This window comes from Salmo trutta, chromosome 12, assembly GCF_901001165.1.
Source record: "Salmo trutta chromosome 12, fSalTru1.1, whole genome shotgun sequence".
Lineage (NCBI taxonomy): Eukaryota > Metazoa > Chordata > Actinopteri > Salmoniformes > Salmonidae > Salmo > Salmo trutta.
The window spans coordinates 21288668-21360137 of record NC_042968.1 but is presented as its reverse complement, the minus strand read 5'-3'; the positions used below and the strand labels follow the sequence as shown (position 1 = coordinate 21360137).

General features: G+C 43.0%; 5 protein-coding genes and 1 long non-coding RNA gene across 6 annotated transcripts in view; 3 read left to right on the top strand and 3 right to left on the bottom strand.

Moving 5' to 3' along the window:
- The window catches only part of LOC115203173 (genetic suppressor element 1), a gene marked incomplete at its 5' end in the record, with an annotated part of 14041 nt that extends 1534 nt beyond the window's left edge, over window positions 1–12507 (top strand). The window contains 5 exon segments of the mRNA XM_029767601.1: window positions 444–557; window positions 807–1169; window positions 5790–6134; window positions 8549–8652; window positions 8956–12507. Coding sequence (XP_029623461.1) covers window positions 444–557; window positions 807–1169; window positions 5790–6134; window positions 8549–8652; window positions 8956–9096 — 1067 coding nt within the window.
- Window positions 12508–20274: 7767 nt separating this feature from the next.
- Window positions 20275–22793, bottom strand: LOC115203172 (DNA replication complex GINS protein PSF2). Its single transcript, XM_029767600.1, has 5 exons — window positions 22607–22793; window positions 22170–22284; window positions 21912–22011; window positions 21645–21771; window positions 20275–21367 (listed from the first exon to the last, which is right to left on the bottom strand). Exons 1-5 carry the CDS (start codon window positions 22694–22696, stop codon window positions 21236–21238), a joined length of 564 nt encoding a protein of 187 aa, XP_029623460.1. The 5' UTR covers window positions 22697–22793; the 3' UTR covers window positions 20275–21235.
- A 5003-nt stretch (window positions 22794–27796) lies between these two features.
- LOC115203169 (ER membrane protein complex subunit 8) lies at window positions 27797–31732 on the bottom strand. The gene is made up of 5 exons (XM_029767597.1): window positions 31187–31732; window positions 30823–30899; window positions 30658–30727; window positions 30460–30554; window positions 27797–28743 (listed from the first exon to the last, which is right to left on the bottom strand). The coding sequence occupies exons 1-5, from the start codon at window positions 31397–31399 to the stop codon at window positions 28584–28586; spliced, it is 615 nt and encodes a 204-aa protein (XP_029623457.1). The 5' UTR covers window positions 31400–31732; the 3' UTR covers window positions 27797–28583.
- Window positions 31733–32712: 980 nt separating this feature from the next.
- Window positions 32713–39721, top strand: LOC115203170 (cytochrome c oxidase subunit 4 isoform 1, mitochondrial). The gene is made up of 5 exons (XM_029767598.1): window positions 32713–32847; window positions 35344–35420; window positions 35779–35943; window positions 38072–38203; window positions 39405–39721. The coding sequence occupies exons 2-5, from the start codon at window positions 35345–35347 to the stop codon at window positions 39539–39541; spliced, it is 510 nt and encodes a 169-aa protein (XP_029623458.1). The 5' UTR covers window positions 32713–32847; window position 35344; the 3' UTR covers window positions 39542–39721.
- Window positions 39722–40198: 477 nt separating this feature from the next.
- Window positions 40199–69212, top strand: LOC115203168 (dual specificity protein phosphatase 22-A). Its single transcript, XM_029767596.1, has 7 exons — window positions 40199–40505; window positions 42899–42932; window positions 43993–44075; window positions 46177–46226; window positions 60148–60222; window positions 60318–60489; window positions 67952–69212. Exons 1-7 carry the CDS (start codon window positions 40485–40487, stop codon window positions 68150–68152), a joined length of 636 nt encoding a protein of 211 aa, XP_029623456.1. The 5' UTR covers window positions 40199–40484; the 3' UTR covers window positions 68153–69212.
- Window positions 63754–64050, bottom strand: LOC115203171 (uncharacterized). Its single transcript, XR_003880122.1, has 3 exons — window positions 63999–64050; window positions 63891–63962; window positions 63754–63823 (listed from the first exon to the last, which is right to left on the bottom strand). It is a non-coding gene; the product is annotated as an uncharacterized LOC115203171 (long non-coding RNA).
- Window positions 69213–71470: the final 2258 nt, after the last annotated feature.

Here is a 71470-nt window from a genome sequence, read left to right as displayed (position 1 = left end):
CCTCCCTCTCCCTCTCTCTCTCTCTCCCTCCCGCTCTCTCTCCCTCTCTCTCTCCCTCTCTCTCTCTCTCCCTCCCGCTCTCTCTCCATCCCTCTCTCTCTCTATATATCTCTCTCCCTCCCCTCTCCCTCTCTCTCTCTCTCCCTCCCGCTCTCTCTCCCTCTCTCTCTCCCTCTCTCTCTCTCTCTCTCCCTCCCTCCCTCTCTCTCTCTCTCTCTCCCTCCCTCTCTCTCTCTCTCTCTCTCTCTCTCTCCCTCCCTCGCTCTCTCTCTCTCCCTCTCTCTCTCTATATCTCTCTCCCTCCCTCTCTCTATATCTCTCTCCCTCCCGCTCTCTCTCTCCCTCTTTCTCTCCCTCCCTCTCTCTCTCTCTCTCCCTCTCTCTCTCCCTCCCTCTCTATCTCCCTCACTCTCTCTCTCTCTCTCTATCTCTCTCTCTGCCAGATAATGATACAGTGGTAGAGTTGCTTCAGGCCATTAAACAGAAGAGCGTAACCTTGGATACCATCAGACATGCCCCTCACCCCCTATGTAAGACCCCCCCAGCACAGAACTCAGGTAAGTGCTCACGCACAAACACACACAAACACACACAAACACACACTCTTCCTCATTCCTTCCCTGCTGTTTGTGCTTAATCTAGCAGACAGGTGTGAGAGACATCTCTAGTAATGTTACAGCAGTAATGTTATGGGTTGTGGTTCAAATGATTGATTGCCTGCTGATATCTTGATATAGTATATTTATATGAATATGGGTGGGAATGTGTCTCAATTCACTGACTGTAACATCCATCTGTCCCGACAGATCCTGCCTCAGCACTTTCCAGCGAATCAGATGAGCCACTCAGTGTCAGTCCCTCCTCCCCCGGCGGACTCCTGGGGCAGCCTAAACCCCCCTCCTCCTCTGACGCACTGAGACCAAAGGACCCCGCTCTTCCACTCCCCTACCCGGAAAAGACCCGTGGGCTCCCTGAGGGCCCCTCCTCCAAGAGGAGCGCGTCGTCCAGCCTGCTGAATAGCCTGCGGCCCCCCGTGCAGCCTAAAGACGCTCCCCCCAGCCTGAACGGCCGGACCAAGCCCTGGGAGAGCTTTACTGCTGAAGAGTTTGCCCAGCAGTTCCACGAGTCTGTCCTCCAGTCCACCCAGAAGGCCCTGCAGAAGCACAAAGGCAGGTTATACCGCAGCAGCTCTGGTTCATACTCCAGGTGGAAGTTACCCTCAGGCACAGATCTAGGATCAGCTTATACTGATCAAATCAAATGTTATTTGTCACATGCGCCGAATACAACAGGTGTAGACCTTACCGTGAAATGCTTACTTGCAAGCCCTTAACCAACAATGCAGTTTTAAGAAAAATAAGAGTTAAGAAAAGATTTACTAAATAAATGAAAGTAAAAAGAAAGTAACGCAACAAAGTAACAGTAAGGAGGAATAAACAGCGAGTAGCAGCAGTGTAAAAAAACAGGGGGTAAATGCAAATAGCCATTTGTCTAACTGTTCAGCAGTCTTATGGCTTGGTGGTAGAAGCTGTTAAGAAGCCTTTTGGACCTTGACTTGGCGCTCCAGTATCGCTTGCCATGCGGTAGCAGAGAGAACAGTCTATGACTAGGGTGGCTGGAGTCTTTGACAATTTTTAGGGCCTTCCTCTGACACCGCCTGGTATAGAGGTCCTGGATGTTAGGGAGCTTGGCCCCAGTGATGTACTGGGCTGTTCGCACTACCCTCTGTAGTGCCTTGCGGTCGGATGTACATATTACCTCAATTACCTCCACTAACCGGTGCCCCCACACATTGACTCTGTACCGGTACCCCCTGTATATAGCCTCGCTTGTTATTTTACTGCTGCTGTTTAATTATATGTTACTTTTATTTTCTATTTTTTACTTAACACTTATTTTTCTTAAAACGGTATTGTTGGTTAAGGGCTTGTAAGTAAGCATTTCACTGTAGGGTCTACACCTGTTGTATTTGGTGCATATGACAAATACAATTTGATTAGATTTGATTTTCCTGTTGTCCACGATCATCTCCTTTGTCTTGATCATGTTGAGGGAGAGGTTGTTGTCCTGGCACCACACGGCCAGGTCTCTGACCTCCTCCCTGTAGGCTGTCTCGTTGACGGTGATCAGGCCTACCACTGTTGTGTAAATCTGCAAACTTAATGATGGTGTTGGAGTCATGCTTGGCCACGCAGTCGTGGGTGAACAGGGAATACAGGAGGAGACTAAGCATGCACCGTTGAGGGGCCCCCGTGTTGAGGATCAGTGTGTCAGATGTGTTGTTGCCTACCCTACCCGGTTTAGTCCCAGGGTGCTTAGCTTAGTGATGAGCTTTGAGGGTACTATGGTGTTGAAAGCTGAGCTGTAGTCAATGAATAGCATTCTCACGTAGGTGTTCCTTTTGTCTAGGTGGGAAAGGGCAGTGTGGAGTGCAATAGAGATTGTGTCATCTGTGGATCTGTTTGGGCGGTATGCAAATTGGAGTGGGTCTAGGGTTTCTGGGATAATGGTGTTGATGTGAGCCATTACCAACCTTTCAAGCACTTCATGGCTACAGACATGAGTGCTACTGGGCGGTAGTCATTTAGGCAGGTTACCTTAGTGTTCTTGGGCACAGGGACTATGATGGTCTGCTTGAAACATGTTGGTATTACAGACTCAGACAGGGAGAGGTTGAAAATGTCAGTGAAGACACTTGCCAGTGTGAACCAACATAGATCCTAACCCTGACCATTAATGTTGTGCAGCATTTTACCTGATTTTAACGTTCTGTCATAGAGTTTTCCCATCTCAAGGGGTTAAATAAATGAAAATACTATCGTAAGTGCCAATGTATTGCCATTAAAGTAACAGGGTTGAGGTTTTCATGTTAAATCAGCCATAAATCCCCTTGTGACAGAGGGAATGGACGCTTGTTCTGTGCAACAGGGAGGGGCAATTGAATGCAAGTTTCCCCCCAAAAAATGTATTGTTAAAATATTTCTAGCCTACCTATCTATGGGTAACAGAGTTGACTTGTTTTGCTTGACTCGCACGGTTTTCCAGCCAAAAAGCTTCAACCCAGCTCACCTGCATTTACACCATGATTTGACTGTTATTTGTTCAATGTTTATTTTGAAAAACATATTTTAAAAGGAATAGTTTCACCATATTAAAAACAATATTAATCTTCAGAAATGATTTTGTAAAACAAGAACATAACTAGGGCTAACAATGATGGTAAAAAATGTGAAGAACTTTGGGTTAAAGACCCAATACAGTCAAAAACATGATATTCCTGTGTTTTATAAATATTTCCACACAATGAGGTTGAGATAATACTGTGATATTGTGAGAAGGATGATAATTCCCTTAAGAATTGTAAGAGCTGTTTGGTGGGATGGAGCTTTGGCCTGTCTGGTGACATCACCAGGCGGTACATTTGTTAATAGACCAATAAGAAAGAGAATAACAGCTAGTTTTCAGTTTTCACCTCCCCAATCAGACCACTCCCAGACAGTTCTAGCAAAATTCCTTCTTGAGAAATTGCTCTTTGCTAAAAGGCTTTTTATTTTGGTTTATTTTTGACCATTTTAAATGAAAACTATCACAGTACGACTGTTGAGGCCAGGGGGCAGGATCTTATCCCGGTATTGGGATTCATTGTCATGTGACCATGGCGGGGAATTCAAAACTGCAAGAGTAATCATTTCAAATAATCAAATAATCAACTATTTTCCTCCATTTGAAAGATATATCTCCTAAATCTAACCACGCTGTCCGATTTTCAGAGGCTTTACGGAGAATGCATAAAGTTAGGTTATGTGAGGAGAGTACATTGACAATAGCTGCGTGTAATGTTTAGCCAATTCAAAGAAGGGCATCAACAGACAGAAAACTAGCTAGAATTATGCACTTACCTTTGACAATCTGCATCAGATGACACTCATAGGACATTATGTTAGACAATACATGCATTTTTAGTTCCATCAAGTTCATATTTAAATCCAAAAACAGCATTTACAGTCGCGGTGAAATTCAGAATTTTTTTCGGCTCGAATGCTCCCAGTGAATCCAGCATTACAAATCACGGAATTACTATTCGAAAACATTGGTAAATTATAATATTGTCATTCAAAGAATAATATATTATCATCTCGTAATTGCTACCGAATGGCCAGATCTCAAAATAACTTTACTGGGAAATCACATTTTGCTATAAACTGGGGACTATGCTAACAACATAAGCTAAGCTATAAGCTAAGCTAAGCTAAGCTATACCGTTAGCATTAGCATCATCTAATATCGATAATAACATTCTAAATATCCTTTGATTACCTTTGATTATCTCCATCAGAAGGCGCTGCCAGCGATCCCAGGTCCAGAACAAATGTGGTTTCTTTTGACAAAGTTCATAATTTATGTCCAAATAGTTAGCGTTCAGTAGGCTCCCACAAAATGAGGTGGGCAGTGTAAAGTCACGCCGAAAAGCTAAAAAAAAACTAGTAAATAATCTATTTATGTTTGTTCAAACATGTCAAACGTTGTTTAGCATTAATCTTTTGGTCCATTTTTAACGTGAAACATCAGTAAACATCAGTAATATTTTCACACAACCTATCAAGTGTCTAGAATAAACGATTATGACAAAGACACTCTTCTCAGATTCATGCGCAGGCGCAAAAAATGAAGTGATGACGTCTCAACTTGTAAGCATTCTAATTCGGTCTGTATTCATGACAGATGCTTCAAACAACTTTCTAAAGATCGTTGACATCTAGTGGAAGCAGTAGGAGTTGCGAACTGAATCCTTTCTCACTGTGGTATCTATAAAACAATGACACTAAATAGTACAGTCACAAAATTCTCATTTTTTAAAAATCTATTTTTCACAGGTTTTTGCCTGCAATATGAGTTTTGTTATACTTACAGACACCATTCAAACTGTTTTAGAAAATTCAGAGTGTTTTCTATCCAAATCTGGTAATAATATGCATATCCTAGCTTCTGAGTTGGTGTAGGTGGCAGTTAAAAATGGGCACATATTTTTTCCAAAATTCTCAATACTGCCCCCGTAGCCCGTAGAGGTAAATTTTTATCCAGAAGTTATTTGAAATGTAGATAAAAAACTGCTGCATTGGACCTTTAAAAACATGCAAAGGACATGTTCTGATGTTTGGCACCTTAGCAAATTTTTATTCAAAAGAAAAATCTGATTTATTGAATTTTCCATGTGGTCAATATTAAAAGGCACTTCATTGAGTATAACAGGCTTATACAATTTAGTATTGGTGCACAATTTCTCCTTTAAATATCAAAGGGGCGCAAAATGTTGTCTATTCGTGGAACAACACAAGTAATAACAGTGATGATGTGTTAATGTAATATCATTTACATTTTACATTTTAGTCATTTAGCAGATGCCCTTATCCAGAGCGACTTACAGTAGTGAATGCATACATTTCATACATTTTTTCTCCGTACTGGTCCCCCGTGGGAATCGAACCCACAACCCTGGCGTTGCAAACACCATGCTCTACCAACTGAGCCACACGTGACCTTGGGCTGTCTTGGGCTCCCGAGTGGCACAGCGGTCTAAGACACTGTATCTCAGTGCAAGAGGCATCACTACAGTCCCTGGTTAGAATCCAGGCTGTATCACATCTGGCTATGATTGGGAGTCCCATAGGGCAGCGCACAATTGGCCCAGCGTTGCCGGGGTAGGCCGTCATTGTAAATAAGAATTTGTTCTTAACTGACTGGCCAAGTTAAATAAATATAAATATCCCTTTCTCTCCCTCTCTCTCTAGGTGGAGCCACAGTGATCTCAGCGCCCTCTCACCTCCAGGACTCCTCAGTGCACTACAACATTCCAGAGCTGCAGAGCACCCCCAGCCGGCCGCCCCCGCCACACACACACCCTCACACACACCCGCACGCACACTCCATCCAACACCCGCACTCACACCCGCTCCCCCAGCCCAATGGGCAGCACTGTCCCCCGCACCCCCACCGAGAGCACCCAGGAGCGAGGGAGGAGCAGTCTGCACCAGAGGACTCAGAAGAAGACTCAGAAGAGGAGGAAGAGGAGGCCCCAGTACCCAGGTGGCAGGGGATTGAAGCGATCTTTGAAGCCTATCAGGAATACATTGAAGGTAAGCAGTCAGTCACTTTTCTGTTTATTTAAAGGCCCAGTGCAGTCAAAACGTTATTTCAGCCTGTACATTTAAACAATATACACTGCTCAAAAAAATAAAGGGAACACTAAAATAACACATCCTAGATTTGAATGAATGAAATAATCTTATTAAATACTTTTTTCTTTACGAAGTTGAATGTGCTGACAACAAAATCACACAAAAATAATCAATGGAAATCCAATTTATCAACCCATGGAGGTCTGGATTTGGAGTCACACTCAAAATTAATGTGGAAAACCACACTACAGGCTGATCCAACTTTGATGTAATGTCCTTAAAACAAGTCAAAATGAGGCTCAGTAGTGTGTGTGGCCCCCACGTGCCTGTATGACCTCCCTACAACGCCTGGGCATGCTCCTGATGAGGTGGCAGATGGTCTCCTGAGGGATCTCCTCCCAGACCTGGACTAAAGCATCCGCCAACTCCTGGACAGTCTGTGGTGCAACGTGGCGTTGGTGGATGGAGCGAGACATGATGTCCCAGATGTGCTCAATTGGATTCAGGTCTGGGGAACGGGCGGGCCAGTCCATAGCATCAATGCCTTCCTCTTGCAGGAACTGCTGACACACTCCAGCCACATGAGGTCTAGCATTGTCTTGCATTAGGAGGAACCCAGGGCCAACCGCAGCAGCATATGGTCTCACAAGGGGTCTGAGGATCTCATCTCGGTACCTAATGGCAGTCAGGCTACCTCTGGCGAGCACATGGAGGGCTGTGTGTTCCCCAAAGTAATGCCACCCCACACCATGACTGACCCACCGCCAAACGGGTCATGCTGGAGGATGTTGCAGGCAGCAGAACGTTCTCCACGGTGTCTCCAGACTCTGTCACGTCTGTCACATGTGCTCAGTGTGAACCTGCTTTCATCTGTGAAGAGCACAGGGCGCCAGTGGCGAATTTGCCAATCTTGGTGTTCTCTGGCAAATGCCAAACGTCCTGCACGGTGTTGGGCTGTAAGCACAACCCCCACCTGTGGACGTCGGGCCCTCATACCACCCTCATGGAGTCTGTTTCTGACCGTTTGAGCAGACACATGCACATTTGTGGCCTGCTGGAGGTCATTTTGCAGGGCTCTGGCAGTGCTCCTCCTGCTCCTCCTTGCACAAAGGCGGATGTAGCGGTCCTGCTGCTGGGTTGTTGCCCTCCTACGGCCTCCTCCACGTCTCCTGATGTACTGGCCTGTCTCCTGGTAGCGCCTCCATGCTCTGGACACTACGCTGACAGACACAGCAAACCTTCTTGCCACAGCTCGCATTGATGTACCATCCTGGATCTGCACTACCGGAGCCACTTGTGTGGGTTGTAGACTCCGTCTCATGCTACCACTAGAGTGAAAGCACCGCCAGCATTCAAAAGTGACCAAAACATCAGCCAGGAAGCATAGAAACTGAGAAGTGTTCTGTGGTCCCCACCTGCAGAACCACTCCTTTATTGGGGGTGTCTTGCTAATTGCCTATAATTTCCACCTGTTGTCTATTCCATTTGCACAACAGCATGTGAAATTTATTGTCAATCAGTGTTGCTTCCTAAGTGGACAGTTTGATTTCACAGAAGTGTGATTGACTTGGAGTTACATTGTGTTGTTTAAGTGTTCCCTTTATTTTTTTGAGCAGTATATATATTATTATTATTATTGTAATTATTGTTTTTTTGGCCTGTTTTAGTGGGGTGAAGTTTTGTCTATTAGTTAATAGACCAATAAGAAAGAGAGTTCCAAACCTCTCTGCCAATAAAACATAGTTTTCAGTTTTCCCCTTCCCACTTAGACCACTCCCCGACGCTCCTAGTAAAATTCTTGCTTGAGAAATTGCTATTTGCGAAGAAGCTTTTTTTTCTTCTTTTTTTTTACCATTTTAATTGAAAACAATCACAATAAGGTACTTAATTGGCTGCATTGGACCTTTAATGACTAATGTCCTTGATTTTGGAATGGTTCATGTATGGTTGAAATCTCGAGACCAATGGACATTTATGACTTTTTGGTTACGAGTAGTTGTAGCGTATTCCCAACACTAGATGGTGGTATTTATCATTTTTTACTACTCTCTGTAAACAGTCAAACATACTCTCTGTAATGAGTCTTGTGTAGTGAGTTGTGTGCTGTGTGCTGCTTGCCTGTGGCAGTATGGTACTGTAGAGCTGTAGCTCTAGTGGTGTGCTGCTCTCTGGTTATTGGTACATGGAGAGACAGACAGGCAGGGAGTGTTAGCGGGGATGCTAATGAGAACACAGGTCACATCCCCTCAGGCTCAGTTATTCTCTTCTCCTTCCTCTCTCCCTCTCCTCCTCTGCCTCCCTCCTCTCCTTCTCCTCCTTCTCCACTCCCTCCTTTCTCTTCCCCTGCCTTCGGTCCTCCCTCCCTCCTCCAGAGCAAGGTGTGGAGCGCCAGGTGCTGCAGAGCCAGTGTCGGAGACTGGAGAACCAGCAGTACAACCTGAGCCTGACAGCAGAGCAGCTCTCCCACAGCATGGGGGTAAGACCCTGTCTGCTACATCTATCATCACTGAGCTTCCTTCAAATCGTTTGGAGGAAATATACTTTCTATTTTAATCAGCTATGTTCAATTGTATTCTTCATACTGTAAAATAATATGAAATAATGCCACAGAATTCTAAGCAAGTGTGTGTGTGTGTGTGTGTGTGTGTGTGTGTGTGTGTGTGTATCCTTGTGCTGCGTTTTTGTTACTTTCTCTTTATGGTGTTACATTTTTGTTAATATGGTTTTATTGACTCGACTTCCCCCCCACTCTCTCTCTTTCTCCCTTCTCTGTTTAAAGGAATTGATGTCTCAGAGACAGAAGCTGGCGGTGGAGAGGGAGAAGTTACAGGCCGAGTTGGAGCACTTCAGGAAGTGTCTGACGCTGCCGCAGCCCCACTGGGCCAGGGGAGGGCACTACAAGGGTTACCCCCCCAGGTGACAGCTCCACAGGAGAGAGGGATGGATTCATGGATTCATTGATAGATGGATGGGGCTGCTGCCAGCCTGCCAGGGACGGTGCCACCAGCCAGTGGTCTGTGCTAACCCTGGGGTCAGAGGGAGCAACAGGCACACACAGGGCAAAGCTCTAGGACTGCATGGTCAACACACACACAAACATACAGAGGAACACACTCACACCATTCTCTTCAGCAGGCACCAGTTACTCTCTTACATTGCAGTCCCAGCCCCGTCCTGGGCTCCCCTGACAGCCACTCCCACACAGACAATCCTGAAACCGGAGAGCAGCTCAGCCCTGGAATGGGTGTGGTCACGTGACAGAGCGCCATCTACCACCAATCCAATGCCCCTACCTCTGGCCAATCGGACAGGACTGAACCTCCCAGCATCTCTCCTGGCAGCAGGTCAGGTCAGCTTTCAAACTTGAACTGCACTTAAAGAGAAAGACCTGAAGAACTACCTGGTGGTACTGTGTTACGACAAAGAACTGTTCAAATTAGGGAAGAACTTACAAAATGCACATTTTGGAATGAATAAAGGAAATGTTTTATTTCGAGATGAGAATAAGAATTTAAAAGGTGCTTCAGCCTTGTATTGTAAATAATATTAAGACTAAAAATAATTTTGTATGTTTTTATTACTTTAATCATTGTTCTTTTAAGAAGAAGAAAATAAGCCTGCCATTTTTTTATATGTTCATGCTTTTTTGGTTGAAACAGAAAGCTTTGCTGTTAGTGTTTGTTCTGCTGCTGGTCATGACTGCCCTGTTCGGAGGTGTAGATTGAAGGAGAAAAGGAGAGAGAGAACATGCTCCACTCCTCTCCTCCTCTCCCCCTTTGACCCAGCCATGTGTGCAGCCGTAGCAGCAGCCTGAGCTCCAGCCACAGCCCTCACTCCCCTGGCCTCCAGGCCCCGTAAGGCTCACTGAGATGGGGGTAAGACCTAACTCCAGGCGCCACAGCCCTCCCTCCCCTGGCCTCCAGGCCCCGTAAGGCTCACTGAGATGGGGGAAAGACCTAACTCCAGGCGCCACAGCCCTCCCTCCCCTGGCCTCCAGGCCCCCGTAAGGCTCACTGAGATGGGGGTAAGACCTAACTCCAGGTCCCACAGCCCTCCCTCCCCTGGCCTCCAGGCCTCCTAATGCTCACTGAGATGGGGGTAAGACCTAACTCCAGGTCCCACAGGCCTCCCTCCCCTGGCCTCCAGGCCCCGTAAGGCTCACTGAGATGGGGGTAAGACCTAACTCCAGGCCCCGTAAGGCTCACTGAGATGGGGGTAAGACCTAACTCCAGGCCCCACAGCCCTCCCTCCCTGGCCTCCAGGCCCCCGTAAGGCTCACTGAGATGGGGGTAAGACCTAACTCCAGGTCCCACAGCCCTCCCTCCCCTGGCCTCCAGGCCCCGTAAGGCTCACTGAGATGGGGGTAAGACCTAACTCCAGGTCCCACAGGCCTCCCTCCCCTGGCCTCCAGGCCCCCGTAAGGCTCACTGAGATGGGGGTAAGACCTAACTCCAGGCCCCACAGCCCTCCCTCCCCTGGCCTCCAGGCCCCCGTAAGGCTCACTGAGATGGGGGTAAGACCTAACTCCAGGTCCCACAGGCCTCCCTCCCCTGGCCTCCAGGCCCCGTAAGGCTCACTGAGATGGGGGTAAGACCTAACTCCAGGCGCCACAGCCCTCCCTCCCCTGGCCTCCAGGCCCCGTAAGGCTCACTGAGATGGGGGTAAGACCTAACTCCAGGCCCCACAGCCCTCCCTCCCCTGGCCTCCAGGCCCCCGTAAGGCTCACTGAGATGGGGGTAAGACCTAACTCCAGGTCCCACAGGCCTCCCTCCCCTGGCCTCCAGGCCCCCGTAAGGCTCACTGAGATGGGGGTAAGACCTAACTCCAGGTCCCACAGGCCTCCCTCCCCTGGCCTCCAGGCCCCCGTAAGGCTCACTGAGATGGGGGTAAGACCCAACTCCAGGTCCCACAGCCCTCCCTCCCCTGGCCTCCAGGCCCCCGTAAGGCTCACTGAGATGGGGGTAAGACCTAACTCCAGGCCCCACAGGCCTCCCAGATCCATGCACTCCGTCAGAACACCAGCCCCACACAAAACCCCTCCTGTCAGGAACAGCAGGTTTTACCACTCTCCCTGTGTGAGTAGTTACCCATGGGAAAGAGTGAGTGACAGTTACTGTGTCATCCTTTATTTCCTCTCTCTCTTATTCCCCTTCAGCTCTAGTCCAGGGATGGGCGCTTAGTAGAACTGATAACTAGACCCATCTCTCTGGACCTTATCATTAAGCACGAGGGGCACAACACCCATTATGATGAGACATTCATATCACTAAACCCACAGAGAGGAGGGAACAATGCAGACAATACCACGTCAAGATTCTTCTCCTTTGTGTTTGCCATAAAAGGAAATAGTGCCAAAAAGTAGCCCTCCCTCACACAAAATATCCTGAGACTTTTTTAAACCTCCAAATAGAGTAATTAAACTAACTCCCTGAATTTAAATGACCATCCCACTTCTAAACATATTATATTACTACATTGTTCCCACTTATCATAATGTCAAATCCCTTGCCAACAATTGGTTAATGGTCCATTTTTTTCACTTCAGGGCCCTCAAATCCAAAGTCAATTAAAGGTTCTCTTTTGCCAAGTATATGAATCATTGCCCTGAACTGCACTGTGCATCTATAGTGTGTTTTCATGCCTGCATCAGTGTCCACCTCGCTGCTGGCCATAGCCGTCGCCTGTGTCTCAGTACCCCTGTTCCCCAGTCTCTCTATTCCCCTACCTTCCTTCTGTGGGAGTGTCTGGCCTTTTAGCCTTGCAGGAGGACCTCAGCAGCATATATCGCAGTGCAGCGTGGGTATTGTAGTGCTGTCAGTCTGAGGTGACAAGGCTTTGAGTATGTAGTCCTAAAGGGGTTCTGTTTGAACTCCAGTCTGATGCTGTGGATGTGAGATGGCAGGGAGGGGAGGGTGGCTGCAGGCCTGGTCCCTACATCCCTCTTTGTTCCACTCCTGGTGAGCTCTCAGAGGGACACCCAGTTAGGGAGGCGGAACCATGTTTACAGACCAGAGCAGAGCTACGATAGGACCACCACTTGTCAATCAGACAGCAAGCGCTACCACTGAGTTAAGCAGCCAATGAGTTAGCGGGAGGACGTTAGGCCCTTCCCCAGAGCCTCCTTACTCTACCACGCACGCACACGCAATAGCCCCCTGACTCTGTGGAGGATGTCTAGACTCTAGATGCTGTGAAACTCTGATTTTAAAATGTACTTGTTTGAATTCATTGTAATGTAATATATTATTTGTTGAATGTAGTAATTAGGTATTTATGAATATATTGCTGTAATTTCAGACAAAAAAATAAAAGAAAATATTTCAAAAATGTACTTGAATAGTCAAGTCTTCTCTTGGCACCATATCTTCCTGCAGGTTCACTGCATCCTTTTTCAGTATCTGAGTAAAATTCTAACTCTGATGTGTTTAACAGTGAGACTGCATTGAAGTCACACATGTCTGATAAGAGATGGGGGTTATCAATTAAGTGTTTCTACTACATTGGATTTACCATCTGTTTATTATGAGGCAGGCAAAAACGGACAGAAAAAATATAGGGAAATCATCAAATCACTCTTATGTCAAAACTTAATTATCTGTAATTATTGGACATAATATGTGATGGTTATAATGATGGTTAGAATATGCATGGCATAGTTATAAAATGACAGTGTAGATTGTTACAGTACTTAACCACAACTGTTAGTTTAGGACTCGGGAAGGAAGAATCTTCCCATTACATAGCATAGCTTTATATCCTTTTATAAAATGGTTAGTTCTGGCCTGGCATTATGATTATTGCAAACTAAAAGGTGTTTTCCATTCACGCTATATATCACTGTATTATATCAATAACTCTTTGTTAATATTAATTATGATTAAAACTAAAAGGTTCACAACAAAGTATTCAGTGATAAAGTTCATTTGAATCTCATCACAGCCTGAATGGCAGTCCTTCAGTCGCAGACAGACAAGTTTCTCCACTCTTCCATCAAACCCTGTCCGCCCTACAGTGTGTGGAAAACACAGCGTTTCAATTGAAAAACAATGTTCCCATGTTTGTGGAGACTGCATTAACGGTAAACGCTAAATATATCGACTCAATTGGAAATGACCTTTACATTTCAATCGCACTATATCTTTAGCGCTAGGGATTGAATGGAGCCCTTATATAGGACACAACAAATATGTACACAGTAGGCTGGAAGTGGTGTGTTGGAGGACCAGTAGGGGGCACTCTTCCCTCTGGTCTGACAGGGACATTGCCCTGCGTAAGGTGCAGCCTTTCAGATGGGACATTAAACGGATGTCCTGACTGGCGTCATTAAAGATTCCATGGTACTTATTGTAACAGTAAGTGATGTAACCCTGGTGTCCTGGCTAACTTATTACACCCCTCAATCCGAATGTGTGTCACTCCTCACCTCTACACCATGAAAGCTGATTTCTGGTGAGAATTCTGGCACAAATGGTTGCACCCATAGTTGTGTACGACTAGAGATTCATCCAGTCATAAGGTCATTTAGCAACATTTGAGTTTATGTCTTGTTTGGATATGACATTCTCATTCTGGATTGGATAGATTTGTATCACCCTTATTTCTGCTTGTAGATATTAAACACTTCCTCCAACAGAGGACTTGTGGATTGGCAGTAAAAATAAAACACTGGTTACAATGGAAAACTATTATATGTAGTTGAATTTCTTTGGACCAAGAGATCCAGCCAAGCAGTCATCAACATCCACTCTGTGTCTTTTCTCAACACTCTCTCAAAGGTGCCTCTGGGAATACTATCGCTTTCAAAATAAAAGTCCCCAGGGTGTAAACAATAATGGTGCCTCAACATTACAGTAAAATAAAAGTTGTAACAAAAGTTAGGCTGGAGATGTTTATATCAACATAAGTCTAGGCTTTAGAGCTTCCATTAGTACATATGTGTTACATCTCTGATTGTTTTGCCTGCCTGCTCTCATCCTGTTGGTGCTCAGCCTCTCTCACTTCCTTTCTGAATTTTCTGATCCCACAAGCTGCATTACACATGCTCTTGAATGCCTCATCATTTTCCACAGGAGGTTTTGTACAGTTGTTCTCAAATTCAACTTCTGGACAAGTCAGCAGTTCCATCAAGAGTTTTCTTAATTTACCAGAATGTCCTTGGCCTGTTAGTTGAATCTTTATCTCACAATGTATGTATATACTTGTTGCCCAAACTCTAGGATCATAATGTGATTGGGCAGTTGTCAGGCCATCCTTATTTACTTTACATCTTGCTGGAACAGAGGTAATTATGGGACTGCCCTTGGGAAAGACTGCTGTGAATTGTACACGTTGCTTAATGCTTCTGATCATTGTTGGTGACTCCATTGTTTTGCCTTTTCCAAGAAAGCTCTCTGTTAGTGTTTCCTCCCCATCTAGAAGTAAAACTCAGAAGTTGGGCTCTGGATAGTATGTGCCTAGACTGAAGTATTTTGCTGTCTCATTTTGAATGCCGTTGTCAACATGGCTTGGCCTCTTGAAATCCCCCTCAGGAAACTCCTAGTCTGTTGACATCACTGTTGGTGGGATTCCAGAGTGAGTGTTAGAGTGCTGTCTGACTATCTCTAAATAAGAGCTGTACACTTGGTTAAAGCTTACAGTATCAGCGTCAATAAAACTGAAATAGATCAGAGCGTCAGTATCCTCTCCTCTCAACTCTCTAACAAGCTTTAAGTTTCTGCATGATTTTTTAGATTATTCTCTGATATCCGTATGTGGTATTTTTGTATATATTTTTTAAGGTCAGGTATTGGGTCATATTTAATGTTAACATTGGGTCCCCAGGTAAATGAAATATTTTTAATAGGATATATTTAAACTCTGAAGCTCATTGACCTCTCACTGTATTTCATAGATTTGAGCCCAGATGTTGTTCTACTACAATGACACTGTTGTTGGCTCACCTGACTAGAACCCTGGTTGAGCTCATTCCTTTCACCTTGTCTTCCACCCCTCCCCTGTCCCTCTTTCTACTAGAGGGTCCTGGCTGTGGGGTGTTGTTTGACCTCTTGGTACCAGGGGGCAAACCTTGCAGCTCAGTATTCTCCAAACTGCAGAACAAAATGGGAATAAATCATGCTTTTTTTAAAAACAGCTAACATAGCTACCAGTAATAGTAATACTTACTTTGTTTTCCTCCAAAACTTCCTACATTAATCATTTTCACCAAATGGTGTCCCCACTATCCCCAATCTCCCTACTGTATTATGTGGTCGCTGGTGTCTGGGTTGTTGACATGAGACTGTCTGGTGGGTGGCTTCACAGTAGAATCTGAGGGGAGAAACAGGCTATTCAGAGACAGAGCATTTGGGGAGGGAGGTAGAGATAGAGTTAGATTGAATGTGTAGTGATAAACCATCCTCTTCTCACCTGGTGGTACTTTACAAACTGGGACGTCTACAGATTCATCAGACACCTTCCCCAAACAACAGGAGAACATTGAGGAGCGTGGTCCCCAAACAGCAGGAGAACGTTGAGGAGCGTGGTCCCCAAACAGCAGGAGAACGTTGAGGAGCGTGGTCCCCAAACAGCAGGAGAACGTTGAGGAGCGTGGTCCCCAAACAGCAGGAGAACGTTGAGGAGCGTGGTCCCCAAACAGCAGGAGAACGTTGAGGAGCGTGGTCCCCAAACAGCAGGAGAACGTTGAGGAGCGTGGTCCCCAAACAGCAGGAGAACGTTGAGGAGCGTGGTCCCCAAACAGCAGGAGAACGTTGAGGAGCGTGGTCCCCAAACAGCAGGAGAACGTTGAGGAGCGTGGTCTCCAAACAGCAGGAGAACGTTGAGGAGCGTGGTCCCCAAACAGCAGGAGAACGTTGAGGAGCGTGGTCCCCAAACAGCAGGAGAACGTTGAGGAGCGTGGTCCCCAAACAGCAGGAGAACGTTGAGGAGCGTGGTCCCCAAACAGCAGGAGAACGTTGAGGAGCGTGGTCCCCAAACAGCAGGAGAACGTTGAGGAGCGTGGTCCCCAAACAGCAGGAGAACGTTGAGGAGCGTGGTCCCCAAACAGCAGGAGAACGTTGAGGAGCGTGGTCCCCAAACAGCAGGAGAACGTTGAGGAGCGTGGTCCCCAAACAGCAGGAGAACGTTGAGGAGCGTGGTCTCCAAACAGCAGGAGAACGTTGAGGAGCGTGGTCCCCAAACAGCAGGAGAACATTGAGGAGCGTGGTCTCCAAACAGCAGGAGAACGTTGAGGAGCGTGGTCCCCAAACAGCAGGAGAACATTGAGGAGCGTGGTCCCCAAACAGCAGGAGAACATTGAGGAGCGTGGTCCCCAAACAGCAGGAGAACGTTGAGGAGCGTGGTCCCCAAACAGCAGGAGAACGTTGAGGAGCGTGGTCCCCAAACAGCAGGAGAACATTGAGGAGCGTGGTCCCCAAACAGCAGGAGAACGTTGAGGAGCGTGGTCCCCAAAAAGTGGATGACATTTCTCAAGTCGGCTGAGGTCTGATTCTCCACTCTATCGTTTCTTAGGAACTGTGCAACATGCGAGAGGGCTGCCCAGTCCCACATGAAAAACATTTCCTGAGGTGTAACATCTATTCTGTCAGTAAATAGAAAGGCTACACAACATTGTTAATAATAAAACCTGTAGGATTCTATTCCATGGTCTTACCAGGGAGGAAGACTCATACTAGTTATCTGTAGTTGGATAGGTGTGTTGTTCATACTAGTTATCTGTAGTTGGATAGGTGTGTTGTTCATACTAGTTATCTGTAGTTGGATAGGTGTGTTGTTCATACTAGTTATCTGTAGTTGGATAGGTGTGTTGTTCATACTAGTTATCTGTAGTTGGATAGGTGTGTTGTTCATACTAGTTATCTGTAGTTGGATAGGTGTGTTGTTCATACTAGTTATCTGTAGTTGGATACGTGTGTTGTTCATACTAGTTATCTGTAGTTGGATAGGTGTGTTGTTCATACTAGTTATCTGTAGTTGGATAGGTGTGTTGTTCATACTAGTTATCTGTAGTTGGATACGTGTGTTGTTCATACTAGTTATCTGTAGTTGGATAGGTGTGTTGTTCATACTAGTTATCTGTAGTTGGATAGGTGTGTTGTTCATACTAGTTATCTGTAGTTGGATAGGTGTGTTGTTCATACTAGTTATCTGTAGTTGGATACGTGTGTTGTTCATACTAGTTATCTGTAGTTGGATAGGTGTGTTGTTCATACTAGTTATCTGTAGTTGGATAGGTGTGTTGTTCATACTAGTTATCTGTAGTTGGATAGGTGTGTTGTTCATACTAGTTATCTGTAGTTGGATAGGTGTGTTGTTCATACTAGTTATCTGTAGTTGGATAGGTGTGTTGTTCATACTAGTTATCTGTAGTTGGATAGGTGTGTTGTTCATACTAGTTATCTGTAGTTGGATAGGTGTGTTGTTCATACTAGTTATCTGTAGTTGGATAGGTGTGTTGTTCATACTAGTTATCTGTAGTTGGATAGGTGTGTTGTTCATACTGTACATAGTTATTTGGACATAGACTGAAGCCAAAACTTTTCATTTGGCTCTATACTCAAGCATTTTGGATTTGATATCAAATGTTTTCTATGAGGTGACAGTACAGAATGTCACCTTTTATTTGAGGATATTTTCATACATATCTGTTTTACCGTTTATAAATGAAAGCACTTTACGTATCTAGTCCCCCCATTTGAATGCGTCATAAGTATTCTGAGAAATTCACTTATAGTGTATTCAATTTAGTCAAGTTAAGTATTTGGTCCCATATTCCTAGCACGCAATGACTACATCAAGCTTGTGACTCTACAAACTTGTTTCAGTTTTTCCCTGAAACTCAAAAGCACTCATTACGTTTTGAATGGCTAGCATGACAGGAAAATGATCCAGTTCACACACTTATCTAGAGAACATCCCTGGTCATCCCTACTGCCTCTGATCTGGTGGACTCACTAAACAGAGAACATCCCTGGTCATCCCTACTGCCTCTGATCTGGTGGACTCACTAAACAGAGAACATCCCTGGTCATCCCTACTGCCTCTGATCTGGTGGACTCACTAAACAGAGAACATCCCTGGTCATCCCTACTGCCTCTGATCTGGTGGACTCACTAAACAGAGAACATCCCTGGTCATCCCTACTGCCTCTGATCTGGTGGACTCACTAAACAGAGAACATCCCTGGTCATCCCTACTGCCTCTGATCTGGTAGACTCACTAAACAGAGAACATCCCTGGTCATCCCTACTGCCTCTGATCTGGTGGACTCACTAAACAGAGAACATCCCTGGTCATCCCTACTGCCTCTGATCTGGTGGACTCACTAAACAGAGAACATCCCTGGTCATCCCTACTGCCTCTGATCTGGTGGACTCACTAAACAGAGAACATCCCTGGTCATCCCTACTGCCTCTGATCTGGTGGACTCACTAAACAGAGAACATCCCTGGTCATCCCTACTGCCTCTGATCTGGTGGACTCACTAAACAGAGAACATCCCTGGTCATCCCTACTGCCTCTGATCTGGTGGACTCACTAAACAGAGAACATCCCTGGTCATCCCTACTGCCTCTGATCTGGTGGACTCACTAAACAGAGAACATCCCTGGTCATCCCTACTGCCTCTGATCTGGTGGACTCACTAAACAGAGAGCATCCCTGGTCATCCCTATTGCCTCTGATCTGGTGGACTCACTAAACACAAATGCTTCATTTGTAAATTATGTCTGTGTTGGAGTGTGCCCCTGGCTATCCATAAATTAATAAAAACAAATCGTGCCATCTGGTTTGTTTAATATAGGGAATTTGAAATGATTTACACTTTTACTTTCAATACCTAAGTATATTTTAGCAATTACATTTACTTTTGATACTTAACTATATTTAAAACCAAATACTTTTAGACTTTTACTCAAGAAGAATTTTATTGGGTGACTCACTTTTACTTGAGTAATTTTCTATTAAGGTATCTTTACTTTTACTTACTGACAGGGACATCATGTCAAAGGAGCGGTCCTTAGTAAAACATTTATCCAGCTGGACTGCTTCATGGCACAGACATGGCAAAGCAATCGCTGAACTTATCTAGAGTAGGCAGATCTAAATATACTGAACAAATATTTTACGCAACATGCAACAACTTCAACGTTTTTACTGAGTTACAGTTCATATAAGGAGATAAGTCAATTGAAATACATTAATTAGGCCCTAATCTATGGATTTCACATGATTGGGCAGGGGTGCCGCCATGGGTGGTCCTTGGAGGGCATAGGCCCACCCACTTGGCAGCCAGGCCCAGCCAACCAGAATGATTTTTTTTCACACAAAGGGGCTTTATTACAGACAGAAATACTTCATTCACAATTTGTTTTATTTCTATCTGTTTTATTATACTTTCGTTGTGTGCTAGATCATATGGGATGAAGTGTTTTTTTTCCTCAGACATAAATAAACAATTCCAGGTGAAAGCCAAAGGTCATAGCTAGATTAATAAAATATTGCCTCTTGCTAGATTCATGACTACAGCCATAGCGAAACAGTGCAAAATGTCTGTCAGATCAACTTTAATAAACTTAACTGGAAAAGCTGATATGCTTCAGTTTTCTGCCATATGACTGGTTTCACATTTTGTTTCCAGCGATTATAAGGTAAAATAGATCTAAAACAATTGTAATTTCTAACTACAATCCCATCATCCAAACGGCTTACTCATTTACCGAGCTCTTATCAATTTGTAAATTGCAGTGCATGGAGGATGGGATTATTTCTATTGGAAACCGACAGGTTCCTCGGCCTTATTAGTTTTATCACGCGTAATGGGGGTAGAATTAGGAGGTAATTAAGTTAAACAACAGTGTAGAATACAGCATATCTGTAGACATACCTCCACCACACCTTTTCTTTAATCGCCACCCCAAACAAATAGCACTATGATTAGCATGCTATTCTCAAGCTTAAATTCAAGGTCAGAATACACATAAAGAGTGTACATGCTAACTGTCTTATGTATCCAGAGGGGCATACATGTAGAAATTAGGGTTATGAGGTGTCCCCTGACCTTTGATTTCCCAATGTAGGGGATGTACTTTGTCACAACACACACTTAGCAAAAATATATACATATTTAATTACACATACTGAAACATTACATGTTATAACATGTTGCTTCTTTGATTTCCCAATGTAGGCCTGCCCCCCTCCATCCATAAGATCATGTTGTTCCTCTTCCTCAAACTAAACTTACCGGTCTATTCAGAATCATACAGGGCTACAAACCTGATACACAAGGTATCTATCTCTAAACCATCACTGCTACCTCTACTAAGCATGACATTTATACAAATATTTTAAAAGGCATCAACTCAGATTTTGGGGGGAAAAATCTAACCATACATGGATCAGCCAGACCAAAGCTGGGTGTTTCCTCCAGGGAGTCCATGACCTGTTGAAGAGGACTGACGAAGCTTCAACTAGAAACAAATCCAATGAGATAACACATTGTACTAAGGAATCAGATAGTTGGGGCATGACAACTTCAGATAAGTGCTCCCACTTCATAAGAACTGCTGGTCAGCTCTGTCTTCACTAGGACCAGACATATGGCCCTATAAAATCTGTTTTACTTTTTGCCTGATTCCATTAGATTTTTTCAAAATTTCCATTTTGTTTTCCAGGTTTCCTGTGTTTTCACTCCAAAAACTAACACTTTTTAACTAGAAAAGTCCACAAGAATGCTTAAACCACATCAGAATAATTATTTTAGAAATGTACTCTTCAGAAAGTTGCAGGAAATACAAATCAGTGATGGATTCTGTTCATGCCTTATGATAAACTTGGGCTAATTAATGTTCAATAAGATTCCCTACTAAGTTCAATGCATTTTAGAATGTTGTTGAATTCTGTTTTAATGTCTGGATTCCATGATTCCGTCCGCATTCTCCGTATTGCAGATTTTATTTTACTTTGCAGCTGGTGCAAATGCTTAGTAAAGCTGGGCCTAAGTCTGCTACATCTTGCTTAGGAGAAGGAGAGGCTGCGGCGCAGGTCTAGTCCGTAAATACAGATCAGTGGTGGTCCTGGGCTTTGCCCCCACTGGCGCCGGGCTGCAGGTTGGAGCGCAGCTTGTACATGCAGTTGAGAGTGTCCAGCAGGAAGGACCGTGTCGTGTTGATCTCCATCAGAGTCAGGTTGTCCAGCTGGAGAGGGAAAGAGAGGAGAATGTAAATAAGGGAAGAAATAATGTTTCTACACAAAGTTCATAGACAGATGCATTCATCTAACTATACTTTACTTCTATCATCTTATTAATGCCACGTCTATCATGCTGCCTTGTTGACAATATGACCCGGTGGCGCTGACTACTGTTCCATTTGAGCAGGTTGGTCCGCCCTCGTCAGTTTTGCCGGTCAAATGACGGGCCATAACCCGGTGCCCCCCGGTTCTAATCGAACTTCCTCAGTGATTGATTGATACCTTGGCGTGTGCTTCCTGCTGGCTGATGAAGCTGTCAGCAGAGAGGCGGAGCTTGGCGATGCGCGTGTCCCAAATGTCCTTCACCAGTGTGCGGATCTCATCTGCTTTGGGAATGTTATCAGATGCACTGCAGAGAAGCAGGGATATATGACAACACAACAATTAGGAGCCACCTTCCAATTCCAGTCAAATTATAAATCAATAGCTATATCCAAACTAAGACTATATATCCAAGATTAAAGTTAGGAAGTGTAGGATGATACTGACTGGTTGAGCAGCAGCTTGGTCAGCTCCATGTAGTATGGACTGGGGACAGGGGTGAATGTGTCTTCCTTCCTCTCTAGCTCTCTTATCTCCTCCAGTTTCTCTGCACACAGATGAAAAATGAAAGAAGTTCAGCTCTGACAATGGTTTAAGTAGAGGTACCATCTTTGTTGAGAATATATTAACATACATAATTTATACATATTGATATTTAACCAGGACTATGATAAACCCTCAGAGACACCTGTCTCCTTAACTTACCTACATCCATCCACTCTGGTGGCACTATCCTGCATTTCTGCCTCTGTTTCAGATTGAGGGCCAGCCACACAGGCACGTCGACAGGTAGCCCTGGGTTAAAAGGACCAAGATCGCCCTGGAGACAGAAATCCACTTCTAAGTCATACAGAAAGTAAACAAACTTACAGTATCCGTAACGCGTTAGCTAGTTAGCCATGTGCCATCCCCATGGATCTGGCAGAAAGACATGGGAGTCTGGAGTGTAGCTAGCTAGTTAGATGGCTAGTAAATTACTGTGGACTGTATTAATGTAGCTAGCTAGTAGTTATTAATTAGTTAGTTATTAAACAACATCCTTGATCAGGCCAGGAAAATAGCCTAGCTAGCTAGCAAGCTAGGCTAACGTCGTAACTAAACAAGAAACTGGTTAGCCATACTAAAAACGTTAACCAACTCACCCCGATCAAGTAGATTTTGTCAAGACTGAAATTGGGGATAATCTTCACTACCTCCTTCTCGGCAAGGAATTCGACCTCAGAAGGGTCCATTATAACCTTACTTTTATCGTTTTACGTGTAACGTTATCTCCGCAGCAACAGTGCCTATAGTATCGATGTTTTCGCAAGTTCCCGCGAAATATTCAGAGTAGTGTCACTTCAAACGCGGAAGTCCCGCCTCCTCTCCAAATCAGTCAATTGCATACAATCGTCACTGGGTGGCAGTATTTACCCACACTAGAGGCACAGACGCACAACATGGCCAGAGACGGGTCGAGAAAGACCTGCAGATAGAAACACTTCATGTAGCCACCTCAAATAATTGAATGGGTTTAATAAACAATATGGGGTCGATTCCGACCCGAGTTAAGCGTGCGTAAATGGAATGTAGGCTAATTCCCTTTTTATGCACTTTTCTATCTATGTGTATGCTGACCTTGATTCTATTCGTTCCTGCTGGAGAGCTAAGAAATGAAGGTGTGGCGGAGATATGTCCAAAAAGACTGAACAGTGTTCAATACGAATGGGGTAATTAACAATGGGATTTAAAAGTGTTTTCTAAAGTTGATTATTATAATTATTATATTATTCATATTGTTATTACTAGTATTATTAATAGTACCATTAAAAATAATGTTTTGTTATTTATAATTGTTATTTCCATGATAACTATTTAGTAATCATTATTTTTAATGCTGTTAACAATAATGTCAATGTTATAATCAGGCTGACTATCTCTCGTTCAGGCAAATGAGAAATAAGTGCACTCAGGCTATCAGGAAGGCCAAAGTTAGTTACTTTAAGGAGCAGTTCTCTCTGTGGGTCTAACCCCAAGAAGTTCTGGAAAATGGTTAAAGACCTGGAGAATAAACCTTCCTTCTCACAGCTGCACATGTCCCTTAATGTTGATGATGTGGTTGTTACTGACAAGAAGAGCGTCTGCTAAATGACGTAAATGTAAAAATGTAAAAAGAAGCACATGACTGAGCTCTTTAATCAACACTTCATTAAGTCAGGATTCCTATTTGACTCAGCCATGCCTCCTTGCCCGTCCAACATTTCCTCATCTCCCACCCCTTATAATACGACTATCCCCGATGCTTCTCCCTCTTTTTCCCCTGCCCGCCTCATAGTTTCTCCCTGCAGGCAGTCACTGAGTCCGAGGTGCTAAAGGAGCTCCTGAAACTTGACCCCAAAAAAACATCTGGGTCAGATGGTTTAGACCCTTTCTTCTTTAAGGTTGCTGCCCCTATCATCGCCAAGCCTATCTCCGACCTTTTTACCCTGTCTCTCCTTTCTGGGGAGGTTCCCATTGCTTGGAACGCAGCCATGGTTCGTCCTTTATTTAAAGGGGGAGATCAAGCTGATCCTAATTGTTATAGGCCTATTTCTATTTTGCCCTGTTTATCAAAAGTGTTAGGAAAACTTGTCAATAATCAAATGACTGGCTTTCTTGATGTCTATAGTATTCTCTATGGTATGCAAACTGGTTTACGCTCAGGTTATGGATGTGTCACTGCCACCTTAAAGGTCCTTAATGGTGTCACCATTGCCCTTGATTCTAAGAAATGTTGTGCTGCTATTTTTATTGACTTGGCCAACGCTTTTGATACGGTAGACCATTCAATTTTTGTGTCCCAGCTAAGAAGTATTGGTGTCTCTGAGGGGTCTTTGGCCTGGTTTGCTAATTACCTCATTCAAAGAGCGCAGTGTATAAATTCAGAACATCTGCTGTCTTAGCCATTGCCTGTCACCAAGGGAGTTCCCCAAGGCGCGATCCTAGGCCCCACACTCTTCTCAATTTACATCAACAACATAGCTCAGGCAGTAAGAAGCTCTCTCATCCATTTATATGCAGATGATACAGTCTTATACTCAGCTGGCCCCTCCCCGGATTTTGTGTTAAATGCTCTACAACAAATCGTTCTTTCTGTCCAACAAGCTTTCTCTACCCTTAACCTTGTTCTGAACACCTCCAAAACAAAGGTAATGTGGTTTGGTAAGAAGAATGCCCCTCTTCCCACATGTGTTATTACTACCTCTGAGGGTTTAGAGCTTGAGGTAGCCATCTCATACAAGTACTTGGGAGTATGGCTAGATGGTACACTGTCCTTCTCTCAGCACATATCAAAGCTGCAGGTTAAAGTTAAATCTAGACTTGGTTTCCTCTATTGTAATTGCTCCTCTTTCACTCCAGCTGCCAAACTAACCCTGATTGAGATGACCATCCTACCCATGCTAGATTACGGAGACATAATTTATAGATCGGCAGCTAAGGGTGCTCTCGAGCGGCTAGATTTTCTCTACCATTCGGCCATCAGATTTTCCTGCCAATACTCCTTATAGGACACATCACTGCACTCTATACTCCTCTGTAAACTGGTCACCTCTGTATACCCGTGTAAACTGGTCATCTCTGTATACCCGTCGCAAGACCCACTGGTTGATGCTTATTTATAAAACCCTCTTAGGTCTCACTCCCCCCTATCTGAGATATCTACAGCAGCCCTCATCCTCCACATACAACACCCGTTCTGCCTGTCAAATCCTATTAAAGGTCCCCAAAGCACACACATCCCTGGGTCGCTCCTCTTTTCAGTTTGCTGCAGCTAGCGACTGGAACGAGCTGCAACAAACACTCAAACTGGACAGTTTTATCTCAATCTCTTCATTCAAAGACTCAATCATGTCAGTTGTGGGGGCTTTGCGTGATGTATTGTTGTCTTTACCTTCTTGCCCTTTGTGATGTTTGTGCCCAATAATGTTTGTACCATGTTTTGTGCTGCTACCATGTTGTGTTGCTACCATGTTGTTGTCATGTTGTGTTGCTACCATGCTGTGTTGTCATGTGTTGCTGCCTTGCTATGTTGTTGTCTTAGGTCTCTCTTTATGTAGTGTTGTGTTCTCTCTTGTCGTGATGTGTGTTTTGTCCTATATTTATATTTTATTTATTTATTTTTAATCCCAGCCACTGTCCCCGCAGGAGGCTTTTTGCCGTTTCCTAGTGGAAAAAGCATCTACTTCATATTTTCCCCATAAAAATAACAGCATTCTCCATGCACTGTAATTCATCAACTGAAAAGAGCTATTGATCAGATCTGGGTAGACATAGCAATTTTTGTATATAATTTTCCCTTATGATCCTTGGAGACTAATGTGAAACCAGTCAAGTGGAAGCAAACAGAAAATCATATAAACACGAACCGTTAAATAGGCTACAAATAGCTGTGCCGTTATTCAGAATTGTAATTGTGTGCCCTCACAATTTAAGTGGATGAAATTTGGAGACCCAAGCTATAGGCTTTCTGTAGGGCTGAGCCTGCCGAGTTGATGTATACGCTTCAGAATGTTTTAATTATAAACCCGGAGTTTTCGGCATTTTATTTTACAATTTGTATCATGTTAAATATTAGCCACTATCAGGACCCACCATCAGTAATACCCAAATACATTTACAACTGTCACTTTAGTGTTCATTTTCTTCAATTTGTAGCTGATATCATTCCATTCCATTGACCTTTCTTTCCTGTCACGCCTGTGTAGCTGTTCCTGAGGGTCGCTAGCATTAGTGGATCATGTAAGGGTAACGTTGTGCAGTAGTGTGGGACATGTAGCCTATTAGAATAATTATGGAACTCAGACCACACATACCCATTATCATACAGTTCCATGATTTGTGAGGATTAGGGTAGATTAACAGGACTGTTGTTCAACACTTATTGTCTGCTTTTTTCCACCTTCCAATATTTAGTGGTTTAAACTCGAATTTGACAACTTTCAGGATGAAACAAACCACTATTTTCGATTCATCCATATATTTTGTGCATAAAGGCTCTCCAAACCTGTTTTATTAATGATTCATATATACTTTCCTAACCATAAAATCTACCAGTTGGTGCTGAAACAGAGACGAAAATATTCATATATTTACATCTTTCTTTCATTGATCCCTGTATTCTGAGCCCCTTCTCTCTATGTTTCCTAGTCTGTCTACAACATTCTAATTAAAGGTACACCATATTTAAAGGGATGGCTTAAGATAAATGCACTATAAATCCTATTGAATGAAAACTCCAGAAGAAAATCTGTTGGCCAAATGTATTCAGCACATGCAAGGGAACCACCTCAAATGTTCTACTGCTTGAGCTCCTGTTCATCTTATAGAATATTATCTCAAAGTATTGTGGAGCTCCTGCACCTAAATGTACACAGTAATGGCACCCAAAATGAGTACGGACACCTATTTCAGTCCAAGCACTGGGTAAGTCTGATTACTAACTACTGAGAAGTGCTTAGGAAAGGTGTGTGTAAGAAAGGTGTACATTTCCTGTTGGAATGGGGCCCTATGGTAGTAGTTCCATCATATTCTCAAGTTATGGAAAGTTCTTCGGGGTATGTGCTCTTTCAGGAATCAGTTTTTCACCATACCATTTGTCATGGCCCCTTACTTCGACCAGAGATTGTTTAGAATGAACTTTTTGATACCGTTTCAGTTTCTTCTTGTCTTGATGGACCCTCATAGATTGGAACATATTTTCCAGCCTCCCGAGTGGTGCAGCGGTCTAAGGCACTGCATTGCAGTGCTTGAGGCGTCACTACAGACCCGGGTTTGATCCCGGGCTGTGTCACAACCGGCCATGACCGGGAATCCCATAGGGTGACGCACAATTTGCCCAGCATCGTCCGGGTTAGGGGAGGGTTTGGCTGGGGGGGGCTTTACTTGGCTCATTACGCTCTAGCAACTCCTTGTGGCGGGAAGGGCGCCTGCAGGCTGACTTCAGTCGTCAGTTAAACGGTGTTTCCTCCGACACATTGGTGCAGCTGGCTTCCAGGTTAAGTGGACGGGTGTTAAGAAGCACGGTTTGGCGGGTCATGTTTCGAAAGACGCATAACTTGACCTTTGCCTCTCCCGAGCCCGTTGGGGAGTTGCAGCAATGAGACAAGGTCTAAAAAGGGAGGGGGGAAAATAAATGAAAATGGAAAGTATTTTCCATTCATATCCACTGTATGCTGTTTCAACCCAAAGTGATGGAACACTGCATCCTAAATGTAACACTCAGCTCATTCAGATCTATGGATCCTTCAAGTGTGTTGGGCAGCGCTAGAGTAAGGGAGTGATTTTAGAAAAAGGCATTAAAAACATGCACAATATCTGAAAAGTTACATTTTATTTGTACATTCTGTCGAAACATTTTTTTTTACAAAATGTGTTTATTTAGACGTATCTTAATCCAACCTGAAATATATAATTAATGAATCAATAATAATAACATGGATATGCTTTAATTCCGAGTGACTTACAGTTTATTACCTATCCAATAGCATAATTTATTTCAGCAATTAAAGTAAAGAATAATCAGATCATCTTTTAACAAATAAATACTAAGCTCTCTCTTATAAGAAAAACAGGAGGGAAAACAGTTATCTGAGAATATAAACATTAAGACTTAATAGGTAGTGAAATAAAACAACATATCTCGTTGATTACAATTCTGTAATATTTCAATAAGTCACATCTCAGAACAATAATTTATAATGTCTAGCATCTTTGTAACTACTATTTCCGAAGAACCTAAAGTATTCAATAAGTCAAAATAAATGATATTCATGTTTCCCTACCATTCAGAATTACACATACATCTTCATTAACTATTAGCATACAAAAACCATGAGAAAGAAAATGAACACGTTGCATTGAATGACACCAAGGTCTTGATCCTCCCTACTACGGGATCAAAGATCCCAATGGTACCTGTGTCCTGCTTGCCCATGAAACTAAACTGGCCAATGCTCCGAAAGCTCTCTTCCCTGTGAGAGCAATTCACTAGGAACAAAGACTTAGCATTCCTGCGCTACAGTAGTATTAGCACGTCCAACGCCGTTTTGGCTGCAATGTCTTTGTCTAGTGCAGTGCAGTGCAGTCACTCGACTGGAAGGCTTAGCACAGGTGCAGGACAGACTTGTTGATCTCAGGGTTGGTCCAGTCATTCCTGAGGTCGTCTAGGTGATTGTCGAAGTCAATCAGGCTCTCGTAGGACCTGCCCTCCAGCAGAGCCGACGTGATCTTCTGAGCCTCACACCAGTCCTCAAAGCAGTCCCTGGAACACACACAAACCAACCAACACTCCAGAACCTCAGCTCCACCTTCGAGAATCACAAATCAAATCAAATCGCATTTGTCACAAGCGGCAAAAATAACTGGTGTAGACTTCACCGTGAAATGCTTGCTTACGAGCCCTTCCCAACAATGCAGAGTTTAAAAATAAAATAGTAACACGAGGAATAAATTAAAATACACAAGAATGGAGATATATACAGGGAGTATCAGTACCAGATCAATGTGGAGCTATATACAGGGAGTATCAGTACCAGATCAATGTGGAGCTATATACAGGGAGTATCAGTACCAGATCAATGTGGAGCTATATACAGGGAGTACCAGTACCAGATCAATGTGGAGCTATATACAGGGAGTACCAGTACCAGATCAATGTGGAGCTATATACAGGGAGTACCAGTACCAGATCAATGTGGAGCTATATACAGGGAGTACCAGTACCAGATCAATGTGGAGCTATATACAGGGAGTACCAGTACCAGATCAATGTGGAGCTATATACAGGGAGTATCAGTACCAGATCAATGTGAGGCTATATACAGGGAGTATCAGTACCAGATCAATGTGAGGCTATATACAGGGAGTATCAGTACCAGATCAATGTGAGGCTATATACAGGGAGTATCAGTACCAGATCAATGTGAGGCTATATACAGGGAGTATCAGTACCAGATCAATGTGAGGCTATATACAGGGAGTACCAGTACCAGATCAATGTGAGGCTATATACAGGGAGTACCAGTACCAGATCAATGTGGAGCTATATACAGGGAGTACCAGTACCAGATCAATGTGGAGCTATATACAGGGAGTACCAGTACCAGATCAATGTGGAGCTATATACAGGAAGTACCAGATCAATGTGGAGCTATATACAGGGAGTACCAGTACCAGATCAATGTGGAGTTATATACAGGGAGTACCAGTACCAGATCAATGTGGAGCTATATACAGGGAGTACCAGTACCAGATCAATGTGGAGCTATATACAGGGAGTACCAGTACCAGATCAATGTGGAGCTATATACAGGGAGTATCAGTACCAGATCAATGTGGAGCTATATACAGGGAGTACCAGTACCAGATCAATGTGGAGCTATATACAGGGGGTACCAGTACCAGATCAATGTGGAGCTATATACAGGGGGTACCAGTACCAGATCAATGTGGAGCTATATACAGGGGGTACCAGTACCAGATCAATGTGGAGCTATATACAGGGAGTACCAGTACCAGATCAATGTGCAGAGGTACGAGGTATTTGAGGTAGATATGTACATGAAGGCAGGGTAAAGTGACTAGGCATCAGGATAGACAATAATAGTAAAATAAATATCTACCACACTAGGTTCTATTTCACTAACAGATATTGGCATAGTATACCATGTAGTCCCAAATATTTCTCTTTGGACAGGAATAAGACACCCATCAAGAAATGTTGCTTCCACAAGTCTAAAACTGCTGCAGTGTTGCAATGCGGTATGGAAGGCTGACCATAAAATTACATATTAGAACTCATTTTTGATCCAATCAGTAATTTTATAGGATCTCTGAGAGGTCGACAGCCTGTGTATATGGTATAGCTGTTAAGACTGTCAAATGTCTGCACATCCAAATCTTTTTGGATAAATGGCTGTTCAGTAGCTGTGATATATCTAGCCCACATTACATATTAGGTCAGCTCAGGAACACTTACGCATTACAGTCCCTGCATTTCCACTTGTTTTCATGGTGGTCATAGATGGCTAATATGGGCTCATAGCAGCCCATGGTGAATCTGGTGCTGTCCACCTGAGGAACACAACATTATTAGAAATACAGTGGTCAGTGTAGGTCTTATGTGTGAATTCAGTAATGTGGCAGTTCTGATACTGGACAGCTAATAGAGGATTACCATAATCATTGCTGCTTCGCTGAAGTTCTCTGCAATCCTGGCCCCAACTTTTTCAGCAACCTGGTTAGGTCTGTGGGAGTCAAAAGAAGACAGAGTACATTGTGTATCATATCAACACAACTCTCCACAGAGCATGAAAGGGATCCTGTATCAAACTCTTGTTACCTGAAGTCCTTTGTGCGCTCGTTGGCTTGGTAATACCCAGCTATGACATATTTGTTCTCTTTACACCACGTGTCAATCTGGAAGTTGGAAAATAAAAAAATGATTAGCTTGTTTGACTAGCTGACTAAACTCAACACCACTGTGAAGGAAGTTTCTGATAACTTGTCCATTGGTGGAGTTTATCAGAAACTTCCTTCACTATGATGTTGAGTTTAGCTTGACGCGTCAGCAGGACTGCTAGCTGGTAATGCACTTCTACTTCAACAGGCCCAGTAACTTGCAGTGGTGAACATGCAGTGGAGTAACATCAACATTTTTGAAACATGACACGGGAATAGAAGATAAAGACGATCAATTCACTCACCAATGTAAGTGCCACTTCCAGCATAGGTGCCAATGCAAGTGTGCCGTGGAATAGTGGTATACAATCCACACAGAGGATTGGAGTGGAGTGGCTGTCTTTCTTCTTCTCCTTCTGTTTCTCAGCAACCAGTAATCCGTTCACGGCGCAATGAGGATATTTAGCAGCATGCAAAAGCATCTTGCAATAAGCCTGAGTTGTCAATTTAATACTCATTCTTATTTCGAGATAAACACTAAACTACCTAATTGTACAAGGATGGTCTGGAGACTGCTAGCTTGACAGCTAGCCAACGGATATCATACCCGATACCAGAGAGACAGTGACAGCTCTGCCAGGTTGACTACGGTAATCGAGTCTCTTATAACTAGCTACCTACATAAAAGGTCACTTTTCGTGAATGTTACAGTGCATTAATGCTGTATGTTGGTCACGACGGTAACGTTATATCCTACTACAAATTCACTCTGCTTAGCTTCTCTCTGGTGGTTTGCACCGGTACTATACTATACCACACACACACACACACACACACCGCTGTGAAACAGGCAAGAATAACTAAGTACTTCTGGGTCACGGATATTTGGAATCCTTCAGAATAAAAATCCAGCCCTGTATACTTTGTAAATTAATAACTAGGGCGAAAATTATGGAAAATGTGCACAATTATCGATATATTGTATACTACTTATCATACAAATAATAATTCAAAGTAATTATATAAGACATTATGTCATTTATTTGTTATGTTGTTTTTTTTAAGCTTAAATGGTCATCAATGTTTTTTTTGTGTGTACTCATTTATTGCACCTTACAAAATTATTTGTACGTTGTGTCACAGTAAAAGGGGGTCCACTCTACTCAGGAGCACTTCTTGTTTCCAAATCCACAGAGTTTACACCCAGAGGAGTGTCGCTGTTCATTTGGCGGCACTTAAAGAGTGGCCCGTCATCTTAAATACATTTTCTGCCAGTCAATTCACGTGACTAGCAGGAGACCTTTTGCCTTTTGGTAGGCCGTAAATTGTGAATAATAATTTGTTCTTAACTGACTTGCCTAGTTAAATAAAAGGTTAAATAAAATATTTTTTAATGCTGTTAACAATAATGTCAATGCTCTAATATGATTTGTGCTATAATGGCGATTAACTGTATTCCTTTTTCACAAAATTCTAAGTCTGCTAACATTTCCTCATAAAATATTACGAATTTCAACCATTTGTATTATTTTTCACCATCTTCATTGCGAAACTTTAACTTTAAAGGAAAATCTCCGAGGTCAAGGCCTAGGTCTTGCTTATTCTTGCTGGCGGAACGAAGGTAGCACACACCCGGGTTGAATCCCACACCATATGGCAGGCTACAAACACCATTTTGGTTCATCTCAGGGCACACCGCGTGACAGGAAGAATGCCAATGCTGCGCAACATGGTAGCAAATGAACACTAGTTTCGCTACATTGTCGTAAAAGTTCAAATTCAATTGCACAGCTAAATGAATCACCACTCACATGATTTTACAAACACATTTTAATATGTATATAATAGTGTGACTACATATGACCGATTGACCTTCCATAGTTTTCCATAATCCCGCGCTAGCTACGTATTTCCGGTTAATCACACATCCTTTAGGGTTTTTGGAGCGTCGGCGAAACGAGAACAAGTAAGAGATGGCGGGTGAATTTTCTAAATTATTAGACGTCTGATATACAGCTAGCATAGAACATATTATATCGTTTTTTTAATGAAGATAAACATGCTACGTATGTGCTGTGTGATCAGCAATGGATTTGTCAATGTTTCCGAGAGAGCCGAGTGAAGAGATGTGACATTGAAGAGAAAGGCAGACAAGACAAGGGGCAAATAGGCAATGGTTGGCTAGGCTAGCTTCCTAGCTAACGTTAGCAAGGTGCCCTTTTCCTGTATGTAGTCTAACGTTTTGTGGGTATTCCTCCTCATAGTAATGTGTAGTGTTACTGTGGATTTTAGACCGGAACAGGAATATTACACAATGTTGGATGTCTGCCATGTATTTGACCTTGTGCCGGTTAGCGATGATTAGCATTGTTAGCTTGCGTGTGAGCCTTCTAGCTAGCTATCGTTTGAACCAATGTGTATAAACCCCGGATGCCTGACGGGGTGCAGTGTTGAGGTCACTGCGCAGTCATCTTGGTGGTACTCCTCAATATTTTGGAAGCAATAGAAATGCATTTATTAATTTCTACATTCGTTTTTGACACGTTCATTCTATTAGACACCTTCATGCATACTTTTACATTGAGCGTGAAACAAATAAAAACATTTAAAAAATATATTTTAGTACTAATATTACTGTCCCCAGTACAATGAATATACTTAAATACATAAAATGTTGTCCTTGAAACATTTCACTGAAATACTGTAGAATTCCTATTGCTGACTGCTTCTTGTCAGTACCAATATTGGCCGACCGGTGGCTTCAAAGCATCTCAATGACCATTACAAAGGCTGCATTCCAAACAACTTAAGACACACTATCCCCTCAGCCCTCAAATTAAGTGGACATTTCTGATGACGTCTGACGAGTATACTTTCAGGGCAAGGGGCGAGGAAGGAACGATATTTAAATGGACCGCCCTTGCCCGGAAATTCGTCACTTGTTCATCCTGCGATGATTGTTTTCAGCCACGGTAGCTTGTGGGTGCTTTATATGCGCTACAGTCAATTATGATTGCATGTCTACTTATATTAACTATATAATTATGAATATACGCCTACTGTATGATAGCTAGCAAATTAATTAGCAAACTAACTTTAGCCTGCCTAGCTGGAACTTCTGAAGAAGGATTTTTTTTTTATTTCTACAATTTCCAAATGCTAACCAAACAAAAACACAATTTAGGGGCGGCAGCGTAGCCTAGTGGTTAGAGCGTTGGACTAGTAAGGTTGCAAGATCGAATCCCCGAGCTAAATTACTTTTACGAGACGTGTGTGTGCTGTCATGTGCATTAGTAGCACAATTTCTAACCTTTTTACATTCGTTTTTACTTACAGGGCAGTCCAAATGATTAGCCAAGCAAGGGAAGTTTGCAACGTAAGCCCCGCAGCCCTCGTTTTTAGTTGAGTTTGCGAGTGTATAATTATGTTAACTCCGGGGCCTGAAGCTCCCCATAATTCAATTTGCGACGATTGGTTTGAACCAATACCTGGGCATGAGGAGATTATGAATATGATGACATTTCCTCTGAAGTCCAGATCCTTCAATTCAGTCCCATTAACCAGTTTTGCAAATGTTATTATGTCAAAACGTTCAGTACTCAACAATATATGGTGTTTCATAGAGCAACTATCGTCATTACTGCCATTACGCATGGTTTGTACTTCCAAAAAAGGTCAAAGTAAAAACACATTTTTGTTGACCTTTTTTGGAAGCGCATGCCATGCGTAACATCAGTAATAACGATAGTAGTTCTGCGAAACTCCATATTTTGATGAGTCCAGAACACAGTTTTACATAATTAAAGTTTGCAGAGCTGGCTAATGGGACTTGGAACTGAAGGATCCTGGGCGTCGGAGGAAATCTCATATTCATCCCCTTCACAATCCCAGGTACTAGTTCAGCTAACGTTAGCCTAGGTTGAATATAACTCATTATTTTCAACATAGACGTTAGCTAGCTATCTATTAGCCTGTCTGTTACCATTGAAATGTTTGGTTAATGTAAGCTTGAAATGTTCATTGCTGATGGATGGCTAGTTATGTTTAGTTTGCTAGGCAACTTTCTAGCATGGACATTTTAGCTGGGTAACTTTATCTAGGTTAACATAGCTAGCTAGTTTTTCCTATTTTTTGCCAGTTTTGTTTCTTAGATTTTTATTTGTTACAAAAACTGGTTGCTAGCTATGTGTGCTTGGGCAGTGACCATAACTAGTTGCTAAATGTCAGATTAGGGAGGCGTGCAGTTTCATAAATTATCTTGTTGAACAGTTGCTATTTTTTGACAAATTGATTAAGAATAAAACAATTTTACAAAGACCTGATGGCTAGCCGCTCGGCTATAGTTCCATGTCATCAGAATAACCTCTTTGAGATTCTTTGGTCAGTAATGTTTTGTTGCATTAGTAGCTAGCGATATTCATTTTTCATCAAGGGTTTTCTCATACATGTTATTTTCTTTCAGAATGCTGGCCACCAGAGCCCTTAGCTTTGTTGGCAAACGTGCCATTTCCACATCAATCTGTGTACGTGGGGGACATGGTGAGTGACTATGTTGGCAGCACACACCACATACTTGACCTTCATAGTATGGACCTTTAAACCACCCTCTAAATTGTACCTACCACTAAAAAGTTGGCAAACAAATGTTAACAATGGATAAAATACACCAGCATGGTTTGGAGATGTACAGTAATCAGACAATACCAGCTTATTGTAGAATTAGAGATTTAAGTTTTTTTTAGGTAAGCTGAAAAGGCAGTTACATGGCTCCCAAAGGCACACAGTATGTATTTGCATATACACATATTTGCTAAGCAGGTCCCATGCAGGTTTGAATACATGTATTTATTGGTTGTGTGTGTCAGTCCTATGTAGTAACATGGTGAGTTTCCTGCAGGTGTTGCCAAGGTAGATGACTACGCTCTCCCAGCCTACTTTGACAGGCGGGAGAACCCCCTCCCAGACGTCCAGTTTGTGACAGAGCTGAGCGCAGTGCAGAAGTCCTTAAAGGAGAAGGAGAAGGGCTCCTGGGCCACACTCTCCAATGAGGAGAAGATTGCATGTAAGTGGTTTTCACCTTTGTTGTTGAATATTTGACCGTTTTTGTTGCTTACTCAAAACAAGAAGTATTGTTTGCCTATCTGTTCTGTTAGTAGGGATATAATGATTCACCGATACGCGTCGGTCCCCGGTTCAAATGTTTAAGATGTGAGTGCATCTGTCCGTGGGAGCCCAAACCAATCAATATGTAGCATGCATCGGTAAGAACCAATTAAAATGTTACGACTCGGTTCACTAATGTTTATTACGCCCTTTTTTTTGTTGCCTTATTCTGAAAATATCTCATCTGTTTGAATTGATGCAGCCTCTCCTTCAGCCTCTCCTTCAGCCTCTCACACTTTTATGCATGTAACTGCATGTGATATTGATCTACAAGCCAGATAACTGCGCAGTGCGGAAGACGCAGCTGCTCGCTCCAACGAGAGCTAGCACTACCCTATCCCTGTTCTAATATTCGTAGGCAACATCTGCACAGCTCCTTCAGCATTTAGATGTTTTTAAAATGGCTTTTGCAATATTAAATTGGTTGTCCTTCAATTAATAAAACCTATGTAATTTGCTAGGTCATTTAGCAAGGCTTCCATCCAATTGGAATATTCTCAAATCTGCATAGAAACCCTATGCAGATTTTCTTCACACAATTTTCCATCAAATTGACTTGTTGAGGATAAAAGGCTGGCGTTGTGCACATAAAAATACATTTTGTGGTTAAATTCCCACGTACCGAATAGAAAATACATGTTAAATGGGTTTCCACTGCATTTTCAACTATACTGATGGTTTTCTCACAAAAAATGTTGTAATATAGTGAGTGTACCCACTCTGGTATTGGCACGTGCACTGTAACCATCAGGTCGCAGACACAGTGTGGGTATAGCCTACATGAGATTATTATGGACAAAAGAGAGCGATTATTTTTGTCACGGCAGCCAAGCGTCAACGATCATGTCACCAGAATAAGACCCTCTATTTATTGGGAGGGAGCATCAAGCTCATCACCTGCACTTTCACCACCCTGTGAAGTTCATCACTTATTTCACCTGTATCCTAATAAACTGTGGGAGGATCACACGTCATTGCGTGACTCCAAGTTTACTTCGATATACTGGTTATTATATCAATATTTGCTCATTAAAGCGCTTCCACCGACATTTCAAGCATAATTAATTTACAGACACCTTGTCTAGCGTATTTTGTTTTGCCGACATTTGGAAAGTTTACTGACAAATTTTCCATCGGGCATGGCATAAATCTTTTGGGTTCTGACATGTACTTTACTTGCATTAAAAGGTTGGATGGAAACCTGGTTTGTGTTACCAAATGCACGTAGAAAATAGTTTGACATGTGGTACTGTGTAGGCTACCAGAGTGGACACAACTCACATCTTGCTGATTAGGGTTTTTCGATTGCCAAGTTCACCATACAAAATATTTTTGTTCTGCTTTAAACAGTTAATGGATTTGGTCATTTTTACATGAACAGGGTAAAGGTGTATTTCATATCAAGGAGAGCAACCATTTTTGCTAGCCGCACTGGTCAGAACGGGAGAAGAGAGCAGCTCTGGTTCCAAACGGTCAATACCATTCACTTTTGAGACAGGTGAAATCAAAAGCTGGGTTATATTAATTGGCTATATTTGTAAACGCTAATTTCTTAAGATACATTTTGAGCTAGTAAAATGTATCTGGTATATGACAAGTTATAGCAGTGTGGGGACAAGACATAAATTGTCCCCCCTAATCTGATAGTGGTAGATGCTCAGTCTGCCCTATGGATCAACTCACACATTACACACACGCAGAAATACTTTTCTGTCACACAGCAAAGACAAGCCATGGTTCGTTCACTCAGCTCCGAGAAGTCAGCTCAGACAGATCAAACTCAGCTCCGTCACTATCAGATATTCATTTAGAATGGAAAATGAATGTGTTCATGCCCTTGTTAATCGCATCGACACATTCCACTAATTAAATCAAATCGTTTCAAACTACAAATATCGTTCCTGTATCGGAACCCATGTATCTAGATGCATATTGAATCGTGCTTGTAAGGATCGATGCACATCCCTACCCGTTAAGGCTGTGTTAAATGTTATCTAACAAGTCTTGCATTTTCTTTTTACCTACAGTGTACCGCATTAGCTTCAAGCAGAGCTTCGCAGAGATGAACGAGGGCACAAAGGAGTGGAAATCAGTTATCGCAGGAATGTTCTTCTTTATTGGCATGACAGGACTGGTTGTCCTATGGCAGAGGAAGTCTGGTATGTCTTCTAATAAGAAAAGGAATGGGAACATTTATTGTGGATGGAGTCTGATAATTCAGTTTTAATATACTGAACAAAAAATATCAATGCAACAATTTCAGATTTTTCTGAGTTACAGTTCAAATAAGGAAATCAGTCAATTGAAATAAATAAGTTAGGCCCTAATCTATGGATTTCACATGACTGGGTAGGGGTGCAGCCATGGGTGGGCCTTGGAGGGCATAGGCCCACTCACTGGGGAGCCAGGCCCAGCCAATCAGGATGAGGTTTTTCCCCAGAAAAGGGCTTTATTCCAGACAGAAATACTCCTCGGCATCCCCCACCCACCCTCAGACGATCCTGCAGGTGAAGAAGCCGGATGTGGAGGTCCAGGGCTGGCGTGGTAACACACGGTATGCGGTTGTGAGGCCGGCTGGACATGCTGACAAATTCTCTAAAACAACATTGGAGGCAGCTTATGGTAGAGATGGATGTTCAATTCTCTAGCAACAGCTCTGGTGGACCTTCCTGCAGTCAACATGCCAATTGCACGCTCCCTCAACTTGAGACATCTGTTACATTGTTGTGTGACAAAACTGCACATTTTAGTGGCCTTTTATTGTCCCCAGCACAAGGTGCACCTGTTTAATGATCATGCTGTTTAATCAGCTTCTTGATATGCCACAACTGTCAGGTGGATGGATGATCTTGCCAAAGGATAAATGCTCACTCACAGGGCTGTAAACAAATTTGAGCGAAATAAGCTTTTTGTGGAACATTTCTTGGCTATTTTATTTCAGCTCATAAAACATGGAGCCAACACTTTACATGTTGCATTTATATTTTTGTTCAGTGTATGTTGATGTTCATGGTTTTTCCACCACCTGTTAATAAGTCAGCATTATTTTTGCAATGAGATGGATATACAATATATTATTTTTCAGACATAATTATACAAGATATTATTTGACATAATTTAAATACTGTATTTGGCCTTCAGTGCCCCTTCAAATAAATGGGTTGCTTGTCTTCTCTGCCCAATCTATTGCCTCAACCATAATTGTTATAACTGACAAGCAACCAGGTTGGTATTGTGAAACAGAATGTTCTCAATGATGATTACCTTTGTAGATAAAATGTTCAATACAGACTATTAGAGAATAGATGTTTATAGGTGAACTTTGAGGCAGAGCCTAACAAGCTATCTGTCTCCCTGCAGTGTACGGACCTGTCCCCCCCACCTTTGAGTCAGAATGGAAAGAGAAGGAGGTGCAGAGGATGCTGGACATGAGGATCAACCCTGTGGAGGGCTTCTCAGCCAAATGGGACTATGAGAACAAGGAATGGAAGAAGTAAACCAACCATCCAGAGGACCATGTTACATACCATAACACCAACAAACGTACAAACATACCAATTCCTTGTCTGTATTTATCTATTGTCCACATTACCTCAGTCAGTACGTTTTGGAAGGCCTCTTCCTCTTAAGGTTATCATGTATTATAGAGCAAAATAAAGTTCCTATGTTTACCCAATAGTATGTCTCCACTTTGCTGTTATACTACCATGTGGAGGGTTAAATGCCACTGGAGGAGTAGGCCCTACATGTCAGGTATATGTGTAGGACTTACTATTACAAGGAGGCATAGGTGTGATATTTCCACATCCATGGTTTTCCCTATTTTTAAAACTGGCAAGATTTGTTTTCTTGCCTCTAATTGTGTGAAAATCGTACTGGGGTCAATAAGTGGTAAAGCACCATGTTTTTAGTTGCCATTTATAAGGAATGCACGCTGTAGTCCTGGATTAGGCTAGCATTTGTGGGTTTACAGGAATTAAAAATGCATAGGCTATCAGATCATTCCAATACTTAAAATGCATATCTTTAGGACATAATACAAAGCAGTAGTACTGAATTAATTTATAATCCTTTCCAGCTCTGAGATCACGAAACCCGCGCGAACTGGGTTGCATTACGGTCCCATGTACCAATGAAATCATTTATCGGAGGAAACCCGGAAGAGGATTATGGAGCGAAGGTTATACAGAGCAGCATTATGGCGATCGTCTTGTGAAGCAATGAAGACAAAGCGGTCAAAAGTACACCCATGTTGTTGATCTACAGAGGCGCAAAGTGGTCTCGCTTGTGACCGACCGACCATTTCGCAATCATTCGCACGCAGCCCTTCATGTTAGTGAAAGTCTGTCCATGTTCTTTTCCAATATTTTGCGTTGTTGCATTGAGACGTAAATACTCAGCTGTATTTTAAATACTTCATCTTTATCGCCTGCGAGAGACATGGGAAATGGAATGAACAAGGTAGGGGCCTCTGTGTTTTTGTTATTAGTGTAGCTGTTCTGTTCAATGGCGTTTGATTGTAGCAAGGCACTTCCTCCGAGGAGCGTGAACGTTGCACATAGAAATGCGCGGAATAGATTATCTGTCATGTTATTTACATCATGCAACGCTGAAGTCCTATAGTGCCCTGAATAAAACCAAAGGGTAGGCTACTCATCACACACTGTCACTTGATATAGTAACGTGATAACTCATACAGGTTTGGATTTAGGGTATCAAATGAAGAAAAACACTTAGCCCTTCTATTTTGACTGTTTTAAAGCCCGTGTTGTCATCTGTCAATCGTTGGGTGTTTAAATGTTTTGTATATACAGTACCAGTCAAGGGTTTAGCCACATGTATTCATTCAAGGTTTTGTCTTTATTTTTACTATTTTCTACATTGTAGAATAATAGCGAAGACATGAACTATGAAATAACACATGGAATCATGTAGTAGCCAAAAAAGTGTTAAACAAATTAAAATATATTTTATATTTGAGATTCTTCAATGTAGCTACCCTTTGCCTTGATGACAGCTTTATGCACTCTTGGCATTCACTCAACCAGCTTCATGAGGTAGTCACCTGGAATGCATTTCAATTAACAGGTGTGCCTTGTTAAAAGTTAATTTGTGGAATTTCTTTCCTTCTTAATGTTTGAGCCAATCGGTTGTATTGTGACAAGGTAGGGGTGGTATACAGAAGATAGCCCTATTTGGCAAAATACCAGGTCCGTATTATGGCAAGAACAGCTCAAATAAGCAAAGAGAAACAACAGTCCATCATTAATTTAAGACATGAAGGTTAGTCAATGCAGAAAATGTAAAGAACTTTGAAAGTTTCTTCAAGTGCAGTCGCAAAAACTATCAAGCCCTGTGATGAAACTGGCCCTCATGAGGACCGCCACAGGAAAGGAAGACCCAGAGTTACCTCTGCTGCAGAGGATAAGTTCATTAGAGTTGCAGCCCAAATAAATGCTTCACAGAGTTCAAGTAACAGACACATCTCAACATCCACTGTTCAGAGGAGACTGCGTGAATCAGGCCATCATGGTCAAATTGCTGTAAAGAAACCACTACTAAAGGACACCAATAAGAAGAAGAAACTTGCTTGGCCAAGAAACAAGAGCAATGGACATTAGACCAGTGGAAATCTTTTCCTTTGGTCTGATGAGTCCAAATATGAGATTTTTCGTTCCAACCGCTGTGTCTTTGTGAGACGGAGTAGGTGAACGGATCATCTCTGCATGTGTGGTTCCCACCATGAAGCATGGAGGAGGAGGTATGATGGTGTGGGATTGCTTTGCTGGTGTCATTGTGGTAATTTATTTAGAATTCAAGGCACACTTAACCAGCATAGCTATCCCAGTATTCTGCAGCGATACGCCATCCCATCTGGTTTGCGCTCAGTGGGACTATCGTTTGTTTTTCAACAGGACAATGACCCAACACACCTCCAGGCTGCATAAGGGCTATTTGACCAAGAAGGAGAGTGATGGAGTGCTGCATCAGATGACCTGGCCTCCACAATCACCCAACCTCATCCCAATTGAGATGGTTTTGGGATGAGTTGGACCTCAGAGTGAAGGAAAAGCAGCCAACAAGTGCTCAGCATATGTGGGAACTCCTTCAAGACTGTTGGAAAAGCATTCCAGGTGAAGCTGGTTGAGAGAATGCCAAGAGTGTGCAAAGGGTGGCTACTTTGAAGAATCTAAAATATATTTTTTGTTTAACACTTTTTTTTGGTTAATACATTATTCCATTTGTGTTGTTACATAGTTTTTGTCTTCACTATTATTCTACAATGTAGAAAATATTAAAAATAAAGAAAAACCCTTGAATGAGTGGGTGTGTCCACTTTTGACTGGTACTGTATATATTACACTTCTTAGTGTCCCGTTAACAGTGATGGGAGTGTCCAGAAGCACCTCTGGAATCCACTGTAATTCCACCCTGACTGAGCTCTAAGCTTATCTGAATTTCAGAGGACACAAACATCATAGGCAGGCATATACTTTTTATTTTGAAGTCTTAAATAATGCAGGAGTCTTGTAATGTCTAGATGAGATCATGATCGGATCGCTACAGCTTTATTACACAGCTTTGTGTCAACATGGCCTTAACTATCAGAGTTGGTTCAGTGCTCCTCACTCCCAGTCATGTCAGGCAATACTATGTATTACATGCCCTATAAGGCTTGACTTAGCTATGAGAACGGTTCCTGTTTGTTTTTTCAATTGGGAAAATACTGTTTGACCAAACTGGACACCTGAATACGTCTACGACCATAGATGAGGGGCATCGCTAAGGTTAAGGCCATGCTCAAATTGTGAATATCTAACTAGTGAAATGTCTCTTTGTTTTCCTATTTGCAGGTTGTTGATGGGCTCTACCTGGGAAATATCAGAGGTGAGAACAAGATTCTGTTGAAATCCATTCAGTGGTTTTATATGTTGCACAGTCAGGCATCCCACCCAAGAGACAACACTCACTCTAATTCACTAGGTGTGGCAGCAGCAGCTTGCTTGAATCCAGGGCAGCTTTCAAAAAGACTCGGGCATTTTCTTCTCTTATTGATGCACATGAGCTTTACGTTCTCTGTCCTTATGTTGTTAATACGTTACCTGCAGGTATGGTCAAATGCTACAAGGGAGAGATAACAAGATTATCTAGTGAGTGGACTATAGTTATGTATAGATCAAAATAGAGTAGAATATGGTACACAGTGGAGTGGCTTGTGTTGGTGGATTTGTTTGACAATGAATGGTGTGTGTGTGTGTGGGGGGGGGGGACTCACAGGTTCTGGCTATGGGATTTCATGATCATTGACTATAACCTTGAATAACATGTCTTACATGAGTCAGAATTAAACATTGAAATGAATTTGAACTTCCTCATACTCAGTCAGTGAATATGGGATTTTGTCTCAAATTCTAGAGAGACGTCTAATAACTTTTTGGCTCAATGAACTAAGGCACGGCCTGAATTAAGGTTGCTGCATGCATCATACTGTATCCATCAGTAGAATGTGGCAGATTTACTCCCTCTGGTAATGTTGGGGATTAATCAAAAGAAAAGTCACAAAATGTTTAAGGCAAACACATACATCATGTACAATATTGGGCAATATTTCTGCTCCTCAGCCAAGGGGGTTTCTGCCCTACCAGCTTAATGTGACATCTACCCTGCTATAATTTTAGCCATACTGATGATGGCTTCACAAGATGGTCCAAGTACTGCTCACACACTGAAAATAGCTTTAAGTGACAAGGCCAAATGATTGCTACCCAAATTACAGCTACACAGTCACAGATGCTGCTTCTGGGCAAGCCACTCCTGGGTCTTAAACACTTCAAATGATGCATTTCCTCTCTTCTTATGGCATTGCTTTGTCTACTGAGGCTCTCATAGAAATTCACTGAGAAGAATCACTGATAGACATTTTCTCCCTCCCTTCGTCTTTTCCCAGACTCTGAGAACAAAGAAAGTTTGTCCCAGAACAACATCACCCACATCCTGTCTGTGTACAACAATGCTAAACCCGTGCTGGAGGTGAGTGGGGCAGGCGGCCATAGAGGACACAAGGCCAGTTTCACAGACAGACTGAATAAATTGTTGTGTCTTGAGTCGGCTGGAGTAGGCTTCATTCTGGTTTAGTTGGTCAAGAACTGAAAATGGGATTTCATGATCATTGACTATAACCTTGAATAACAAGTCTTACATGAGTCAGACTTAAACATTGAAATGATTTTTAACTTCCTCATACTCAGTCAGTGAATATGGGATTTTGTGTCAAATTCTAGAGAGACGTCTAATAACTTTTTGGGTCAGTATTCAGTTCCTTGGATTTGATTCATAGGAATTTTGTAGTGTAATGAAATCTGTACAGTATGACATAATTTTGTAGAAGTGGAAAACATAGATTTTGTAGTACACAGTTGAAGCCAGCTGGGGGTAGTGGTGTCTCACAGTTTAATACATACCAGTGACATTGGGCTGTAGAACTTTAGACCAGCGGTCCCCAACCCCCGGGCCGCGGACCGGTACCGGTCCGTGGGTCATTTGGTACCGGGCCGCAGAGAAAGAATAAATAACTTACATTATTTCCGTTTGATTTATTATCTGAGTCTGAACAATGTTTTATTTTGAAAAATGAACGCGGAGCACAGACACCTTCTCTTATACACAGAAATAAGATGGTTATCCCGAGGGAGATCGCTGGCCAGAGTGTTTGAATTACCAGAGCCGCTGCAGAGATTTCTCTCAGAAAAAAAGTCACCGTTGGCAGCACATTTCAGTGACGAGGAATGGGTCGCAAAACACGCTTACTTGTGCGACATATTCAACCTGCTCAATGAACTCATCGGTCACTTCAGGGGAAAATTACAACTGTCTTCAAGTTGGCAGATAAAGTAGCTGCATTTAAAGCCAAACTGGGTTTGTGGGGACGGCGCGTGAACAGAGATTTTAATACCCTGAGATTTGACATGTTTCAAACATTCGCGGGGATTTTGGAAGAGACTGAGCCCGAGCCTTCATTGTCCCAGCTGGTGCACGATCACCTGTCTTTGCTTTTAAAAGAGTTTGAGCGCTACTTCCCAACCACAAAAGACCCACGAACTGCCAAGGAATGGATCCGCGACCCATTTGTCAACAAACCAGGTGAATCCAGCATGTCTATGCAAGAAGAAGATCAACTGCTGGAGATCGCAAATGACGGCGGCCTTAAAAGTATGTTCGAGACTCTGCCGGTGTTCTGGATTAAAGTCACGGCAGAATACCCTGAGATCGCCACAACAGCACTGAAAACCCTGTTGCCATTTCCGACATCCTATTTGTGTGAAGCGGGACTTTCTGCAGTGACAGCAACCAAAACAAAATGTCGGAGTAGACTGGACATTAGCAACACACTTCGGGTGTCATTGTCTCCCATTACCCCTAGATGGGACCGTCTCGTTGCAGAGAAACAAGCTCAGGGCTCCCACTGATTTAGCGTTATGGTAAGTTATATTTTTCATGCACTTTATATTTGTTTTTGTGTTGTATCTTATGTTTAAGGCATGTTTAAACGTTACCATAGCGACCAGAGAGTGTTAGGGGGCAGAGAGGATGTTACTCATGTTATGTTGTTGGTGCGATGTTACGAGGACGCTGCTAATAAAGTTGCATACGAGTACACAGTGGATTCACGTTTATTATTATATTTAAAAAATACCACCGTTTTTATGCCGGTCGTATCATATTATTTGGTGTATTTATCCGCCACACCTTAAAGGCCGGTCCTTGAAAATATTGTCTGACATTAAAACTGTCCGTGGCAGAAAAAAGGTTGGGGACCGCTGCTTTAGACAAAGCTTAAACTGTTCATTAAAGCACTTCACTCTACCCTGAAGCATCAAGTATTTGTTTTATTTGACCTATGGGGTCCATTTATAAAACTCAGTTGAGTATGTGTGTGCATTTACTTGACTCATCCAACAACAATGTGCAGTTGATGACCACACACCTTACCTACTAATTACTATGCTAATTGTCGGAAAGTGAATGATATACAGCTGATAAACTGTACTGTGAATCCATGTAGATGGTATGTGTTGTGTGCAGAACAAAACTGACCTTTGTGTTTGTACTCCTTTTTGTTTACCTCTCACAGGACATGACCTACCTGTGTATCCACGCAGCTGATGCGTCTAGCCAGAACCTGTGAGTTACCCCCCCCCCCCACACACACACACACACACACCATTCATTGTCAAACAAATCCACCAACACAAGCCACTCCACTGTGTACCATCGTCAGAGGTCCCTCTTTTCTTCCTGTGAACAAGACATGACTCATGTGTCATATTGTTTCAACAACATCAGTTGAACGTAACTCTTCAGTTTGACTCCAGGGTGTCACGCAGGCAGGAAAAGTAGATTAGTCACTTTGTCGTTGAAACAACTGAAATAAGCCTGGAAGTCTTTTAAAGGTTCATACAATATGTATCAGGTAGAGATTAACAAGGTACCTACAGTATCAAGTCAGGGATCAATAATAATAATAAGACCTGAAAGTCTAAAGGACTTTGAGAGAAAGACATCTCAGTTTGACTTGTCTGGCTTGGCTATCAGAGCAGGAAAGAGTGTGGAGATGGTGCAGTATTTTAAATGGCTGTAGTTTTATATAGACCCCATCACCACTGTGTGAAATGAGCTAGATAGACTGCTGCTGCTTCACGTGTGTTATCAAGTCCCCCTCTGTCATTATAGCAGCAGACAAAAACATTTACTTCTCTGTCTCTAAGCTGCTCTCATGTTTGGTGGGTCGCCATTGGCATACTACCATTTAGTATAAATACTGAAAATGTTATAAAACAAGTTTCAGAAATGTAACAGTTGAAAATAAAAACTAATCGGGTTGGAACCGAAGAAAAGAAAATGCCTGGAACGTAAAATAACGTTATTAAAGGGTGTCCTTGCTTTTGAAATAAAGGTTCTGTTCCAGAACAGTATGGATCACTTTCATTCCCGGTTCCATTTCTGTTCCTTGAAAAATGCCATTATTTTCCGGTTTTCAGTTCTGTTCCCTGAACCGGTTCCAACCCATGAAAATAATAGTACAAATGCTGAAACACACGAGAATCATTTCAGTAGTAAGGGACTCCGACTCTAGTGTTGTTGTGGTCATTGGAGGCATGTCTTTCATGTCACTTGATTACACATTGTGGTTATTTGAAAATAAAAGTAGTGTCAGAGTCCCCCTAGCATCACATGGTAACCCTGTGATGTCTCTCCAAGTGACTTGACAGCTGAGGGTAGAGTCCCTGTAGCACTGAGAGTGTTCTCCTCAGCTCTGCTCTGCTCTGTGTGGGTGTCCTTCCTTCCACCCATGCCATTATCACTTTCACATTCAGTCTTTAGTTGAATATTTTCCCGGTATTTAAAAAATGTTCCATCCCGAGAATAAATCACTTTTCTCTCGGGCACCTGATATTTCCCTCCAAAACCGGAAGTGTCATTCCAAAGCATGTAAAACATATACACTGAGTGTACCAAACATTAGGAACACCTTCCTAATATTGAGTTGCTCCCCCTTTTGCCCTCAGAACAGCCTCAATTCATCGGAGCATGGACTCTACAAGGTGTCGAAAGCATTCCACAGGAATGCTGGCACATGTTGACTCCAATGCTTTCCCACAGTTAACTGGATGTCCTTTGGGTAGTGGACCATTCTTGATACACACAGAATATTGTTGAGCGTGAAAAAAATCCAGCAGTGTTGCAGTTCTTGATACTCAAACTGATGCACCTGACACCTACTACCATACCCTGTTCAAAGGCACTTCAATATTTTGTCTTGCCCATTCACCCAATGAATGGCACACATACACAATCCATGTCTCAATTGTCACAAGGCTTAAAAAAATTTTTCCACCTGTCTCTTCCCCTTCTTGTACACTGATTGAAGTGGATTTAACAAGTGATATCATTAAGTGATGATAGTTTTCACCTGGATTAGAGGTCATGGCCGATTTAATTAGGGCCGATTTTCAAGTTTTCATAACAATCGGTAAACAGCTTATTATGGCCGATTACACTGCAATCTATGAGGAGACTGCGTGGCAGGCTGACCACCTGTTACGCGAGTGCAGCATCAAAAGGACCTTGTGGCTGCAAGGAGCCAAGGTAAGCTGCTAGCTGGCATTAAACTTATCTTATAAAAAACAATCAATCTTTACATAATCACTAGTTAACTACACATGGTTGATGATATTACCAGGTTAACTAGCTTGTTCTGCATGTTAAAAGGCACCACCAGCTTTCATATGTTCTCATGTTCTGAGCAAGGAACTTAAACGTTAGCTTTTTTACATGGCACATATTCCACTTTTACTTTCTTCTCCAACAGTGTTTTTACATTATTTAAACCAAATTGAACATGTTTCATTATTCATGAGACTAAATTGATTTTATTTATGTATTATATTAAGTTAAAATAAAAGTGTTCATTGTACATTCAGTATTGTTGTAATTGTCATTTATTACAAATATATGTATAAAAATCGGCCGATTAATCGGTATCGGCTTTTTTTGGACCTCCAATAATAGATATCGGTGTTGAAAAATCATAGTTGGTCGACCTCTAACCTGGATTCACTTGTTCAGTCTATGTCATAGAAAGAACAATATTTTGTACACTGGGCAAGTATGTCTGGAATAGATTAGAGCTTTGATCGGCATGAAAATTCAAGCCTGATGCTACCTGAGCCTGATTAAAGACATTTTATGAGCTCTGCATTAAAGACATTTTATGAGCCTAAGCCCAAATGATTGTGTCGTTATCCAATAACTTATCCATAGCCGCACATTACGCGGGACAGAAAAACATAAAAGCCGATAGATGTAGCTATGCCCTCTTGGATAAATAAATGAAACAAGCTCCAGTAATCTTTTTGAGTGTAGACTGTATTACTGTATTGTATTGTATTATATGGACTATGTGCCCTGGACACCATATGTGAATTGATTGCCCCCCATCTATCTTCAGAGTTCGTTCTGTTAGGTGACCTAAACTGGGATATGCTTATCAACCCGGCCGCCATACAGTCTAAGCTAGATGCCCTCAATCTCACACAAATTAGGAACCCACCAGGCACAACCCTAAATCCGTAAACATGGGCACCCTCATAGATATTATCCTGACCAACTTGCCCTCCAAATACACCTCTGCTGTTTTCAACCAGGATCTCAGCAATCACTGCCTCATTGCCTGCGTCCACAATGGGTCCGTGGTCAAACGACCACCCCTCATCACTGTCAAACGCTCCCTAAAACACTTCTGCGAGCAGGCCTTTCTAATCAACCTGGCCCGAGTATCCTGGAAGGATATTGATCTCATCCCGTCAGTAGAGGATGCCTGGTTGTTCTTTAAAATGTAAAAGTAATTTCCTCACCATCTTCAATAAGCATGCCCCTTTCAAAATGTAGAACTAAGAACAGATATAGCCAATGGTTCACTCCAGACCTGACTTCCCTCAACCAGCACAAAAACATCCTGTAGTGTACTGCACTAGCATCGAATAGTCCCTGCGATATATGCAACTTTTCAGGGAAGTCATGAACCAATACACACAGTCAGTTAGGAAAGCAAAGGCTAGCTTTTTCAAACAGAAATTTGCATCCTGTAGCTCTAACTCCGGAATGTTTTGGGACACTGTAAAGTCCATGGAGAATTAGAGCACCTTCCCCAGCTGCTCACTGCACTGAGGCTAGGAAACACTGTCACCGATAAATCCACGATAATCGAGAATTTCAACAAGCATTTCTCTATGGCTGGCCATGCTTTCCTCCTGGCTACCCCAACCCCGGCCAACAGCTCCGGACCCCCCGCAGCTACTTGCCCAAGCCTCCCCTATTTCTCCTTCAACCAAATCCAGATAGCAGATGTTCTGAAAGAGCTGCAAAACCTGGACTCTTACAAATCAGCTTGGCTAGACATTTTGGACCCTCTCTTTCAAAAATGATCTGCTTCCATTGTTGCAACCCCTATTACTAGTCTGTTCAACCTCCCTTTCGTATCATCCGAGATCCTTAAAGATTGGAAAGCTGCTGCGGTCATCCCCCTCTTCAAAGGGGGTGACACTCTAGACCCAAACTGTTACAGACCTATATCCATCCTGCCCTGCCTTTCTAAAGTCTTCGAAAGACAAGTTAACAAACAGATCACTGACCATTTCGAATCCCACCGTACCTTCTCCGCTGTGCAATCCGGTTTCCGAGCTGGTCACGGGTGCACCTCAGCCACGCTCAAGGTACTAAACAATATCATAATCGCAATCGATAAAAGACAGTACTGTGCAGCCGTCTTCATCGACCTGGCCAAGGCTTTCGACTCTGTCAATCACTGTATTCTTATCGGCAGACTCAACAGTCTTGGTTTTTCAAATGACTGCCTCGCCTGGTTCACCAACTACTTCTCTGATAGAGTTCAGTGTGTCAAATCGGAGAGGGCCTGTTGTCCGGACCTCTGGTAGTCTCTATGGGGGTACCACAGGGTTCAATTCTCGGGCCGACTCTTTTCTCTGTATATATCAACGATGTCGCTCTTGCTGCGGGTGACTCCTTGATTCACCTCTACGCAGACGACACCATTCTGTATACTTCTGGCCCTTCTTTGGACACTGTGTTAACAAACCTCCGAACAAGCTTCAATGCCATACAACACTCCTTCCGTGGCCTCCAACTGCTCTTAAACGCTAGTAAAACCAAATGCATGCTCTTCAACCGATCGCTGCCCGCACCTGCCCGCCCGACTAGCATCACTACTCTGGATGGTTCTGACTTAGAATATGTGGACAACTACAAATACCTAGGTGTCTGGCTAGACTGTAAACTCTCCTTCCAGACTCATATTAAGCATCACCTATCCAAAATTACATCTAGAGTCGGCTTCCTATTTCGCAACAAAGCCTCTTTCACTCATGCTGCCAAACATACCCTCGTAAAACTGACTATCCTACTGATCCTCGACTTCGGCAATGTCATTTACAAAATAGCCTCCGACACTCTACTCAGCAGACTGGATGCAGTCTATCACAGTGCCATCCGTTTTGTCACCAAAGCCTCATATACCACCCACCACTGCGACCTGTATGCTCTTGTCGGCTGGCCCTTGCTACGTATTCGTCGCCAGACCCACTGGCTCCAGGTCATCTATAAGTCTTTGCTAGGTAAATCTCTGCCTTATCTCAGCTCACTGGTCACCTTAACAACACCCACCCATAGCACGCGCTCCAGCAGGTATATCTCACTGGTCATCCCCAAAGCCAACATCTCCTTTGGCCGCCTTTTCTTACAGTTCTCTGCTGCCAATGACTGGAACGAATTGCAAAAATCGCTGAAGTTGGAGACTTATCTCTCCTTCACTAATGTTAAGCATCAGCTATCTGTCAGCCACTGTTTAAAATCAATTTTTATGACATTTTTCTCGTAAAAAAGCGATAATATTCCGACCGGGAATCTGCATTAAGGTAAACAGACGAAAGAAAATAAAGCATGGGGTCGACTCGGGCACGCGCCTAAGCCCATTGTCCTCTGATCGGCCACTTGTCAAAAGCGATAATGTGTTTCAGCCTGGGGCTGCCTCGATATCGTTCAGCTTTTTCCCGGGCTCTGAGAGCCTATGGGAGCCGTAGGAAGTGTCACGTTACAGCAAAGATCCTCAGTCTTCAATAAACAGAGGCAAGAAGAACAACAACTTGTCAGACAGGCCACTTCCTGCATGGAATCTTCTCAGGTTTTTGCCTGCCATATGAGTTCTGTTATACTCACAGACACCATTCAAACAGTTTTAGAAACTTTAGGGTGTTTTCTATCCAAAGCCAATAATTATATGCATATTCTAGTTACTGGGCAGGAGTAGTAACCAGATTAAATCGGGTACGTTTTTTATCCGGCCGTGTAAATACTGCCCCCTAGCCCTAACAGGTTAATGTGCTTAATTTTAAGAAGTTATTTGGCCACTTTAGTTGTGATACAAACCTTATCAAAACCTATAGGTCTATGGGCTAGGCTACATGAGGTGTGCGACTACGATTTGATAAAGTCACAAAAAAAGGCATGTGCTGTTTCTTGACTTAAGCTGGGCATCAAGTGATAATATATAATTCACAAGTGATAGGCTACTATTGTCACTCATCAGACTATTCTTGATTTAATTTTGTCTTTTCAAATACTAAATAATATATGTGTGACATTTTATTTGATTTAGAATAGACCATTATTGAAAAAATACATCTATGCACTTAAATAGCGAAGGGAGGACGCTTTTCCTGTGGTTCATTTTCATGCCAGCTTTGTAGGCTATACTCATGTTGTAAAGAGAAGCAATGTGCTTAATATTAGGAAAGTTGAGAAATAAATATAGTAGGCCTAGCCTATAGAAAGCTGATGGGATCCTCCTCTTTTTAATAGAGGCCATCACTCTGTTTTCTCACTCAATTGCATAGCCTATAGAAATGTTGCACAACATGAGCTCATGGGCTCTCATGAAGTGTTTGATTAGATTTTCAATTACATTTGCATTGATGTCAGAGTGATTAGAGGGACAAAAGAGTGCTGAGAATCAGGCAGTTAGGTAGGCTACTAATGACCATCAGCAGGATCAGAGCTTGGAGAAGCCTAATTACCGTGACTAAACGGTCACCTGTAATTTGACTGCCGTCATGACTCGTGACCACTTGTGTGGTGGTAATACGGTCACCATAACAGCCCTAATATACATTTCTTTAATTAGCATATATACCTTTAATAATAGTTCCCCTAATGTTGTGCGATGTGCATTTTAGCCTCCTCTTTCTCTCTCTCGCTCTGTTGTTGCTTCATTCCTTCTTTTTTTCAAGAGTTAAATTAAATACGTTTCATTGTCTTTATCTTCATTGTAATGACATGCTTGAATAATGTAGGGCTAGAATAAGATCCAATCACTTTTCTTCACGAAGATTGAATGGTTATGGGTCTGAACAAATAAACTGCTTTAGCCTACCACCATCGCCTGTTCTCTCTTCTTTTAAACTCCCGGTAAGTTCTATTGGCTGCTGTATTTAACGTTCAGCAAACAAGAGCTTGCATCCCTCTTCGAATATAGGAAATGCAACAACAACAAAAATGTCTGGCAAGCTTTTTCTGGGACAACAAGAGCTAAGGAGCGTTTTTTATTAAGGAGAGAGGCCAGTGGAGCGGAGGTAAATATTGCGCCAAAGACAGAGGCTATAAGTTAGAAGCTTATGCATAAACCCATCATTCATTCGCTAAATATAAAGCTAGTACTGCATTGGATTTATTTCCTGAAAGTCAAAAGTTTGGACACACCTACTCATTCAAGGGTTTTTCTTTATTTTTACTACTTTCTACATTGTAGAATAATAGTGAAGACATCAAAACTATGAAATAACACAGATGGAATCATGTAGTAACCAAAAAAGTGTTAAACAAATAAAAAAAAAAAAAATTTTTAGATTCATCAAAGTAGCCACCCTTTGCCTTGATTTTGGCATTCTCACTTTTGGCAGTCTCTCAACCGACTTCACCTGGAATGCTTTTCCAAAAGCCTTGAAGGAGTTCCCACATATGCTGAGCACTTGTTGCCTACTTTTCCTTCACTCTGCGGTCCAACTCATCCCAAACCATCTCAATTGGGTTGAGGTCGGGTGATTGTGGAGGCCAGGTCATCTGATGCAGCACTCCCTCACTCTCCTTCATGGTCAAATAGCCCTTACACAGCCTGGAGGTGTGTTGGGTCATTGTCCTGTTGAAAAACAAACGATAGTCCCACTAATCACAAACCAGTTGGGATGGCGTATCGCTGCAGAACGGATGATCTCCACATGTGTGGCTCCGACCATGGAGCATGGAGGAGGTGGTGTGATGGTGTGGGGGTACTTTGATGGTGACACTGTCGGTAATTTATTTAGAATTCAAGGCACACTTAACCAGCATGGCTACCACAGCATTCACCTATTCTGCGTCTCACAAAGACATGGCGGTTGGAACCAAAAATCTAAATTTTGGACTCATCTGACAAAAGGACAGATTTCCACCAGTCTAATGTCCATTGCTCGTGTTTCTTGGCCAAGCAAGTCTCTTCTTATTGGTGTCCTTTAGTCAGGGTTTCTTTGCAGCAATTTGACCATGAAGGCCTGATTTCACACAGTCTCCTCTGAACAGTTGATGTTGAGATGTGTCTGTTACTTGAACTCTGAAGCATTTATTTGGGCTGCAATTTCTGAGGCTGGTAACTCTAATGAACTTATCCTCTGCAGCAGAGGTAACTCTGGGTCTTCCTTTCCTGTGGTGGTCGTCATGAGAGCCAGTTTCATCACAGCGCTTGATGGTTTTTGCGACTGCACTTGAAGATACTTTCAAAGTTCTTGAAATGTTCCGTATTGACTGATCTTCATGTCTTAAAGTAATGATGGATTGTCATTTCTCTTTGCTTATTTGAGCTGTTCTTGCCATAACATGGACTTGGTCTTTTACCAAATAGGGCTTCTGTATACCAACCCTACCTTGTTACAACACAACTGATTACCTCAAACGCATTAAGAAGGATAACAATTCCACAAATTAACTTTTAACAAGGCACACCTTTTAATTGAAATGCATTCCAGGTGACTACCTTATGAAGCTGGTTGAGTGAATGCCAAAAGTGTGCAAAGCTGTCATCAAGGCAAAGGGTGGCTATTTTGAAGAATCGCATATAAAATATATTTTGATTTATTTAACACTTTTTTGGTTTCTACATGATTGCATATGTGTTATTTCATAGTTTTGATGTCTTCACTATTATTCTACAATGTAGAAAATAGTAAAAATAAAGAAAAAACATGGAATGAGTAGGTGTGTCCAAACCTTTGACTGGTTGTGTGTGTGTGTGTGTGTGTGTGTGTGTGTGTGTGTGTGTGTGTGTGTGTGTGTGCATGTATGTGTGTATTTTTTTATGGATTATCTATTTTTAAATGCAATTTGAATATAGTTGATAGAGAGAGACTGTGAGAGAGCAACGATATTCGAGTGATAGGCTGTTTTAAAACCCTGCAGCTGCAAGAAATAAATAAAATAATCTTTACAAAAAACTTGGTGACCCCCGAAAGCCAGATGGAGATGTATAAATTAGATGTGTATTCAGTCCCTATATTACTCTACCATAGGCAATGCTGCATGAAATGTAGGGTCTACCTGTCACAAGAAAAAAGTTACCATGGCGAGATGATTTGTCCAGCAGATATCAAATAGAAGGCCATCGAGAAGCCAGATTTATACATCACATATAATGTAACAGTTCCATTTCACGTCATGCTGTTCGTATAAATCATTTATTATAATCTACCGGTTTCTCACAGTTATTTACTCCAGGAAAAGGGAGTTGGTTTGGGCAGTAAATCTCAGTAACCCGGTTTCAGTTATTCAACTCTGGTCTTTAGTCATACTTTAGTCATAACCTTTGTGCCACGCACCACTATTAGAGCTCCTATAAGAGAGAGCTAGCTACTCCCCTGGTACCTATGACCTGCACCATCTGTTGAGTTTGTTCTGTGTCCACTGTCCACATTAATTACTGCTCATTACATTAGTATTGTAGCACGCTGTGTAGCGCAGTAAGGATAACTTCCAGGGTGGACACTCCTACCCTGCTTTTCATACCTGGACAGAAACACCCTGTCTGCCAGTCAGTCAGAAAGAGACAGACACTAGTGTTAAAGACATTCTCCGTAACGCGACTACTAAGTCTTTTTTTTAAACCTCCCGCAAGCAGAGCATAACTCAGTCAGTCTGTCAATCACTTGTCTTCTCAGAGGAAAATAAGAAGGAGAGAGATGATGATGATAATAATGATGAGGGTGGTTGGAGGTTGGGGAGGAGGGGATGTTGTTGTTGGGTTGGGGGGCCTCTGACCCCCCCTGTCGCAACCAACTGGTCTGCAGGCAGCAGGAAGGAAGCCTTGCTGTGACATCCTGCTGTGCCACGGTCACCAGGCCTATTATAGTCCCTCTCTGTCACAATCCCTAGGCTGGGAAAACAGGGCTAACGGTCGTCCCGCTGGTTTCATCACGTCCCCCTGTTCCCCGCTTTTAGAGACCAGGCCAGGGACTGACATAGCTAGGGGCCCTAGGGGCTTGGACTTTATGTGTAACTCTGTGTTGTTGTTTTTGTCGCACTGCTTTGCTTTATCTTGGCCAGGTCGCAGTTGTAAAGGAGAACTTGTTTTCAACTGGCCTACCTGGTTAAATAAAGGTGAAATAAATAAATATCTGTGAGCTCCTGATGAGTCTCAGAGTGTGTCAAATGATTGTGGTAGGATGCGGACCTGACCCCCACTTCGTGTTGTTTTATTAAACACTCAAGATCCAAGAATTATAATTAGAAACAGGTGGACATGTCCTATATCTTCAGTTACCAGATATCACAAAACTAAAGCGCCACAGAGTCTTTGTTTGGATACAACCATACAGTTTGCCACTGTCCTTCATTTGTGATTTTAATATGGGTGGTTCGAGCCCTGAATGCTGATTGGCTGACAGCCGTGGTATATCAGACCGTATACCACGTGTATGACAAAACATGTATTTTTACTGCTCTAATTACGTTGGTAACCAGTTTATAATAGCAATAAGGCACCTCGGGGTCTGTGATATATGGCCAGTATACCACGAACAGCCCTTAGCCGTGGTATACACCTCCTCGGGCCTTATTGCTTAAATATACACTGAGTATACCAACCAACACCTCCCCCCCCCATTGCAGTTCTTGACACAAACCGGTGTCCGGTATCTCTTAGACACAATCCGTGTCTCAAGGCTTAAGAATGTTTCTTCAACCTGTCTCTGCCCCTTCATCTACACTGACTGAATTGGATTTAACAAGTGACATGAATAAGGGATCATAGCTTTCACCTGGACTCACCTGGTCAGTCTGTCATGGAAAGAGCAGGTGTTCTTAATGTTTGTATACTCGGTGTAAGATCCTAATTCTTTTTGTTTTCATTTGGAGTTCAGCCTGTCAAAACACAAAATAATCGCCACCTAATACATTTCTGCACATTTAACAAGATAGCCGGAAACTGCTGGACCAGAAATAATTTGAAAAGTGCTGAGGAGACATCTTTCAGCAAGAATTTGGCTCCAAGTGAGAAGGAGGGAACGTGCAATCCATCTATTTTAGCCCCTGGCTGTTGAGTTGGTTGGGTAACCAAGCAGCCTTTGCTGTTAGAGGACAATGCTCCCCACCATATGACTCTCCTATTGCGCAACGCTCCACTACTATTTCCCAATAGTGTTTGGTGTGGTAGTCATACACCAACACCAAAAAACAGATCAAGTCACAGTATAGGGTAGATGGAAGGAGAATGTTAGTTGGGGTATGCTGTATTGATCTACATGAAAAGATGATCTCTAAAGATTGAATGATAGTGGTTGTAAAGTCTGGGAGGGGAAGCCGTATAGGAGTCCCCTATACTCTCATTACCTCACAGTCCTATCAAAGGTGCTTGAATTGACAAACCAACGGGTTGTATGAGCGATATTATGACTTTCTTGGATGACAGTGGAAGTTGAATAGAAAATACTTGTTGGTTCTCCTAGTAGTGTCCAGTGGAGAGTGCTACTAAACAAGACAACTGTATAGGGCGGATCACTTCCACCACCATCTCCAGAGTAAGCTACCCATCCCTTCCCCCTCCATAACATCGTTATGTCTTTTCCTACTAGCACTGACTTTGCTGATAAATACTTTGTTGAGGGAAAAATGTATTTGATCCAATTGTGATGTGTTGTTGTCTCACCTCACCTATCTTAAGATGAATGCACGAATGTAAGTCGTTCTAGATAAGAGCATCTGCTAAATTACTGAACTATAAACTATGCCCTGGGACTTCCCAGTGATGTGATGATTGGACACAGATACATGGTTACTTGGGTATAAGACAGGACAGGTATCTATCTGGAAGTCATGACTAAGATGAAACTGATTGAAGTAACTTGTGCTGTGCAGAGATGGGGTCCAGATGACTTTTACACCTTAGTTTCACTTCTTCTTGTTCTTTCTCATATCCCATAAAATGTGACCTAAAATCTATTTATATAGTTATAGATCTGGTCTCACCGAGGGCTGTGACGGTCATGACATTTTGTCAGCCAGTGATTGTCAAGTAATTGACCGTTAATTAACATAAACACATTTTAGAGTCTCCTGGCTTCCACACTGATGCAGACCATTGGAACATCTACATTTTAAAAAGTCTAATAAATCCATGTAATATAGCCTACACCATCACAATAAATCCGTTATGTATTTTAGACAGGTCAAAAGAAACATGATATGAAGAAAATGAAGTCTATTTCAGAAGAACAGAATAGCATACTCCGAGTTGTCCTTATGTTAGGCCCTGATCTGGCTGTGCCATATGGCTGTGGGCTATACTAGTTCATTTAGCAGACAAGATTTGCTTAGAATTCTGTGGCATTGTTTTACATTATTGTATAGTATGAAGAATACAATTCAACATAGCTGAATAAAATAGAAAGGATATTTTCTCCAAACATTTTAAAGGAGTGCACATATGCAGTTATTCTGTGTTGAGTGGTTAACAAAGAAACAGGTACTCCTAAATACTTAATTTCGAGTTATTTATGTAACTTTGGTTGTGATACAAACATTGGGCTATATGTTCTGATGTTTAATACATTCTAAGGCTGCATGATGCGACTCTAATGATGATTTGAAAAAAGTTGCATGAAAAAGGCACGAGCTCTGCTTTGTTTTTTGCACAAGCTGTACACACTTCACCAGTCTCTCATTCACAATTTGACAAGCACTTGATAATACATAGAAGTTTCCGGTGGCATCCCCTTTGTGTGGCTGTAATGCCAAAAATCGATGTATTTTGCGGCCAGTGGCCATTGTGCCCTTGGGCTGAATATAATAATTATAATTCCCTTCTCCCGAAAATGTAGCTTAAAATGTTGATAAACTATTAGGATATTTCTTCACACTATAAGCGCAGCAATGTGCACACCGTAGTAGGCTATAAACGCAAATCTTCCATTAGCAGGAAAACACCATTCTCAAAAGTGACCGCAAATGCGATGATGAATGTAATGCTTTTATTATACAAGTACATTTTTATGGTGAAAATTATTTTCCCCAAACTTGAAACTCATGCGCTGCATATGTATGCCAGTTAGGCTCTCACCCGTTGTAAAACTGATTAATGTGCTTCATTTTAAGAAGTTATTTGGCCACTTCAGTTGTGATGCAAACCTTATCAAAACATATAGGCCTATGGGCTAGGCTACATGAGGTGTGCGACTATGATTTGAAAAAGTCCCCCAAAAAAGCCATGCACTCTTTCTTGCCTTAATCTGGGAATCATTCACAAGTGATAGGCTAATATTGTCACCCATCAGACTATTCTTGATTTAATCTTGTCTTTACATATACTAAATAATATATGTGGGAAGTTTTGATTTATCATACCCCTGTCTTGAAACAGGGGCAGGGGGAAAAAATACATGTAATCTATGCACTTAAATAGTGAATGGAGGATGCTTTTCCCGTGGTTTATTTTCATGCCAGCCAGGTAGGCTATACTCCTGTTGTAAATATAATCAATTTGCTTAGTATTAGGAAAGTTGAGAAATAACTATAGTAGGCCTAGCCTATAGAAAACTGATGTGATCCTCCTCTTTTTAATAGAGGCCATCACTCTATTTTCTCATGCAATTGCATAGCCTATAGAAATGTTGCACAACATGAGCTCATGGGCTCTCATTAAGTGTTTGATTTAGATTTTCAAATACATTTTGCATTGATGTCAGAGTGATTCGAGGGACAAAAGAGTGCTGAGAATCAGGCAGTTAGGTAGGCTACTAATGACCATCGGCAGCATCAGAGCTTGGAGAAGCCTAATTACCGTGACTAAATGGTCATGACTCGTGACCGCCGGTGTGGCGGTAATATGGTCATCTTAACAGCCCTAGTCTCACCTATGACAAGACAATCCACATCCTGATATGATCAGCGATACACTTTTTACACTACACTGTTTATTCTGTACCTTTAAGGCTATGTGTTTTTGTCTTTGCAGGTCACAGCATTTCAAAGAGAGCATCAGGTTCATCCACGAATGTCGTCTAAATGGAGGGGCCTGTCTGGTGCACTGGTACGTACACCACCTAACCATAAACCACTAACTTTCTGTTGACCGTACCTGACCCCTCATGACTATGCTCTCCCTGTCCCTGTCCCATAATGCAGCCTGGCCGGTGTGTCCCGTAGTACTACCATGGTGGTGGCCTACCTGATGACCGTCACCACCTACAGCTGGGAGGAGTGTCTGTCGGCTGTCAAGGCCGTGCGTTCCTTCGTAGGCCCGAACTATGGCTTCCAACATCAACTACAGGAGTACCAGATGAACCAAGTCACAGAGGTAGTTACATACACATTGAAACACACAATATACATACACACACCCTGTATAGATAACATAATGATGTCCCCTAACCACAAAAATATAGTCGCTGTGCCCTTGAGCAAGGCACTTAACCCTTAATGATCCAGGGGTGCTGTACATTGGTGACCCTGGACGTGACCCCACTCTCTGCGGGTGTCTCAGGGGGAGTTGGGATATGCAACAAATAACAGGACAAATATAAGCAACCCCAAATTATTATTATTATTATTATTATTATTATTATTCTACAGCTTCCCGCAATTCAATGTGGGCAGAAAAACAGCCTGTAACACAGCTCAGGTGAAATATTTAGACTTGCATAGTTCAGGCCTATCAATGGTAAACAATTTCAGTGAGTAAGAAGAATGCCGGTTAAGGCCCACCTTTTCTCTAACACCCACTCGGAAGCCAAACTGTTAGCTTACTCCCACTTACTCCCACTCATTAATGATGTAGCTGTTTTTTACAAGGCCACTCCTGCCCTGTCAGGTTCATACTTTTAGTTTACTTTCACTTCTGTGGATGGAGGTGGGTCTCTGACAGTAAACCTGGAGCCTATCCTTCCTGGTTGCCTGTCTCAACTTTATATGACCTACCAGGGATCTTCCTAAACTCATCATACTGGGAGATGATCTCTGTGATGGCTGATGGCTTGTCTGGACTTGCTGTTATGCCTGAGATGGGTTATGAACCCTCGATGTATTGAGGCCAACAGAAGACTATTAGATCCTGTGTAAACTGTTACTATGTGACTTTTGTCTGGTCCACCAGAAATGCATAAGTTATTTAATTAGAAGTACCACCATCGTGTATATTAACCGTGACTTCAACCTCCTTCACTCTCATGTCACTAGATCTACACTAAAGTGTTTGCTGGTTTCAAAGTGAGTATCTGTGTTGTCAGTTTATTTATACCCATCTGCATATTATTCACAGAAGATGTAGTGGTGTGAGAAAATGGCTTTCCTGTTGTGGGGCAGCTATTTCCACACACATCAGACTTCAAACCTGTGAAATGATGTGTGACATGCACACGCACAGACGCACACACACACGTTTCTAGAACATGCTGCAAAGAGAGCTGTGTATGGAGGTTGCTGAGAAGGGCCTTGTCTCTCTAGCTGATGACATGCACCCAGCCAGTGGTACTCAGTACGTGTGTGTCGTATACGGAAGGGGAACTGGAGGGGCTTGCTGAAATTGCATTAGCCTGGTACTAACCATCACGTGACTCTAATTACTGTCAGAGGCTTGCAAAATGTCTTCACAGAAGAACAAAAATATTTGTTGTTTTCTTATTGTTTGGTTGAGTTGACAGTGATTTTGAGGATCAAAGGGGAAATGGGATTCCTTTCATCATGCTTTTCCCATGACTGTGTCTTAGAGAGAATTTGCTATTGTCATACCAATAGTTTTATCTAGTGTTGTATTGTATATAGGGGTGATCAATTGTATCTTTTTTTCATTTCACAACACTTTGCCTAAAACACTGATACAACTAAGGCATGTCTGTTGTTAAAAATGATTCTAAATGCGTTATTACGTGGGTGTTTTGTTGAGCGGAAGGTAAGGTTCAGTAAGTGTGATAGTGTCTTAGGGGTTGTGTCCAGGTCATTGTTTCTCAGTTTGGACTTTGACTTACTTTGAATGGATTCAAAGCAAATAGACGTTTTCAAGCAAACAAAACTGAAATGTACATAATTTCTTCCAATTTTGAGTAATCCTTTTCTCATGAATTGATGATCCGGAAGTGAAAACTGATAAAGGGATGGTGGAGAGTCTGACTCAAAGCTGGGTTTGGTACTCAAGTCTCCCGTCTGTCCTTATCATATGTAGTCTAACTGTTCATTGTACCTTCCTTGGTGTGTATTTTTGTAACACAGTGCGTATTTTTGTAACGAGGTTTGAGTATGTTGTATGGCTGGTTATGGATGGAGGTAATGTGTGGGAGTTGCTGTGACACCTGACGGTTGTGTGGGAGGAAACATACTTCACAGTGACACACCTCAACACAACTCTTCTCTTTTACCAGACATGGGAACTTTCTTGGTTCATCTGGGACTCCTGAATTTATGATAGGAAGTTTGTAATACTATTTTGATATAACATAAAAATTACACTGTACATGATTACCCATCTAATGTAAATAATGTGCCACTAGTTTGTTTACCTATAATTTATTACAGTAGTGTATAGGTTATTTATAAGAAAATCACTAAATAAATACGCATTACAATCTTTTGTTGGATTATCACATTGGTGGCTATGCATTGATACTAGTAGCCACCTACCACTCCATCCAACACCTGTCTACCAGAAGCCCGTGATGTTCAACACTGTCTACCAGAAGCCCATGATGTGATGTTCAACACCTGTCTACCAGAAGCCCGTGATGTGATGTTCAACACCTGTCTACCAGAAGCCCGTGATGTGATGTTCAACACCTGTCTACCAGAAGCCCATGATGTGATGTTCAACACCTGTCTACCAGAAGCCCATGATGTTCAACACCTGTCTACCAGAAGCCTGTGATGTTCAACACCTGTCTACCAGAAGCCCATGATGTGATGTTCAACACCTGTCTACCAGAAGCCTGTGCTGTTCAACACCTGTCTACCAGAAGCCCGTGATGTTCAACACCTGTCTACCAGAAGCCCGTGATGTTCAACACCTGTCTACCAGAAGCCTGTGCTGTTCAACACCTGTCTACCAGAAGCCTGTGCTGTTCAACACCTGTCTACCAGAAGCCCGTGATGTTCAACACCTGTCTACCAGAAGCCCGTGATGTTCAACACCTGTCTACCAAAAGCCTGTGATGTGATGTTCAACACCTGTCTACCAGAAGCCCGTGATGTTCAACACCTGTCTACCAGAAGCCCGTGATGTTCAACACCTGTCTACCAGAAGCCCATGATGTGATGTTCAACACCTGTCTACCAGAAGCCCATGATGTGATGTTCAACACCTGTCTACCAGAAGCCCGTGATGTTCAACACCTGTCTACCAGAAGCCCGTGATGTTCAACACCTGTCTACCAGAAGCCCATGATGTGCTGTTCAACACCTGTCTACCAGAAGCCCATGATGTGCTGTTCAACACCTGTCTACCAGAAGCCCATGATGTTCAACACCTGTCTACCAGAAGCCCATGATGTGATGTTCAACACCTGTCTACCAGAAGCCCATGATGTGCTGTTCAACACCTGTCTACCAGAAGCCCATGATGTGCTCTTCAACACCTGTCTACCAGAAGCCCATGATGTGATGTTCAACACCTGTCTACCAGAAGCCCATGATGTGCTGTTCAACACCTGTCTACCAGAAGCCCATGATGTTCAACACCTGTCTACCAGAAGCCCGTGATGTGATGTTCAACACCTGTCTACCAGAAGCCCATGATGTGCTGTTCAACACCTGTCTACCAGAAGCCCATGATGTGATGTTCAACACCTGTCTACCAGAAGCCCATGATGTGCTGTTCAACACCTGTCTACCAGAAGCCCAGCAGTGTGGAACACATCTAAGCTGCATAACCTTGATTAGTGAACACACAGGTGCCAAAAGGTATGTGACAACTGAAGCAAAAATAAACTGAATGTTTAGGTTCATTAGGCTCACACTAGTGTGAACATTTTATTTGTCTCCTTATAATCTACAGTTCCCTCTTTGTATTCATATTGCGTTACTGAAATGGAACATAATTCCATATTTCTTTCAGAGATACATTCAGTTCATCCTATTTCGCAATATATATGGTGTTTCACAACAAACGATTAGATGGTTATTTCCTGGATTCCCTCCAGAAACCGCAGATCTGGATGGTCTGTTGGACTTGTTGATCTAAATGGTTAGAGATTTACTGGAAGGGCAAGATGGAGCATGTCCCACAGGCTGTGGTTCCACTCTGGTAAGAGGAGGGCTGGGTAATGTTCAATTAACATATGGTGTGTCACACTTACAGAATCACCAGGACTGACATAGAAATAGAACATGTTTTATGAATAGAAGAAATAAAAAACAATATCGGTAAAATACAATTTCTTGTGTATTTGTATTTATTATGCAGCTACTCTTCCTGGGGTCCAGCAAAATTAAGGCAGTTTATACAATTTTAAAAACATTACAATACATTCACAGATTTCACAACACACTGTGTGCCCTCAGGCCCCTACTCCACCACTACCACATATTCCATGTAGTCATGGCACTATGTAGTACTGTGTGCCCTCAGGCCCCTACTCCACCACTACCACATATTCCATGTAGTCATGGCACTATGTAGTACTGTGTGCCCTCAGGCCCCTACTCCACCACTACCACATATTCCATGTAGTCATGGCACTATGTAGTACTGTGTGCCCTCAGGCCCCTACTCCACCACTACCACATATTCCATGTAGTCATGGCACTATGTAGTACTGTGTGCCCTCAGGCCCCTACTCCACCACTACCACATATTCCATGTAGTCATGGCACTATGTAGTACTGTGTGCCCTCAGGCCCCTACTCCACCACTACCACATATTCCATGTAGTCATGGCACTATGTAGTACTGTGTGCCCTCAGGCCCCTACTCCACCACTACCACATATTCCATGTAGTCATGGCACTATGTAGTACTGTTTGCCCTCAGGCCCCTACTCCACCACTACCACATATTCCATGTAGTCATGGCACTATGTAGTACTGTGTGCCCTCAGGCCCCTACTCCACCACTACCACATATTCCATGTAGTCATGGCACTATGTAGTACTGTGTGCCCTCAGGCCCCTACTCCACCACTACCACATATTCCATGTAGTCATGGCACTATGTAGTACTGTTTGCCCTCAGGCCCCTACTACACCACTACCACATATTCCATGTAGTCATGGCACTATGTAGTACTGTGTGCCCTCAGGCCCCTACTCCACCACTACCACATATTCCATGTAGTCATGGCACTATTTAGTACTGTGTGCCCTCAGGCCCCTACTCCACCACTACCACATATACTCCACCACTACTGTGCGCCTTCCATAGTCTGTTCTGGACTTGGGGACTGTGAAGAGACCTCTTGTGACATGTCTTGTGTTGTATGCATGGGTGTCCGAGCTGTGTGCCAGTAGTTCAGACAGACAGCTCAGTGCATTCAACATGTCAATACCTCTCATAAATACAAGCAGTGATGAAGTCAATCTCCTTCACTTTGAGCCAGGAGAGATTGACATGCATATTATTAATATTAGTTCTCTGTCTACATCCAAGGGCCAGCCGTGCTGCCCTGTTCTGAACAAATTGCAATTTGCCTAAGTCCTTTTTTGTAAAGTGTACTTTTCTACAAGCTTCAATGGAATTGGGAGACATCACTTGCACAGTCACTACAATCTAAGCTGGTCCTAGATCTGTTTTTGCTGAGAGCCCTGTAGCTACTGTGTGAGCAGAAATGTCAGAGGAGAAGTGACAGAAGTGGAGGCAGGTTCCTGGTAAAGCTCTGATTCAGAGCTAGCTTTCCCCACCCTTTCCTCAGCTCTCACTGGTCCCTATGTGGACCCATTGACCGCTGGGCTAAAGACCTGGGACTTCTGCCAGGGGTTTCCCACCCAACCCCTGCTGCCTCCTCGAGGCCCTCTAACCAGGACTAATCCCTGTGTACCGTTAAACCCAGAAAACCCAGACACTGGGCCATTTTAGAGGACATTGTCTGTGTAAGGATATGATACTTACACTCCTCATAGAAGGTCACATCTCATCTTGAGATCAGCATGTGTAACTTGAATTTTCACAAGTTACACATGCAATGACATCAATGCATGATTTACGTGCACAGAACTCAAGTTGGGATAAAGCCCAGAAACAATGTTGTTAAAGCCAGAGTGAGTGTGTTGGGGTCGTAGCTGTTGGACCTCTTATGGCTCTCTGAGCTGTCGAGGAAAGTCCCTCGTTTTCAGGAATGTCTGCCATCCGTTTGCCAACCACACACAGAGATTGATCTAGCCCACTCTAGTCTGACACCAGCCCACTCTTCTCTGACACAAGCCCACTCTTCTCTGACACCAGCCCACTCTCCTCTGACACCAGCCCACTCTTCTCTGACACCAACCCACTCTCCTCTGACACCAGCCCACTCTCCTCTGACACCAGCCCACTCTCCTCTGACACCAGCCCACTCTCCTCTGACACCAGCCCACTCTCCTCTGACACCAGCCCACTCTGCTCTGACACCAGCCCACTCTTCTCTGACACCAGCCCACTCTTCTCTGACACCAGCCCACTCTCCTCTGACACCAGCCCACTCTCCTCTGACACCAGCCCACTCTCCTCTGACACCAGCCCACTCTGCTCTGACACCAGCCCACTCTTCTCTGACACCAGCCCACTCTTCTCTGACACCAGCCCACTCTTCTCTGACACCAGCCCACTCTTCTCTGACACCAGCCCACTCTTCTCTGACACCAGCCCAGTCTGCTCTGACACCAGCCCAGTCTGCTCTGACACCAGCCCAGTCTGCTCTGACACCAGCCCAGTCTGCTCTGACACCAGCCCAGTCTGCTCTGACACCAGCCCAGTCTGCTCTGACACCAGCCCAGTCTGCTCTGACACCAGCCCAGTCTGCTCTTCTCTGACACCAGCCCAGTCTGCTCTTCTCTGACACCAGCCCAGTCTGCTCCTCTCTGACACCAGCCCAGTCTGCTCCTCTCTGACACCAGCCCACTCTGCTCCTCTCTGACACCAGCCCACTCTGCTCCTCTCTGACACCAGCCCACTCTGCTCCTCTCTGACACCAGCCCACTCTGCTCTGACACCAGCCCACTCTGCTCTGACACCAGCCCACTCTGCTCTGACACCAGCCCACTCTTCTCTGACACCAGCCCACTCTCCTCTGACACCAGCCCACTCTCCTCTGACACCAGCCCACTCTCCTCTGACACCAGCCCACTCTCCTCTGACACCAGCCCACTCTCCTCTGACACCAGCCCACTCTCCTCTGACACCAGCCCACTCTCCTCTGACACCAGCCCACTCTCCTCTTCTCTGACACCAGCCCACTCTGCTCTTCTCTGACACCAGCCCACTCTGCTCTTCTCTGACACCAGCCCACTCTGCTCTGCTCTGACACCAGCCCACTCTGCTCTGCTCTGACACCAGCCCACTCTGCTCTGCTCTGACACCAGCCCACTCTGCTCTGCTCTGACACCAGCCCACTCTGCTCTGCTCTGACACCAGCCCACTCTGCTCTGCTCTGACACCAGCCCACTCTGCTCTTCTCTGACACCAGAACACTCTGCTCTGACATCCCACCCTTGGTGGACCATAGAACACTAATTGATCTTAACCATCGAACATGGTCTTTTTCTTTCCTTCTTTCCTTCTTTCTTTCTTTCTTTCTTTCTTTCTTTCTTTCTTTCTTTCTTTCTTTCTTTCTTTCTTTCTTTCTTTCTTTCTTTCTTCTCTCCAGTACCGGGCGTGGCTGCGGGCCAGTTTCCGCTCCAGTCCCTTCAAGGACCAGGAGCAGGTGGGAGCACTGCTGAACCAGTACATAGAGCAGCAGCAGCAGGAGAACCAGAGGAGAGGAGGGGACCAGGGCTGGATGAACCAGGCCTCCAGTGTCTACCCTCTACCCTACAATGCCTACAACGGCTCTGGGGGCAACAGATGAGCCAAGGGGCCTCGAGTCTCCCTGGTCCCACCAACCTCCAGCTCAGGCCTGCCTGGAGAGTGAGACAATGGCCCAGTCCCAAAATCACCCCTAGGCACTTAGATCTGAAAGGATCGGATGGGTGTAAGTAGGGCCAGGGGTTTCACTTGACCAAGACATTCTCCAGACTCTAGTCCTAAGCAATATGGGAATAGCTCCACCCTGCCCTCTGATAGACTTACAGGTCCCAAGTGCATAGGGTTATTTTGGGGGCATTGGCTAACTGACTCTCTCACCACTGCACTACCTCCCATGTCCCTCGCCACCTTCACCACTGAACTGACCTTAGTGCAGCCTGATCAGGAGCTCTGATGCTCACTGAAGCCTTAGTCCAAACACCTCCACACCTCAACACCTTAACCTTACAGCCACATACTACCATGAGGCTTCACCTGTCCTATAACCTCAACTCATCTCTAAACCCAACGGGTCAACTTTTAAGGCCAAACAGATAAAGAATCGTAGGACTAGCAGTTTTTTTTCGTAATCATCTGCCTAAGACCTATAACTAGGACCTGGTTAGGTCACATGATCAGGAAAAAGTCCTGCACGTAACATTACATTTTAATCAATTATTATTAACATGTTTATCAAAATGTTATTACATGGTACCATGATTACATCATGTTAAATGCAGTCCGCTGGTTAGATGGAGGATCTGATTGGTGTTGAGGGTTGAATGGACATATGAATGAACATAAGATGCTCTCTGCCCTAATTTAAACTGATCCAGCTACTGTATACCTGCATGTGATAAAGCTTTAAATAACAGCAGCTTTGCCATAGAAAATGAATGCCTCGTTCCAGTTAGTAAAATGAAGGATCATTACAGCCCAAAGCCATAATATGGGGTCTTCCTAAAATCTACTGTAAATCTTCTTCTTTTAAGATCTTTGTTAAATGTTTAGTGGTACAAATTATGTTGTATCATAGTGTATGTATCTGCTTTATTAATATTCTAATGTACACTTTCATTGTTTGCCAAAAAATATATGCTAATAAATACTATTATGAAGCCAAAGCAGCATCCTGTAATTGAGGCTGAAGCAACCTTACAACAATTGTATAAGGCTGGCTACAAACCGAAGTATTATCGTAACAAATCATAACAAAACTAGTGTGTGTGTGTGTGTGTGTGTGTGTGTGTGTGTGTGTGTGTGTGTGTGTGTGTGTCGACACATACATGTGTGTGTGCGAGAGATAGAGAGAGCTTGTGCTTGAAAGTGTATGGTACCAGAGCATCAACTCTTGGACCAACAGGCTCTGCAACAGCTTCTATCCCCATGCCATAATACTGCTAAATAACCATAAGACTGCTACATAGTTGATTAGTGGTTACCTGGACTATCCACACTGACCCTGACTCTATGCACACTCACAAGACTATATATACACACACACACACTACACTGACACTCTCACACATTTACATACGCGCGCGCACACACACACACACGCATACACTTCTACACATCATATGCTGCTGCTACTATGTTGTTTATGTTCTTATTATCTATGCTGATGTCTAGTCACTTTACCCTGCCTTCATGTACATATCTACCTCTAATACATTATCTATGCTGATGTCTAGTCACTTTACCCTGCCTTCATGTACATATCTACCTCTAATACATTATTATCTATGCTGATGTCTAGTCACTTTACCCTGCCTTCATGTACATATCTACCTCTAATACCTTATTATTATCTATGCTGATGTCTAGTCACTTTACCCTGCCTTCATGTACAGTGCCTATAGAAAGTCTACACCCCCTTGAACTTTTTTCACACTTTGTTGTGTCAGTGCTTTAGAGCTGTTTGGGAAACACTGATTTTTAATCACTTTGGTACTATTTTCGCAAATATGTGGTAAAATTTCACAACTCAAAACATATCCTCAAAAAGGCTGTTTTTTAAAACAATAAGAGGTCGAAGACGTGGGCATATGGGCCCCGTCAGGGAACTGTTGTGTCTAATGAAGCCCGGGTCATCGTCATTGACCATGTGGCAAACAGAAGCCTTACCATGGCATAGGCTGCCAAATTAGTTCACCCCGATCTAAAAAGATCAATTTGTCAATTTGATAATGAGAACATTTCGCCAAGAAAACCGGTAAGTCTGCAGGATATGCACTATGCTTTTCCATTACATTTACAGTAAATTTACATTTTAGTCATTTAGCAGACGCTCTTATCCAGAGTGACTTACAGTAGTGAGTGCATTCATTTCATTTCATGCATTTTTTTTTTTTGTACTGGCCCCCCGTGGGAATCGAACCCACAACCCTGGCGTTGCACACACCATGCTGGCGTTGCAAACACCATGCTGGCGTTGCAAACACCATGCTCTACCAAACACCATGCTCTACCAACTGAGCCACAGGGAAGGCTGATATTGATATTGTAATGCATGTAAATTCACATAAAATGTTACAGTATTCTTACTGTATGCTCTATTGACAGTATACTCGGTTCTACAGTCAGACTTGACAGAAGACCCCATGGTGGTGGCCGTGGCCATGTGCTGACCGACCAGCAGGAGTGGGCAGTGGTGGACATGGTGAGGGCCAGGAATGACATACGACTGTCTGAAATAAAGCAGGCCATTGAGGAGAACGATGACATCCCCATGAGCGTGACACCCTCCTGGCCATGGATGAGGCATGTTATGACATCAATGCAGACCAAATGTCAAGCTTGGATTTGCCATACCAAAAGCTTTTTCCCGTGGTGCATGAACAATGAGGACATTCACTGTGATGTGGATGGGAATTTATGGCCAAACGCTCAAGACAGGCTTGATGCAAATGAATGCGTGCTAAACGTTATGTTTTATTTTCATTGGTTTCATTTGTTTCATTTAATTTCTTACATTTTATTACAGACACCTATATTGTAATTATATTTTTTGTTGTTGCATGAATGGTTGTAGAGGATGGTTGTAGAGGATGTCTTCATTGATCACGCCTTTTATGTACATTGCTCTGTTAATTTTACCTTCTATCCTGATCAGTTCCTGACGATAAGAAACATCCCCATAACATGCTGCCACCACCATGCTTCACATTAGGGATAGTGTACTTTGGCTGATGTGTTGGGTTTGCGCCAAACGTAACGCTTTACATTTAGGCCAAATAGTTTCATTTTAGTTTTGTCAGACCACAAACATTTTGGCCACACGGTTACAGAATCTCCCAAGTGTTTTTTTATATACTTCAAATGGGATTCAAGTAGGACTTTCTTGAGTAATGGCTTCCTTCATGCCACCCTACCATACATG

Bases quoted from the DNA above. Each gene is read 5' to 3' on its own strand.
- LOC115203172 (XM_029767600.1), bottom strand. From the start codon at position 22,696: ATGGACCCTTCTGAGGTCGAATTCCTTGCCGAGAAGGAGGTAGTGAAG. The intron at 21,772-21,911 runs GTCAGTATCATC...GCTTCTCTGCAG, and splicing joins ACCAAGCTGCTGCTCAACCA to TGCATCTGATAACATTCCCA. The intron at 21,368-21,644 runs GTATCAATCAAT...TTCCCTCTCCAG, and splicing joins AGCAGGAAGCACACGCCAAG to CTGGACAACCTGACTCTGAT.
- LOC115203169 (XM_029767597.1), bottom strand. From the start codon at position 31,399: ATGAGTATTAAATTGACAACTCAGGCTTATTGCAAGATGCTTTTGCAT. The intron at 30,900-31,186 runs GTGAGTGAATTG...TCCAACTTCCAG, and splicing joins TGGAAGTGGCACTTACATTG to ATTGACACGTGGTGTAAAGA. The intron at 30,555-30,657 runs GTAATCCTCTAT...TGTGTTCCTCAG, and splicing joins GCGAAGCAGCAATGATTATG to GTGGACAGCACCAGATTCAC.
- LOC115203170 (XM_029767598.1), top strand. From the start codon at position 35,345: ATGCTGGCCACCAGAGCCCTTAGCTTTGTTGGCAAACGTGCCATTTCC. The intron at 35,421-35,778 runs GTGAGTGACTAT...AGTTTCCTGCAG, and splicing joins CTGTGTACGTGGGGGACATG to GTGTTGCCAAGGTAGATGAC. The intron at 35,944-38,071 runs GTAAGTGGTTTT...TTTTACCTACAG, and splicing joins CAATGAGGAGAAGATTGCAT to TGTACCGCATTAGCTTCAAG.
- LOC115203168 (XM_029767596.1), top strand. From the start codon at position 40,485: ATGGGAAATGGAATGAACAAG. The intron at 46,227-60,147 runs GTGAGTTACCCC...TTGTCTTTGCAG, and splicing joins GATGCGTCTAGCCAGAACCT to GTCACAGCATTTCAAAGAGA. The intron at 60,490-67,951 runs GTAGTTACATAC...TCTTCTCTCCAG, and splicing joins AGATGAACCAAGTCACAGAG to TACCGGGCGTGGCTGCGGGC.